Consider the following 72,089-nt stretch of genomic DNA (forward strand, 5'->3'; position numbering starts at 1 on the left):
ACATTATTGGCATGAGACACAAAACCTCGAGGATCACACTTCACTATGACTAAAAAATCATCAACAAATCGAAACACTTTCTTCGCTGCAGTGCTCACTAATTCTTGATTAACGGCCCTGTCCATTTTCGCCAACAACAAATCACTCAAAATTGGGGCCAGACACGACCCAATCGACACGCCTTGTTTCTGAAGATACACGTTGTCATTCCACTCTACATATGTGGAGTTGAGATACATGCCCAATAGGTCTAAAAAACCACGCGCACTCATTCCTGTGCTGTTCTGAAATGACACTCCACCGAATTGGTCAATGCATTCTTCAATACAAGTGAGCAACGCATCATGAGGTAAAGAATAGTAAAGATCTTTAACATCTATTGAGAATGCCATGAGACCTGTGTTAAACTCTTGTCGGAAAAATTCGATAACTTCATCCGACTTCTTAATTAAAAATGGGTCATTAATGGTGAAAAGCTTCATCTTATCTTGCAAAAACACGCCTACATTCTTTTGCCAGGAACCACACTCAGATACTATAACTCTAAAAGGTACATCAGGCTTATGTGTCTTAGCTGAAAAGAATAAGTTCAACGAAAGTTTATCGCACCTATCGAACTTTTTCACTAAGCCTTCTAAATTGAGTTCTCGGCACAGGTCCTTTGCTCTTGCCTTCACTTTTCGCAAATCGATGCCGGTGAACGTATCGAACACGGTACTATTGGCGGACTGCGCTTTTTCAAAATACTGCCTTTTTGTAAGCACTGCGAACCCTCCCTCCTTGTCTGAAGGCACCGCACAAAGATCATTGTCAATTAGAAAGTTGATTGTCCGGCTTAAAGGCAGGTGACTGCTGACGGGCTTACCGCGTTGAAGTATGTCCAGTCCTTCCGAGATGCACCGGCCAGAGTCTTCTTGAGGAACCCGACTAGATACACTTCTAACAATGGCTAACAGGTCCGGGGGGTCTCGCTTCTTCACAAAGGCGAATTTTGGGCCTAGGCCTAACGTCCTCTGCACAAAGTCGGGAAGCACCACGTTACCAACCAAATCGCCCAATCTACCATTTTGATATATGGAACGCTTTTTATGGAGTATATGGAAGGATAAGGAAAGATAAGGAAACTTATGGAGCAAACGGAGAGTTCATGATGGAAGATATGGAAGGATAAGGAAAGTGTATGGAGTGTACAGAAGCTTTCATAAGGAAAATGCAGAATGTAAGGTCTTACGGAAATATACAGATTTTGTAGGGTGCTTACGAAAATGTGCAATAGTGTATGAAAGGCATGTGGATTGTTGCAAAAATGTGGAAACTCTACAGTTGTTGTCACATTTTAAGCAGGAAATCTGAGCTCTATAAAGTTATAAATGAATGCACAGTGACATATATAGTACAAAAGAATAACGCAGGCTAGTCTGTGTTGTCAGTCACCGCTGTTCACCCTTTTCCAGAATGAATACAACTTCTGCAGATGACCAGGTGCTAAAGTCTGTCACACGGAAAATGTGTCATTCACAAGGAATGACAATAACTGTCATTTTACTTGCATGCTGTCACACGAAAACAAATCAAGCAAAAAAAGCATAACTTCAAGGGCTCGTTTTTTGGTAGAAACAATAAGAACGAGAACTAAATTCAATGTGAATGAACTTGTCAATAATAATGAAACTGTTCTCATTAACATTGGCAAAGAGAAATGTCATTTTAAAATATCGACCATGAGCTTAGCTCTCCTGAGCACCGACAAAAGAAATGAAAATCTATGAAAACTAATTGCATGTAGCCTAAAAATAATTTTTTATTGATAGTATGTGCTCCTACAATATAATTACAGCTATACACAACTTGCCACAGCTTCACCACAGAAACGAGGTAGGGGCAGAGGGAGTGGTCAGAAAAATAATTAAGTATGAGAGCAGAACTGATATGTACAAACACATAATGGTGCTTATCACTGATGCACGGATGTTCGTGTATAGAGCTGGGTCGTTTTGAGATTTTCAAAAGCATTGTTCCAGACCACCATGCAGATTAAGCTTCAATTGTTGTGCTACATAAGACACAACTTATGGGCCAGCTTTATTGAACAAGAAGATTATAGGTTAAACAAATGCTTTAAAATATATCATATCATGGCTGCATGGACGCATACAAGCTATGTAAAGCACAATAAAGTGAGGACGATGAGCTTCTCTTGATGCTTAAGTTCTACATAGATGCTTCAACTTTGCTGCAAAGAAATTACCAATGTCTGTGTGTGCAACATTGTCCATTTTAAACTATATATATGTATATATAAAATTCCTACTGCGAGTTAAGCTACGTAGCACTCCATAACTCTTCCTTTTATTAAGGGCAATTTTTCAAACAATCAACATTATTCATTTTCTGTCTGATGACTTCGTGCCCGCAATTCTTGGTTTGGCTCGATCACAATTGTGCAGCCCTTATTTTGGAGGAATCCAAAAACATCAACCAAAATATATTTTGGAACTGCTTCTCGGTGATATTGCCTTCCCTCAACTGCCACAGCTTGAGATGAGTCATATAGCAAGTCTCGCGCATACCTAGGGCCTACCCTTGAAGAAACTGGTCCGGCTGTGAAATGCTCAGTTTTTTCTCAAATAAATTTTTTGGTTTGAGTTTTCTCACTTCTCGAGTCCCTTCACAATCAAGCACACCCATTGATCCCCTTAGTCCTTAATTTTGTTATATTATGAAATAAATAAAAAACTAATAATGAAAATAAAAATACTAATAACTGTTGCGCGAAAAACACAGTCCCACATACGTACTTGAACGCAATATTGCTTTTATTTTGTTTTAGAACCTAAGGCATTAGAAAAGATAGCAGTACAATAAAAACGTTGAAAAAAAACAAGAAAAATAAGTTTGGCGGGACTCGAACCTGCGCCACTTTAGTTGTGCTCGCGTACGTGAACTGAGTGCGTTAGCTTGCTAAGCTATTCGCGCTGAAGTTAGCACGTGAGTTTAAGTTATGTATATAAATTCGCTTTTTACACGCTATGTGCTGGCATATTTATGTACGATATGCGATCGTATCTGTTGTTGTGTGCATATGTTTTGGGATTGTATATACGTCACATGCTTTTCGCATGTCTTTCAACTATAGATTGCTGCCCCGCCGCGGATGAAAACAAGTATTTTTACACCCACACACAAGCTTGAGCAGTTGAAGGTTGTTTCCCGGGGCTCTCTTGCGATTGAGTCGGCCACCACAGGGAATTATAGTGATACGCCATTATTCCCTGCATCTAGCTGTATTCCACTTAGTAGCTCTATCGCTTGATGACAAATCGAGCGCGGGGCGCGACGCTATTGCGCACGACCATGCCTCGCGTAGCGGCGACATCAGCTGATTGCGCCGGCCGGCTTGCTTCGATTTGCTTCAGAGCAAAGAAATGTCATACCTTGAAAGATTGCGTACTGCACTATGTCAAAATGTTACTGCTTTGTAGCCATCCTATGATTCATTGAGAATTGATAACTCTGATATCACTACTGTAGAGCTTTGCGTCAGCGACACGCACCGAACGTGAAACCGCACTACGTCTGTCGTAGAAGCAGTAGGAGGCTGTCGTCTGCTAGAACAAAAACAAAACAAAGACCTGCGAAAATATTCATAAGTTCTAACTTGTTTTTTGAATAACCGTTTATCACTTTTAAAGTTATTTTGCCAGATAACATACTTTTTTTTCAGTTTATAGCAGCGACAGATGTTTTTTTTTATTTTTCTCACACAGATATCCAAGTCAAATCCATTCACAGCTAAAGACACATGTTATTTGTCTTCTTTGTTTCTGTGGGCACGCCGTTTCGGTGCGTGTCTCATGTGTTCGCGCTGCTACACACGAGAGCACGAAATGTTAAATTTACGCAAGGAAACGCCGTTCCTCATTCGTGTGATGTGCTAAGATTGCGCCCTATTCCCGCGGTTGTCCGAGTGCGGATCAAGTGCGGGTCGTCCAAGGAATCGGCGGGTTGGGCGGGCGCTCGAAGGACTCCGAGGTGACGGCTGACGCCTGTGGTCGCTTCCCTCAGGACAGTGTGAAAGAAACTAAAGGTAAGGGGGACACTTTTTTATGTAGACCAAGTATGCCACTCAGTGCAAGTGTGTGTTGCTGCATTCGAACGAGGCGTCGTGAAACGGCAACTTTACGCGCCTTTGCGAGTGCGGTTGCCGATTCGCTTTGACAACGCTAACGCCAGCAGAGCCATGGCGCATCGGCGCGGCCTTACTGGAGCTAATTCGAGACAACTGCGGCAACATGCATGTGTATGGTGATCGATTTTTTCATATGTGCAATGTAGTGAGGAAGACGCACACGGCGCTTGCTACGCTGTTGATTAAACGAAGCCTGCAGTGCCATTTGATGCAGAGCAGCATTTTGTTTACGTTCGCGGGCGATACAATTTGTAACTTGGCTCGATTCACCTAGCCAACCGCCTAAGTGGGTTGATTAGCATACGTTCACGGTAGAGGGTTATTATGCCCCTAAACAGTGGCGTGTGCTTGTTGAAAGATATAATGTGTGTGCCTAGTGTAGAGAGAGAGAGAGGTGTTCGTGCAACCTGCATGTGTACCTGCATGACGCATTTGCTTGTAACTAATAATGTACCGGCCAGCACCTACATTGTACGCCTGACATTGAAGAAAACTTGCATGCACAATGTGAGGTTTTGTAATCTGCCAGAGTTGCTTTTTATAAAATATACACTGCCAGCATGTTCAAAATATGTTTCACTGCTGTGTGGCAGGGGTGCGGTTATCACGCTGTTGTGTAGTTGCTGATGCAAGCACTTATAGTTTTGATGCGTTAATATTTCTCATCTAACTCATCAGGTGTTTGGCTGTTTTAGCACAAACAAGGCAAACAGAGAAGGAAGACGGGTAATGACAGGACCAGTGCCGACTTTTGTTTGCAGGAGAATACCCATTTGGTGTATTTATCGTGACAGCCTTTCTGTGTTGCTTTTTTGCCCAATTTATGCAACAACACAGTTGTCAGCAATATGAGAGAGAACACTGAAATTAGCTTTTAAAGATCATGGTGAATAAATGCCTAGTAACTCACAGCACAAAGTAACAACAAAACACATCAGTATGATCAATGTGGATGAGTACAGTCTTGCATCTAAAAAAATATTGTGCAAAATCTTGCCTAAGTAAGAAACCTCTCTATGTTTGCAAATAGTGTGACGTCACTTCGAGCACCGTGCCAGCCATTCCCTCCCTCTGTGCAAGGGCTGGTTGGCAAGAAAGTTGTTTGTTACGTTCCTGATAGACCACTGAGATGTATGCGATTCTAAACCTGTAGCCTAATATATACGTAATCTTTTGTGCAGTTACATCGCTGCATCTGACACCTACAACTTATTTGCATATTTACATTGCTCCCTGAGGACCTAACACACAAACTTGTTGTTTGCATTGTCACTTCATGAATATCGAGTGGTAAAGGTACCGAGTATATGTGAAACAAGAATCTCTGCTTATTACATGAAGAAATATGAGGCCTTTGATAAAACGAGTTATACCTTTATTGAGCTTGTGTACTCGTCGGGGCGATTCATACATGGAGCTTCAGCAAATGGTATCTTCCAGCCCGGTGACCTTGCAATTTTTTTCTGCACACAGCGCAAACACCGAGATGTACCCACTCGCAGATGGTCACGTCAAGTGCATATTTACCTTGACTAAAATGTCGAATCAAGTTTTTTCATTGACCGGTCCCTGCCATGAGTGCTAGTCTTCGCAAACAAGACACATTGTTATTGACACTGCACACACCACACTCAGTATTCTCAGTTGAACCGATATTCTCAATACCTTTCAATGCACACTACATGCCGCAGTCAACAGTGCACATTTTTGAAGACTATGCCGCTGTTGCTCGCACAGGCCACCACGTGTGCTCACTTCTTCAAGATAAACAGACAGCGTGGCAAATAATTTACCACACAGTTTACCACACAGCTGGATGTTTGCTGACACATACTAACGCTAATGTCGACATTGTAACGTGAAGTGTAAGCTTTGAAAAATTAAAACTTGTCCCAAACACCGCACGACTGTACCGGACTGAGCCACCAGCGGGAGTGTTTTTCCAGCCACACCTTTCACATGTGCCAGTGACATCATGCTGTGACATACCTCGGTAGGGGCCTATCGCTGCATACTTTATGTGAATGAGGGTCCTGTTAGTGAAAGCAGGCATTGTTGATTTCGTAACTTGTTCATGCCCAACTGGACCTTCATTTGCACAAGTTGTCTGACTGATATTCAGGCGAACTTTTGTGTAATAAATTATACAGTTGGCAGTCTGTGCTTGCCCCATACTGTTGTTACCGGTGTTTCTTGTTGTTACTTTGCACTGCTCATTACTACTCACCTACACAAACTAGCCTATCTTGCCGCTGTTTTGGACAAGATGCAGCAGGCAAGTGCGATAGTGTTCATAACTCTAAATTCTCGAGCAAAATTTATCGTTTCATATTCAGTTAGTTGCATTCATATCAGTACATTATAAGAAATCATTGATTAAACATGAATCCGTGTTCCTTTACATAATGCTCACAACTTTTACATCAAATCGAATGGTGTTTATAAAAAACATGGGTTTTAGCTAAACTTCATGCTCTTTTCTCGAAGAGCTGACAAAACGCTATTGCATGCTTACTTGCCATGAATTGGACTGTGTTCTAAATACATTGCAATTCTTCACCGGACTGTCAGTGCACTTCACATTGGGGGAACATTTATTAACCATGGATTGATTAATTAAGAACGGAAAGAAAGAAGCGGCAGGCCGGGATACTTGATATTGGCATCCGTTTTGCTACCCAGCGCATTATCATGCAAACTTCCTATAGAGTGGTTATGTGTCTTGCATGTGTGTCTGTAAACGAAGAACTTTGGGTAGAACTATATTTATCTTACAAATGGTTGCAGGACTGTGGAGGCTGTAGGGCTGCTTAGGAACGGTGGAATCCTGGACATGTGTTCAACCTTGCTGCATCAGCTCCTTGGTAATTTCACGGCATCTTTACAGATGTGTTGGGTGAGTAAAGCAAGCAGGTTTCAACACAAGGAAAAGTATAATATGGCAGCACCTCTTGTGCGTGCCTTACATCCCAAGTATATCAAATATTTATCTTGCCTTGTGGCCTGAAATTTTTAAAGAGACACTTCTTTTTGCTTTATATTTGAGTCTTGATGCTTCGACAGCAATGTATTTGTGTTTGACAGCAAGTGTTCTTGAACAAATAACTGATCTCAATAATGACAAAACACCCTTCATACTTGGTCCTTAGCATAAGCTAGCACTTATCTGTAGCAGATTCAATTATTCATTTTTTGCTGGGATGATAATGGGCAAGTAGCAAAGGCAAGTTCAGATTGGAGTGGTCGGTGACATCTGTTTAGGCTCTGCCATATTGCTTTGCAACCAGAGTTACTTGTGGCCACATATACAATGAAGCCACATGACGTGCATTATAAATGAGATTACCATATGACATTTCACTGCATCTTAGTATGTGCCAAACAAATGCAGATATCATTAGCTTGCCACTATAAAGGGATCCTAAACCAAAACAAGGTTGAAATTTAGTCGTGGTGTTGCAGCTGTTAATGACTCTACAATGGATGCATAGCCGTGATAATTTGTCTATATGTTGTCGCAATAGTAATGTTACACACATTGTACGATACAAAAGAGGTCCTCGTTTATTTCGCTTTTTTTGCTATGCTTCTTCTTTGTGTCTTCTTGCCATGTGCTCCTCCTCACTGTACAAGGAGCAAGAGAAGTGGGCGCACAAACACGTATTTAAAAAAATGTTGTAAGGTGAGCACTGAGAAGCTGAACACATCCACAAGGCTCAAAGAGGTAAAGGTATTGTTTCTAGCTACTGTTTGGGCACCCATAGCTAGTTTTGCTGCTGCAGTTAAAAAATAAGTTAAATGTCAAAAATTAATTGGAGATGGTTTGGCACCCATAATTGCAGTTACATACAGAACTAGGTTTCAATGCGTAAGCAAAATCTGTTTACTCTAAATTAATCCTAATGATATCTGAAATTCAGGAAATATTCACAGAAAAGCTCAGGAAAAGGCTAAGTGGTTGCCCCTTGAATGTGAAGGAGATACCCTTCTTCTAAAAGGTAAATAGACAGTCTAGTAGTCTCGATAATACATGCACTATAAAATATTCTGGTGTGGTGCTTTTCATGCATGTTATAATGAGAGGGGTTTTTAATAGAACTGTTGTCACTTTGCCCTGCATTGCTGAAATTGTTCACATAGCTATAATACATGAATCACTTTATGCCTTTTGATTTTATGCAAATGATTTGCTTACCCAGTCGGTTTAACTTGATTTGGATAAAATCATAAATGCTCTAAAATTTTTTTTTACTATACAGCAGGTTTAGTTTTAAAATACGCGACCATTGATGTGAACGCAGTTGGTGGTGTGCTTGATTAATCCTTCACTATCACCACTCTAACTGCACCTGCTACAGTGCATAGTGTGACAAAAGTAATGGTACTTAACATTACTGGCAGCATACACTTTTATGTCTCAAAATGTGTTAAAAAGCCTGGTAAAAATGTGTGTAGGTTTTTTTTCGCTCCAACTAAATATTCTGGTCTACTCAAAGTAGCTCCCGCTCTTTTAAGGTCCTCAAACTATTAGGTGTTCAAAAGAAGTATCAATGCCATATGCTTTCTTTGTCAGTCTACTCACCACTCTAATAATGAGAATTACCCGACAACATTAGCCAGTAAAATAAAGGGATGTTATAAAAAGTAATGTCAATTCAATTGTCAAAAACCGTTGCCAAGTTACGTTTTTGTTCACTTTTCTTTTCACAATTTTGTTAAAGTTACTTTTGATAACATTCCCTATAGTTTGTTTGGCATCATTTTCTGCTAGTTCTCATTATAATGTGTTCAACAAAGACAACAAACCCTTAAATTTATAGTTCTTTCCTTTACTCATGAATGTGAAACAGTTAATCTCAGTAATCTTAGCGGTGTGTGACTTGTTTTTTTTTGATCAGTTGTGCATGTGTTCAAGAACATGCATTTAGGTGGGAGGGTGAACTATTGCCTCCTCCTGTGACTAGCAGATTTTCTGAGAACGGACAGATGCATAATGCTGCCAAAGAAGTATAGAGATATTGGAAGTAATCGTAACGTAATTGCAATCGTAATGTAATTGCCAGTAGGCTTAAAAAAGGTGTCCCACACTCGCCATAATGGTAACAGGCAGCGCTGACTGACTCTTCCATGTATAAATGCACATATGTACCGTACAAAATGGAAGAGGGATAGCCGCCATGGTAGCTCAGTTGATAGAGCATCGGACATGTTATTCGAAGTTCGCAGGCTCGGTCCCTGTACAGGGCAGGTTATCTTTTTTTTCCTGCCCCGCCACGGTGGTCTAGTGGCGAAGGTACTCGGCTGCTGACCCGCAGGTCGCGGATCCGAATCCCGGCTGTGGCGGCTGCATTTCCGATGGAGGCGGAAATGTTGTAGGCCCGTGTACTCAGATTTGGGTGCACGTTAAAGAACCCCAGGTGGTCAAAATTTCCGGAGCCCTCCACTACGGCGTCTCTCAAAATCATATGGTGGTTTTGGGACGTTAAACCCCACAAATCAATCAATATCTTTTTTTCCTTCTACTTTTCTTTCTTCACAATTACAACACTTCTATTCTTCTTGAAGATTTTCTGGTGTAAAAAAGGTACCTTTTAATCTGAAGAGGCAAACAGATTGTGCCAGAGTACGAGGTTGCTCTTGTAGTGGTTACAAGTAAGATATGTTTTGAAGAATAAATCATTCTGCCACTTGCCTAAAGAATGGATACAGGACATGGCACTCGATGCACTTTGTTATTTTTGAATCAAGCTATTTTGTATTCTATTTTTATAAATTACATGGGATACACATGACGGTATCACACACTTTAATGCCACAAAGATTATGCAGCGAACAATGTTATAAATGCGAATTTGCATAAAAATAAGGCGAAAACTGCACCCTCAACGAGAATGTACAGCGAGCATAGGGTGCAGGCGTCATTCTTCTGCCCGTGCTTTTCAAGTGCGAGCTGTTTTCACCTCGTTCTGACCAACTAACTAAACTGAGATGTGTTGTTATAGTGCAAGAGGATGCTCCACGGGAAACTAGGTTTGTCTCAAACTGTGTGTGTGTCTTTCAATCTATATGGTGCCCGGTTAAAGAGTTCATGCAGACCAGATCGTGTAAAACAGGACCGTGAAAATGGACAGTTTAAATAAAATTAAATGGACCATGTAAATAAACAGGATCGTGTAAAATGTCGTTTTCGTGTGCAACTGTAGTTGTGGTTGTGCTGAATGACCTTTCTTTATATACACTACATAACAAACTTGCTCCTTTAGAGTCGAGTGCATCTTCGGATCGATTGTAAATGTTTGCATATGCGAGGCCTTAAGTTTTATAAGAAATTCCTCAGTGTGCCACGAGGAAATGTGTGTTCAGCGAAAATTTGCATAATATTATATAAAACTCTTAAAGCCTCGTCTACAACTTTGTGCAGGTTGACCTTGAGCAGAAAACGAGGAGCGGCAGCAGCCCCCAGAAGAGAGCAAGCACCCTCCAAGCTCCCGAAGCTCTCTTCGACAGAAACAGCAAGGTCACTGTGTGGCATTGAAAACCATTGCAAGAAGTGTCTTATCAGTACACTGTGCTGCTCTTTCATCGCAGAAGACGAAGTTGACCACTCCAGAGGAACTTCACGCTGTGTATTGTGAGTGCTTCAGTGGTTTTGTTTTTGTCCAGCCAGCAGTTAAGAAATCATGTGTCAGATTCAGCCAGGATGGCTAGAGGGAGTCGGACAGGCATGTGTGGACATTTGTCTAGCCAAGTAGTGCCAATTTTTGCACTGGTCCTGTTGGAGTTACTGCCACAATCACAGAAGCTACGTCACCTCATTAAATGTACAGATGTGTCGGGGAAGATTAGCTGCATTAGGTTTTTCTATAACTGATAGCTGCCAACATTCTTCATTATACAGGAGTTTTGTTCCTCACTTATGGGTCTAAAGCCCTCTACAGAAAAAATGCAACACGTCTACTTCCAGAAGACTCCAAGGCCCTACTTGTAGGTTTTTTCGGCTTGTATCATAAGCACCTCGTTTGGGGTACATGAACATTTTATAAACATGTACAGCGAAAATTTTGGGTGGCTGGTCGTTTTGTCGTTATCTTGTTCCTCGCAGTATTCTTAAGCATGTTGTGCATTACGTTGTCAATCTGGTTTATGTGCATAGAAGACATTACGAAGTTTCAGGCTACAGTATAAAAAGCCTGGAAGCAAGCTATCAATAATTTTTTAAGAGAGTTGCTTAATCTGATACATGATAGATCACTAAACTTTTGTGCGTATTTATCAATGTAAGCTCGTCTTAGTGTTATCAAAAATGAAGATGTGAGTCGACAGATGGAAACATCTAGTGGGGTAATCAGGGTGAACAGTAGAAGTGCTTCAGACAGGCTGGCCGATGTTGCGATAGGAGGACCTATTTTTTAGAAGTCACCTTGTCATCCTTGGCGTGTTAGTTTAAATGGGGTCAGTAATGACATCATCTTTTGGTATAGGCGTGTGTGCCTGTTGGAAATGTTTGTCTGAAAAAAAAAACCTATAACGCAGAAGAGTGCAGCCCTTGCTTCTTTTCAAGTTAGGTTGCGCTGATACAAAGTGTTCTGCTGTCGGAGGCTGGGGGTAAGGGAAGCAAAAAAAAAGATAAATGATAGAAAAGAAGAAAAAAGAAGAAAGAAAAGGGGAATGCAAAGTAAAAGTAGTGCTACACTGCTCCGACTTTGCATCCCCCCTTTTCTTCTTTTTTTCCCTTGTTTTCTTTTTTCACCTTTTTTGTTACATTTGCATTGTCCCATCTAGTGCATGAATCAATGACACATGGCTTTGCTATAGCAAAGATGCCTATGTGGTGTTGGATTGAACAGTGCATTGTACTTCATTTAGTTAATTACAGACTGATCAGTCTTGCAATAAGTGCTTCGTGTCTATCACCACACATGTTCCATTGAAAAGTTTGTGCTTGGCTCTTAGTATGCTGGTATATAGCTTGTGTCTTGGACTACTCAAAATGAATGATATTTTGCTGCTGTTTATGGTAATGAATTTATCCAACATGAAAATATCTTGCCTTGTGAGCTTTGTCGGACCTGCCTTTCTTTTCTTTCGTATGAAGGCATTATATGTGAGGGAGGCAGTAACAGAGAGGTGATAGCTTGAGCTTCGGAAGAATAAATGCTGGCAGTGAGGCAATTACGCATCAAACATCCCAGCCATTTTGCCAACCGTCCTAAATGTGTTTTGAAAAAAAAATATTGTGCTCGTTTACTGTATTTTTCTGAAAACAGCAAAATGCTAAAGTATATCGCAGAGAACAAAATATTAGGCCACGTTGGTGCCTTCTGGACTTCCCAGGATGTCGTCTGGGTGTTGTTTGTAAAAAGTAAAGTGTTTCAAAAATACTGCCTCTTCTACACCAAATTCGGTCTTGGTATTAAGTAAAGGTGATTGTGTGTAGTGCATGAAGCTCAGTAATATTAGTGCAATTTTTTTACCACATCAAAAGCAAGGAAGCAGTTCTCTTTATATGGCAAGTTATATGATTACACGTTGTTTAAAGTAGAAATGAATTTTTGAAGTTTTCTTATGATGGCTGTTTTCTGCATTTGATGTACGACAGCTTCCGTTCCGAAGTTCCCCATGGCCCTCAATAGGAGACTTCAAAAATCATTTTCCTCACTTAAATAAAAATTGTAATGATAACACTTGCCATGTAACAAGAACTGTTTATTGGCTTTCAACTTACATATAAAAGTAATTTTCAATTAGACAAACACACAGCTCAAATGGCAGCTCAATGTAGACAAAAACGATTATATAGTGATATTTGTATTCTGGACCTAACATTATTTTTTTTCGTAAAATATAACTTCTGTGCAGTGAGTATTTGTGGCTCAAATATTCATACAAAATGCAGTATTGCCATACAAGAAATGTAAACGATAAACAGTTTGGCTGAATTCTTCAAAGCCTATGTAGCAGAAAAATTGCACTAATGTTACTTGACTTCAAATACTTTAAGAAGCATATTTACTTAATATGTAGATCAAATTTGATATGGCAAGAAAAAGCGGTACTTTGAAATTGTTCTCACAAATTACACCCGCACGACATTCCGCGAAATTCTGAAGGTACCCACGTGACCACTACTCTTTTCTCTTCAAAACACTTCTGCAAATAACTATTTTCAGAAGAGTAAATTACCATCATTTTTTAAACTATACATCTGTGATGGTCGCCAGGCAGTATGGTTTGTATGTTTGGTGTAGAATAGCCCAGTGCAAAAAACAACAAATGGCTGAGCATCCTTTGACGCTCGGGCAATTTAGAAAGCATTTGTTTGTTAGCAGCAATTCAGTTAAGCCCTTTTCTTTATGCTTAGGCCCAGAAACAAAACACAAGTAACTAAAGTAGTCCTAAGAGTCATGTAGTCTCACTGTTCTAAGGCTTGTGGAGCCTAATTTAGTGCAAGCTTCACCATTCTTTAAAAATTCAGATTCAACTAACAGGTTTTGGAGGCACAGTGCATTTTCAGCTAACTTGTTTCACACCAGTTACTTAGATAAAAAGTGGAAAGTAGAGGTAAAAATACCATTTTTGAATGCATTGTAGATAATAACAAAAAGAACTGCTTTCTTTTTTGTGTGGTGCTTTGTCTGAACGCTGTGCTTTTTGTGGTATACTTCATTGTCTAGTGAACATAGGCCTTAAAAACTAACATTAGCCATGTTGAGGTCGATTTCTTGGTTATAGTCATAGTAGCCATATAAATAATTATGACTTCAAACTTGATTGTTCTTTTGAAGATTTTTTCCTTGCATAATGATATTTCAGAGTCTTAGTCAATTTTGTTATAAGAAAACGTGATGTCATAATAGGGTCACTTTTTGTAGAGTCGTTCAGTTTTACTTTACCTTTTACATTCCTAATAGAGCAGTTATTTTCAATATCGGTATATAAAATGGAATGAGCATGCTGTATGTAGTAAGGTGTAAGCACTTACAGATAGCACATGCACCCAACTTTTCTGTTGGCAGTTTATTTCTGTTATTCTTGATTTATATGTGGGGTTTCCCGTCCGAAAACCACTATATGATTATGAGAGACGCTGTAGTGGAGGGCACTGGAAACTTCGACCACTTGGGGTTCTTTAACGTACACCCAAATCTGAGCACACGTGCCTACAGCATTTCTGCCTCCATCGGAAATGGAGCCGGGGTTTGATACCGCGACATGCGGGTCAGCAGCCGAATTTCTATTACTCTTGCTCCCCTATATGTGTGCAGTTCGGTTATAGTTATCTGGCTTGCACAGATATTTAATGGCACCTGCCTGGTCCTGCTTGCTTTCATGGTGATTTTAACCTTCATAATTTGCTTAGGTTTAACTCTCAAAATTGTTCAAGATGCCAATTTTGTGCACAAACTGTATAGTATAAAGGCAGCAGATGTACATGCACACACTATTAAATGAACATTAGGAACTTTCACTTGCAGTTCCTAAAGTTTTACTGTGCAGGAAGCGTTTAAATCATAATTTCATAAGGACATATTAATCGATTATCTCTACCATTGAAAATTGTGACAACCTAGTTATTTTCACTGTGATAAGCATGCTGTTTTTTTTGATGTGGCAGAACTAATTTATACACTCATTCCTTCTATTATTCACATATGCATAACATGAAGGATTGTGTGCCTTAAATTTTCAGTTTCATTCTCTGTGTTATATTTCTTGTGCATGTAAAGTATTGTGCTAACATGTGTCTCTGACATTATTTGTGCCAATTATTTTCATTTCCAGGTGCCTATGAAGGACACATAAGTTCTATCGCAGCGACCTTCGAAATTTACAGTGGTGCCGGAGCCTCAAGCAGCATTTCGCCGATCTCCACAAGGCATTCATGAGATAAACACAGCGCCACACTTTCACAGTGCTATGATTATTATTTATGTTTAAACATTTCGTTCTAAAATTGCTGTTACATTGTGCCACCATCCTGTGGCTTAGGTGAAGCTCGTGAAATTGCGGTGCAGTCACGTCATTTGTGTACGATCAACACTGCAATGTCACTATTCACAGCTGGAGCATACAGACAAATAAAAAACATAATGATTGTAGCAGGGCTGATGTGTATAATAATGCTTCTCTATTGATTATAATAACTTATAAGTTCTTTAGGTCTTGCATAGAACACTGCATTAATGTGTTGCAATGTAACCACCATTTATGATCGCTAGCATGTTTAGTAGTTTTGTAATGTATTTTATTTAAAAGTTAATTTTGCTTCCGCATCGCGACAATTAGTAAGATGTCGATGATTCAATCCCTCATCATGCACATTTAAGAAATATTGTGATTTGTACACAGTATTGCATGTACTCAAGATGTGGACGTCTATTCAATTTAAACATTATATTGCTTTGCACTAGATTCAGACGTAACATGCACACATTTCAGTAATTTCCGCATGATACGTCTTTCCATAAGATGCGGAGTCCGCATCATACGTCTTATGCGGAGTCCGCATCATACGTCTTCCATATTCCAATAATTCCGTATGTGAGGTCTCCGCATCTTACGGAACGTTTCAGTAGGGTTAGAGTGTTGAATAGATGGACGAACGGACACACAGACAGGTGCATGGATGGACGCATGAACGGATGCAGGGGCAGATGCATGGACGAACGCAGGGACGTCCGCACGAACAGACGCACGCACGGACGGGCGTATGAACGCACGGACGGTCACACAGGCTTACGCATGGATGGACGGAAGCAACAACGGATGGAAGGACGAATGCTTAGCCCCACTCTCCATCATTCACTCCGTGGATATGCTGCCATTTTTTGCTGTATTTTTCTGTGTTAAATATGAGTCTATACTTTTAATCATGAACTGGCCTGTCTTTTGGAACGTTTTTTCCTTAGTTTTAAGTACTCCCTAATTATAGCTTCTTAGTTATAACTCTGCTGCATACTGTGGTGTACCAAAAACATGCTGAGAGTTTCATATTGATAATTTGCATGAATTTTTTTACATTGTTTCTGGTACATATGCACGTGCCAAAAGAAAATTAGCAGCAAAATTTAAGCTTTTCTACCAATGCAGCTGGTGAGGAGTAAAGGAAAGCAATACTATGCTGCAAGTGCCATCTGTTTGGTGAGCGCCGTACTATATGACAATTTTAAACTACTAACTAGTTTCTTTGTGCATCATTATACTAAATACCTCAACGAACATTGCCACCGTGAAAATAACTAGGTAGACTAAATATGTTGGAGCTGAAGAACGGAGATAATACCATAAATAATCTCGTATTGTTAAATCTTTGCCATGAATAATGAGCAAGAAGCAAATCATTCAGCTCAATGAAGCTTCACTAATTTCATCTCTGCACTATTTAAGTTTGCTCACTGCTGTGTTTTTTCCCCGCTGGATTGTTACATAGCTTTTTGTCAGTCCTCGCACAGCTTTCATAAGATGTTGCAGAGATATTTTGCCAGCCCAATCTCTGCATATTTTAGAGAAGCGTTCCCATTTAATTATTTTGTTTGCTTGATAATCTACTAGTATGGGCTTAATCATTTCCTCTTCATAATGGAGGCCCTTATTGCCAACTAATTGCCTCGCATCATGGCTTTTTCCATGGTCGTCACAGTCATCCTCCTGCGATTGCTGATTGCCGACATCGTCGACAGTGTACCTCTCTTGGATGTACCCTGACCTGGTGAGCTTGTTCACTCAAGTCAAACCACATTGGTAAAGTCTCGAGTAAAGAATGGCAACTTCAACATGCTGCTCAGTTTGAATATATGAACTCCACTGGGCATGCGAACTATTGTGGCGGTATGGCTGTTAGTTGCTGCTCTGATGGTCTTGCAGGTTGGTGTCCATTTGTCATTTTACTCTAAAACATTGAATTTCCTGTGCCTGCTGCTGTTCCTGTGCCAACAATTATGATTGGTATCCTTACTTGACACTTATGTTGTTATATAGCTGTAAGAAATAGTGTACTCGGTTATAATACTCGTTCTGAATACCTTCGAAAAATCAACTGCCTTCCTAAAGACTTCAGCAAAAAAGTGAGAGTACTTTGCCAATTTTCCTAAGATGCGCATAACAACTCGCTACAAAGTATCAACTTGGAAGCTGCATTCACTGCAAATCCAAAGTTGAAATGCTAAAATTAGTGGCACACACAGCCTAGACAGACTATTCAGAGTAGTTCATAACAATCTAAATATAACTTGAGCTCACCTCTAGATACAAATTATAAAAATCTGGACTGAATGAACAAGAATAATTGTGTCAAGGCAGTTTAATCATCCAATGGACAAAAGGACAACAACTTAGTAATGAACTGAAGAGAAAATAGTTGCATGCCTTGTGTTTTGGTTTTGCGATCAATATTTCTTGCTCGGTTGTGGCTGGGAGGTCACTGTTTTGCGCGAATTACACTGAGCAGTTGCTCCACTGATCGCGTATTGCTTTTTCTGACCGGTGTTACGAAGCGCGCCTCCGACGACGTTACGAAGGGCGCCACGAAATCCCACAACTGCTACCACTGTTTACGAAAGGCGGCAACGCCAACACGGTCCCGAAGGCGCCACTGCTTTGGACTCCGCCGGGAAGGTCACCAGCCGTTTGGTAGCGTAGGTTTCTCAGCTCGAGACTGCTTCAGCGCAGACCTGATAGACGAGCGGACGAGACGACGGTGAGTTAAACAAGGTTTATGTACAGCATATATACAGAGGCGTTACAAATTAGGCACAGGGGCCGACAGCTTAGAGACCCTATGAGCCGAGTTCTCCTCTGTAACACATAGGTTTACTGTCGCGACGCGCCGCAGGGCTTTTTTTTATATGCATCGGGAGAATTCTTTGAGTAACCAATCGTCCAACCAGAAGCGCCGCTGGTCGTGAAGTCAGAATATTCCAATGGGGTCACCGCAGGGCCGCGTCATTCTCATCGAATGTGGAGCCGCTGCGCTGCACGTGGCTGCACCCAAGGACGAGTGACGTCGCCACGCATTGCGCCAGACTCGCCAGACAGGAAGAGGCCGATTGCTTCCGCGGGCTCGCTGGCTGAGGTGACTCACTGTGCGTGCGCCGCAGAAAGGCACCGCCGCGTGATGACGCCGTTGAGTTGTTCGCGTCAGGCGGCCTTGCGGGCTGGTTTTCACACAGATTGTCTTTTTCAGAGGCATGGACGTTCGCTGTGGACTCGCAGGCTTAACACTGGGTATGGGCTACCTTATTATTTAAAGGCATATATTGCATGTAATCTATCGGGCACATTTAATGAGCCGATTTTCACTGAATGCGTGTCAGGCAGTAACCATGAAGTTCAGTTGCTTTCAAATTGATAAGCTTCTTTTTATGTGCAACATGTTTTGCTACACAGATATTGGCAGGTTTTTTTTCTGTTTGGTAAAAACAAGTTCTTGTTTTTAACCTTTCATGCTCCGTCAATACAAACTGTACCTGAGTGGGTTGTGCCAGTTTTTCAATGCTGGTATATTGTCTTTGTTCATGAAATGATGACATAGACAGTCAACAGCAGTGGCAACTATCATTGTATACAATGCATGCATCGCTGTTGAAAAATTACCGACAAAGCAATGACTGTCTATGGCATTCGTGTCATCCTATGTATTTCACATATAGCAGTTTCGCCAGTGTCTTCTTCCTTGCCTTTTCACATTCCCACTGATATTGTAAATACTATACATAAAAGCTTCATTGCCAAACTTTTGCTAGATTTGTATAAACAAGATGTGTTTTCAATTTGCACCTGTATTTGTTTTTTACGACCCAGCAGTTGACATAGTATGAAAGAACCGTGCAGCGTGCCTTGCTCATATTTATTACTGAATACTCAAAATGAGTTTCGTAACACTCCCATTTATGTCTTGCTCTGTGACTGCGACAAATAAATCAGAAGTAATCTTCGTAAATAAATGTCTTCTTTTTATTCATATAGAATTCAGGCACTTCGGCGTTTTATTTTTTGCCTAAACTGTGTGACTGCATGTCCCCATGGTTGCTGCAATTCTGCACATAAAATATTGCACCCTCAACACATGTTCACTTATTGTAGTCATTGGTTACAAAGAGCAAAACCACATCTTTCAATGCTCTAAAAAATGCAGCATGTATATCACATGTGTTGGGAGCTTCGTGATTTGAAAAGTGTGTTTTTGGTCTTACGAACATGCACAACTATGTTTTGACATTTTTATAGCTTCGCCATTCCGACACTACTTCTTTATGCATGTACGAATGCGTTGATAAAAAGCTGTTAAGAAACAGTTTTTGTGCATGGACAATATTAATGCAATTTTTCACACTACACCAGAGATTTTTCCTAACCAGAAGCTTCAGAGTGGTTCCCATTAGAAGTCAACATGCCTTTTACTAATAACGCACGCACAGTAGTATATATTTTCTGCACACGTCACATGAAAGTCAACAAGCCACACTGCAATGTTGATATCACATTGTTGGTATGCTGCTATCTCGCTTCTGGTATGTCCACAACATGTTGCTGGTACATTGACATTACGTTGCTGGTAAGTTGCGAAAACATTGCCGTGATGTTGAAAATATGACCCTGGACGGTGCCTTATCGTCCTGATGTTACACTTAAAGTTATCATGTGACCAAAAAAGAGTACGTAAGCGCTTTTAGGCAACGTTGCTGAGTGACATCTGGGCGCTTTCATTCAACGTTGGGATATAATTCTGCGTTACTCGGGAACCGGTGCCAACCTCGAGAAGGAGCTGCCGAGCTTTGTGAACAGTCATGGGCAAAAGTGTCTTCAATTGGTGAAATCATGCAAAAAAAAACTCGGGATGTGCTCAACAAAGTGGAGGCCGAAGTGAACGTCCTTGAAGGAAACGCAAAAAAAAAAACGTGTGCTGCAAATTTTGTTGTATAGAGCTTGTGGCAGAGCTGGTTTTACACAGCTTAAGCAAATAGCATGTAACTAGAATCACAGAAACTGGGAGGTGTGCATGAAATGTTTATTCTACACTGGTCGATAAGACATTTACCAGCAATAAACTTGTGGGTAAGTACACTCAAACGAGGTCACATGAGTATTATGTGCACAAGTGGTTAAGGAAACCTATAAAAGGATAGAAGACGAGTATTTATCCAACCAGTTTCTTATGGCGTCGTGAAAAGATCCCCCTAAGTTAGTGGTTGTTGATATCGGAAGCACGGGGATATTTTGTCAGCACAATTTTAGTATGAACAGCTACCTAAAAAGCGTCTTTCCATTAGCAACGCCGGGAAATGATAATATCTGAAAACCATTCTGGCAAACGTTTTTTTTTTAAATAGAAATGACTGGTAAGATAAGTTTTTAATACACTCGTCATCGCCAGAAATTTCTCTCAAAAACGAAGTTCTGGGGAAACTTCAGCTTGTCTACAGGAAGCGCTGGTCACTCAACTTATTTTCATGCTGCCTGTGATCTCTGGGATTAACTGCAGCAATGATGCATTGCTGTAGCTAATCGTAGCGGCTATTGGTGGCTGCTCGTGAGTATAAGATTACACGTCGAGGGAAGATGGCTCTACTACATTTCTCACTGCAATTTACTGCTGCATAAAAAGTTTGAAAAATTTATAACAAAGAAGTGTAATGTATTCCAACACTGATATAAGGATGAACTGTGTTCCTTAATAGGGTCACGTAATTGAATTTGATTGATTGATTGATTGATTGATTGATATGTGGGGTTTAACGTCCCAAAACCACTATATGATTATGAGAGACGCCGTAGTGGAGGGTTCCGGAAATTTCGACCACCTGGGGTTCTTTAAGTGCACCCAAATCTGAGCACACGGGCCTACAACATTTCCGCCTCCATCGGAAATGTAGCCGCCGCAGCCGGGATTTGAACCCGCGACCTGCGGGTCAGCAGCCGAGTACCTTAGCAACTAGACCACCACGGCGGGACTCGTAATTGAATTCACATGCGTCTTTACCTGTTATGCGTAGCGCCACCAGCGACTTCAATAAAGAAATAAAACTATGAATTCTCTTCTAATGAGAAAATCCGATGTCCTCAACAGGCTTGCTTATCGTCCAGGAGTTCAAGCAACTACAACTTGTAACAGTGCACAAGCATGCTATGCCTACTCTTTCTCCTTGCTGTCCTTCATAAGCAAGATAAAACAGCAGGAAAGGTTGCTAATTGTGTTCTACTGGTGCACAAGCAATTTTTTGGAAAGATGCGGCACTTCATCTACATGTTCTTGCAATTGTGGATTATGCAGATGTTGCCAATGCTGCTGGCTAATGGTTGTGTTGTATTGAGAACTATTGTCATGGTTTCATAAAATTCATGTGCTGCATTTTGTTATTAGGATGGTTGAAAAATTTGTTTGACGAAAATTCCGATGTTGGCTTCATTGGTTATTAGCAAAATTCACCAATGTTTGTGATTGAAGATATCATATATATACAAAATATTAATTGATAGAATTGACAGAGCTAAGTCGAGCCACAGAGCTATGCCTGTGCTTCTATTTCTGAGAGAAAAATCATATATAAATGGGCTGTAGTGCGAGGATGTGCCCTTAACACCTGTAATTGTTCAAGCGAGAAACAAAATTGCACAAGGTGTCGAAACATGTGAATTAAGCAAATAGTAGTGGTTAGTTCAAGAGCCCACTAATTGCAAAGTGCGGAGGCAGTATTAGCCATTTGTTGGTTGAAGACGTGTAGTTCTTCATTACATTTATGTTGAAACACACGTCCCTTTTTCGATCATTTCTCTTGCTTGGCTTATGCCGCCACACTTTAGGTATACGTGAAGGTCTTTTTCATGCTCCATTGTCTCTCCATGGTTCTTTTTATTATCTTTCCACAGTGGCACGCCACCTTTCGCTTGTACCTCCAAGTGCAAGGTGGTACAACCAGATTTGGTTTGGTCCTTCAGACAGTTATTGCTTCTCGCGCCCTCAAAGCTAATGGCCGTCTGGTGTCGAATTTCTCGGTGACCGCTTATTACCCTTTTGTACTTTTCTAGGATTTTGCTTCCTGTAGTTTGCGAATAAAGTTCGTGTATGTAGCAACTCAAATGGCATTTATGTCACTTTGTGGTCATCCAAAACATTTAGGTTTTTTCCTAAATATTCTTCTGAAGAATTCAACTCAGCAGTAAAAAATATTGTCAAACAGTTATTCAATCTCATTGGCAATAGCATCAACAAAGCTTGCGGCTGGCTCGTGTGCATGTCTCACCTACAAGTATTGGGTATTCCAAAAGTTCATAAGCGAAATAATTATAGCATAGTGAGCAGCTGTAGGCTTTCTAGGTTAGTTTGAAATGGCCAATTTTAAGAGCATAGACCAAGAAGCGAAGCAAAGCTAGCAGCTGAGAAAGCGACGTTAACAAAGCGTTTAATGCTATCGCCACTTTCGAAGCTGAAGCAGCTTCCAAGTTGCCCCAACGCTTTTCATAAGCCTTATTTTATTTTGCTGGCTGTTCTGCCATGGCTTGCTCTCGGAGCACTAGCATAAATTCTGCATTTCTTTCTTTGCATAAAACTTTGCCATTGATGTGGCAGGCCTTTTATTTTATATTGTGAAAGAGAAGCCACATTTTCTAAGGGCTGGTGAAAAATAACTCATTGATTTGAATTTCGCTTTTGTGTGCTAAAACTTCGTCATATTATTACTGGGAATCTAACCATCTCTTATCAAGAGGACGTCAAGGGTGGAACATTTCTTTGTGCTCTGTTTTAGGGACTAGAGCTTGAAGTGGTTGACTCCATTGCTGGCTTCGTCCTGTTTTTAGAGATGTACTGTGTTTTCAACGTAAAGTACGACCAGCAGAATGAGAACACAATTGGTCTGGTGGAGCATTTTTGTGCCCTACCTCCACCCAAAGCTCTATAATTAGTAATCACGCGAGCCATTTCTGCAACAAAGAGTGTGGGTCAACAGAAAACAACTAAATAAAAACTGTATTTTCTGGATTGTCTCTTTTGTTCACGTATACTGCATTGCATAAAACTACTTAGCGAGATTGAACTGCAGATCACGTTTTTTCTTTGTTTCTCTTTCAGAGTTTTATTGATTGAATAATTTAGTAGTGATGTCTACGAGCATGCTTGTTGCTACCTGATCAGAACTTTGGTTATTGACGTTTACTAGCTTGTCAGTACTTCACTACGCAAGGAGGCACCACCTCTAACTAGCTATTTCATACAAGACACTACCAGACGAAATAGTGCATTAAACTTCTAAGGTAGCAATCTAAACTCTCCGTTAGGGTGCATATTTAGCGAGTGAGGAAGGTCTTTTCACTACCCGATGAAGTAGTGCGTTTAACAAACCAGGTAGTACTTTTAACTACCGAAGGAGCTAGTACATTTAAGTAGTGAGGTCATATTTCACACTACCCGACGAAGTAGTGCATTTAACTAACTAGGTAGTGCTTTTACCTACACAAAGAGGTAGCACAGTTAAGTAGCAAGGTTGTACTTTCCACTAATTGACGAAGTAGTGCATTTAAACAATACGTTGTACTTTTAACTATCCAAGAAAGTAGTACACTAAAGTAGCGAGGCCTTATTTTTCACTACCCCACAAAGTAGGACATTTAACTAAATAGGCAGTACATTTAACTACCCAAGGAAGTGATACATTTAACTAGCGAGGTAGTACTTATAACTACCCAAAAAATATCTCATTTAACTAGGAAGGTCGTACTTACCACTACCCGACGAGGTAAAGCTTTTGACTAAATAGGTAGTATTTATAACTTGCCGGGTCATATTTTTCACTACCTCACGACATAGTACCTTTAACCAACTAGGTAGTACTTTTAACTACCAAACGACGTTTTGATTTCACCTAGACGGTTAGTATTTGGGATAGTGTTTCTCACGAGTCCAACGAGGGAGTGCCTTTCACTAAGGTTACTTTTACTAGCTACGTTTACTAGCTGGTTAGTTCATTCTGTGAGAAGTAACGGGCTAGTCATAATTGAAAATTTTGCTGAAGCTCTTTAAAAAACAAGGACAGTGCTTGTCAGCCTCTTTTGTCGATCCGTTTTTTTAGTGCGCTTCAACAAAACTATCAATTATGAACGTAATCCAACTGGTCCAACTTGCCATCTTGTTGCTGCATTTAGTGAATATACAAACCTTTTTTTCTCAGAGCTTAGCGTAGTGCCACAAAACATACCGCTGCTTCCGCCTAGTCACATGATGCCAGCAATGGAAGATAAGCCAAACTCATAAACACAAAATATCGCTCCTTCGATATTCAAGGGGAGGCCCACTAAGCCGACAGCATTGATTGTTTCGTTATGTTCTTCGAAAATGGCGCCATATCCACGTGATTGCTTTGCTGTCGAAGCCAAAGCACGTGAATGTAAAGCAAATAAATGCACTAGTTTGTAGCTAACGAGCTACAGAGCGCACGACGGTCACTTTATTGGTTCCAGGTGGACGACGACCATCGATGGCAGTGCTGCCTTTAACCAGCTTCCCGCAGTGCGTGGCCGCTAGCCGATAATTGAAATTGTTGCTTTGCATTTCTTAGCAGCGATGTAAATACTAAAGACATGCTTCACTCTGGCTTGTAGAAAATCACGGAATGTGTAAAACACATGTGTTACTCCACGTAAAATCAACACTGCTCTGCCGTAGCTTCAGCCACGCTGAATCGTAATGGTGGCGAGCAAGACGTTGGCGGTAACTCCTTCATTCTGGTGGCTTTAGCGCAGTGTAACACAGCGCCTTCAGACAAGACTATCGTTTTTCTACGTCCTTCGCAGTGAAGCATGCAGATAAGACGTTATTTGTTGCTATAATGCAATGTAGGCTCTTACAGCGAAGAAAAGTAGGCTATCCGACTCGCTTATAACTTTCTTGGTTATCGCTGCTCTTGACTTTTGAATTTTTGCTCTTGACTTTTTCTCTTCACTTGACTTTTTGCGTTTCTCGTCACTGAGCGTGAATTTAATAATGAAAACCTGGACGATTTAGCCACTCAAATAAAGATTAACAGCATTGATGATTAATCCTCGCTCCGCGGATATTCTTAATCCATTCAACTTTCACCGTTATGTATCATCTCTTATTTGCGGACTTTCGTTGAATTCTGTCTGCGTTGGCGGGAATCGTATTCACTGTAGTGTATCGCCCTTAGCAGCTTGTGTCATAAAACTCGTTAAAACACTTCATTTTGATTTCCACGGAGCAATTAGAAACACTGAAGGTAATAGACAAGAGTTCTATAGGAGGCCTTGAGTATTTGACAAAAAACAAAGACTGGTAATTCATTTGACCAAAGAAAACTGGTAACCTTTTATTCAGTTATCTGAGTCTTTTGAAACAAGCTCCCACACAATTTGAAGCTCGTCGTTCTTGATGTATCCTTCTCTTTCCAGTTCATCCAAGCGAAATGATGCGATTTCTCTAAACCATCCATCGGTACTTTGTTTTTGGGGTCTTCCATAAAAGTCAATATTATAGCCTGTCTTGGAAAAGTCTTGACGCGTTTTCTTTTCCGATGGGTGTTTCACAGTCAGTCTAATGTTCTTATTCAACGGCCACGTAAGTACATCGTCAATGACTCCCTTGTGCAATTGGAAGTACGTATGTAATGTTACATACTCATCTGTCTTTTGGAACCACACTCCTGGTGAGAGGTAATAGCCAGAGATGTACATTTTTTCTCTTTCGCAAAGATGAGAGCCCTCTGAAAGTGCGCTGTCTTTCACTTCTTTGCATCCCTCTATTAAAAACTCGTGTCGTCTAATATCCATTGTGCTTAAAGCCAGTATTTTATCCAAACTGATTTCAAACGAGTCGGTTAGTTTTCCGAATTTTTCTTGAAGAATACTTGCCACAGTTTCTGTACAATTGGTGCAGATTGTCTTAGTAGCGATGTCGAACTTCTTTCGCAGGAGTTTGTTTAGAGTGCCGCCCTTACTGGCGAATTCCCTCAATTGCATTTGCACGAAGTCTGCTGTAGCTTTTTCCGTTTTTTCGACAGCCAACTTCATGCTTTCCAAGCCACTTTTCAGCGTTTCATTCGCTTTGTTTATCGCTCCCTCAAACTTGTGCAGTTTTTCAGCATGCTCAATGAGAATTTCGCGGATGACTTCAGTGGAAGATGCAAGGTTATCAAGTGTATTGTTTCGCCTTTGAATTTCTACTGCTGCTTCTTTTATGTTGTTCAGGCAATGGTAAACTTCATTTAGACGGATAGCTTGAGCGTTGTTTGCATTCGCCACTTGGTCGAACCTCTCTTTCATTTCTTCTGCTCGTGCGTTTATGTTTTCCTTAAGAGCCTTCATTACAGCACCTTGGCCATCAGTGCTCGTTATCGGACTCCAGGACTCCACAGGTATCACGTGATCTCTGCACTTGCTCTGTATATGCGTACATATATCACTGCAGAGTATGACTGTTGAACATTTCGAACAGCTGGTCGAGTGTTTATCACATTCTTTGCAAAAGTGCTTGCTGAGTTGTGATGCAGCAACAACAATTTCGCCGCCTTGATCTTCGTTCCAACATTTCACCTGAAACAAAAGAAATTATTTGTAAAGATCATACACAATGGGCTCAACATTGGTATATGTACATATATAGGATGACGCTGAAATTCGATGTTAAGACTGAAGAAAAGTACTTCACGATTAGCTTTGTACACTGACATCTTTGTAGCAATGGCACTTCGTTCAAAAAAAACCATGAAAATGACAAGCATTCTTTCTATGCGAAACTAGCAGCCCATATGTTTGCTGGAGCCCTTGCATGGATTGCATCTCTCGACTGGCCTTTTATTATTTGCACAAATGATATTTTAAACATGAAACATTTATAGGTCCTGCTTTGACCTTCAAGTGACCTTGAGCGAAAACCCATAATCTATGTTGTCTGTGAATTCACTTCACCCATCAAAGCCGTTGCTACTTTCACGGCGCGTAATTTTTGTTGGCTATTTCCAATAGCGACGTAGACAAGGCAGATAAAGAGATCTACGACACATTTTACCTGTGGTTCGTTAAATTACAGTGGTTTGGCAAATAAACGCTGTGCAGCCGTAGGCCACTGCATATGCAGCGGTCACGTGGCAGCATTCAGAAGCAGCGGTGCTCTATTCGAGAAATGGTGTCATGATGCGTGCGGGGCACGAACAAGTCATCACCATAGGTCGAAAAAAAAGCGAAGATTTCTCGTGCTCATGTATCAAATACATTTTCTTAGATTCACAAAGCTCACTAGGACTCACGTTAACAAAATTTTTAAATGCGAAGCATTTCCTAGCCAATTCCAGTGACTGAGCGTATCCCTCATCCATCCATCCATCCATCCATCCATCTAGCGGCTTAGGCTTTTAGCACTCCCGGTCGTTTCGCTAATGGTATCGATACGAAAGTTGGTATGACATGAGATGACTTTTTGTCGAGCATACGTGATTTGTCATAACATGAAAAACACGATATATGTCATGAATGTCTTGATTTACATTTCATGGTCTCGCTACTCTTGCGGTGGTTTCATTGACATGACTTGTTGCAAAAGATGTGTGGTATCACATGAATGCATGGTGAACACAAGCGACAGACCCTAACATGAAAATCATGACATGCGTTCATGTAGCAACATGACTACATGCCGCACTCATGATGCGCTTGCGCCCGTTTCACCAGCTTCACACATACCAGATTTGGTTTTACGGGACGTGAATGGATTTGACATGATGAAACATGATAATCATGTGATGCGAGTAGTGTAACATGAATAAAAGCCACACTCATGATGCGCTCGGGGCCGTTTGGATAGTTTCACATGCAGCGAATTTGGTATTACTTGACGCGAACGGGCGACATGAGTAAATGACACAAACAAGATAACCATGACATGCGTGTCATGTAAAAACATGGTTGCATGCCACACTCATGATGTGCTCGCGGCCGTTACGTTGGCTTCACATATGCCAAATTCGGTATGACGTCACGTGAATGGATGACGAAGGCATGTGACTGGTGTAAACATAATAACATTCAGATATGTGTCATGTAAGAACATGACTACATCCCACACTCAAGGCGCCAATACACGTCGTCGTGACATGGACCGCGTGCGCACCGGCGTTCGTTTCGTCGCTTCACGTCGGCGATGCCACGCCAGGCGCTGATCTGCATGCATAAGCTCGCAGCCGCGCACCACGCTGCGTCGCTTCGACGCATGCGCGTTTCAGCGTACCCGGCATTCCTCCATCACGAAGACAGGTAGACGCAGTGCAGCCTAGAGAGTGGGTGCGAAATGCAGCTTGTTGCATTTCGTGCAAGTAGCCGCCGGGCCGTGCTGATGGACGCTGGTCGCGCCGGTCACGCCTGGCGTCACAGTTCGAGTAGAGAGCATTGAGTTTCTCACAATCATACCCAGAGGGAAACTGACGCTAGTGAGCTGCTGGATGCAAGGGAATGGCGGGATATGTGAGCACCAAACTTGACTCGATTTTGTATACTTCCAAAACGCGTCTGGCATCACGTTAACATGATTGATTTTTCCCTAAAAGAACACGTATTAAGCTATTCATTTCATGCACATGAAACGTGTTGTATATAACACTAGAACCTCTTACGTTGATATACATTTTTACTAAGTGTAAGAAGTTACCAATGGCCACTAAACTTGGCAGGCAGAAGACAATGTGAGCGTTTTATTCCGCCATGTTTATGTCGTCTGTTTCTTTCCTTCGCAGTTTTGTTGTGCCGTCAAGATGAGTGGACTTTTATTTTAGAATATATTACGTTGGAATGTGATCCGCTCCTAAACGTTTTTTGAGAAGCTTTATTAACGCAGTCGTATTCACTTTTGAGCCGAAGCTTTGCTCAACAATAGCCAACACAAGCCTCGCAGACACACTGTTATTCCCAGCACTCCAACGTCCCCCTTTAAGAAATTCGAATTCACGGTAGCGCCACACTTCACTCTAGGTATTTGGAAGAAACCTTGGTATAGACAAATTCCACTGGACGTATGTCTATCGTCGCGCATTTGGTTTCGCTTGGTAGGCAAAATATACTCTGTACACGAATGTTCCTGCTGGGTTTTCGATGGTGCATGTGGTGTTCTCAGTCAAGCAAGGATAAAAAAAAAAGATATGCCGACAAGCTGCGTCGTGCTGGAGGGCATATGCCGACAGCTGCATGTGCTGGAGGGCATCATAAAGGAAGGATAAGTTTTTTATCGGTGTTTTACTTGACGATGACCATGGCAATAAATAGGGAGTTTTAGCTCGTGCGCTCAGTTGCTTACGTTATCGTGTTACCGCATACCGGTTTGCGTTTACCGTCTTACTAGAACGAATATCTTTCAACGTTTTAGCTCATCAGACGTAAACGTTTACGTAGGTATGTAAACGCGTATATCTTTACGTTTTCGCAAACATTAAATGGTGATGCTAACTCCATATACACTGCATTTTACTTACATAAGACTGAATCATCATTGTGGCAAAATCACGAGACGTTCTTTATCACGTATAGTATCCTCGTATGCGCAGAAGGGTGAAAGCAAAATTTAACTGCAATACGAGGCATAATCAGCGCTCTCTCGGGAACATTTCCAGCTGTTACTTGTTAACGAGGACAAGTCCTAAAAAGGTGTTTCTGGCGCTTTTAACAAGAAAAACGAATCTGAAACCGAAATTGTGTCGCTTGCAAAACATCTCCAGTGGCATTGAAATCAGTTCTCGTGCCCTCACGTTCGTCAGAGCAGCAGCGAGAAACAACAAAGATGGAAGACGCCGAACGGGGCGCTGGGTCAAGTAAGTGCGGATTTCCGTATTTTCGTAAGGATTTTCGTATTTTTCGTAAGCAGTGATGGAAAGATTGCCATAACGCGGTGGTTGGATAACCGCGCGGTGAACATGGCATCCAACTTCCTAGCTGTTGAAGAAGAAGATTGTGTCTCCCGATGTAGTAAGACAGATGGTGCTGGAAACAATAGATCACTTTCTTCTCACATGCCGCCGCTTCGCCTCACTGCGCCGAATAATTCTTGAAAGACTGATTGGTATGCTCGGATTGCGAGTCAATACATCCACTCTATTATCGTTTGGAGCCAGTCAGTTGGGTGTGGGCCACAGTGCTATTCTGTCAGCGCTACATAAATTCATTCAGGCAACCGGAAGGATACGCTGCTAGTGGTACTGCCAGATATATCCAATTCTTTCTTCCCCTTCCTCATTCTTGTTAATTTGTTTTATATGTTCGGGTTTATCGTATTCTTCTACAATTTTTTCACGTTTCTTCAAAGGAACATTATTATTGTTTCTATCTAATTTCTCTTTATTCTTTTTAGCAAGCGTTATAAAACATGATCTATCAAGAGGTACAGTGTGGCCAATCCCCCATGTGGGTATGAGCCAAAATCTCCTAGGAGACAAGACAAGACAAGACGGTGCTTTCATTGAAGTGAAACGACCTGCTGTAGTGCAAGAATACAATCAGAGCATGGAAGGAGTTGACAAGACCGACTTTCTTGTGTCACTATACTGCACCAACATTCGTTCTAGAAAATGGACACTTCGCGTTATTGCACACTTCATGAACTTGGCTGTGACGAAGTCCTGGCTGGAATATCGACGCGATGCTGAGCAACAAGGACTACGCGTGAACGATCAGATGGACCTTCTAGATTTCACGCTGCAAGTTATGGATGCCCTAGCAAAAGCTGGTGTGACTGTTGCGTCGCGAAAGAGTGGGAGACAGTCTTCTTTTCCGATGCAGCCATTGAAAAAGCTTCAGTGGGGCAATCGAAGGCGAGTGGAAGATGTTAGGTATGACCAAACCGGTCACTGGCCTGTTGCGAAAGAAGAACAACAGCGCTTCATGCTGGAAGGCTGCAAGGGCAAGCCAAGAATCAAGTGTGAAAAGTGCAATGTCCACCTCTGCCTCATAAATAGGAGAAACTGCTTCAAAGAGTTTCATGTCCGTCACTGAACATTACACGCGTTGCTAGAAACTATTTTACTGCACCAAAGTAGGTGTATAAAATGAAAAATAAACCGTTACGCTAACATTCACTTTTGCCTCGACTGCACCCATTTGACCCTGATGTCCTCATTTGAGGACATGGTTCTAAACCTAAAGTTAAGCTAACTGCGCAAATTTAAATAAACACCACTGTTTTATGGTGTAAAGAAGCAGAATATCACACCGAAAAAATTGCAGGTGTGACGAAAAAAATCCAGGGCCGAAAGGGTTTTAAGTAAATGCAATCCAGTGAGACGTTTTCAGCGGAAGAGATGACGAACACATGTTTTTTTTTTTAACTTTTGGTGAGAGATCCGGGGGAGGGTGCAAGGAAAGCACCTCGTTCACCAGTAACTGACAACTCTAAATAATAAATAGAGAGTTTGAGAACTGGGGGACCAAGACACTGGGTACCCAAGCTGCGTTGCGTAGGTTGCTTTTGCGCTCGCAGAATCGGAAAAGTGAGAACTGGGTCAAACGCAGGTTGCATTGCGTCAAACGCAAGGAGCGCGACCCGTGGCCAAATTAAAAATTATGCGAGACGCGGGCCACATGGCTCTGTGACTTCGTCTCGCATGAGACCTAAGACGCCTGGAAGCCTCACGCTAGTTTTCAAATTTTGGGCCTCGTGTCCGCACGAACGCAAGACGCCTAGACTGGCTTGTGTTCTGTGCATGCGCCTTGGCGCGTTGCAAGATTCTTGGGATTCCAAGCTCAATGGGGCCCCAATTCACAAACATTCTATTAAGCTGACATGTGAACGCTAGTGCATCAAAGGATGCGTGCCTAGATGTGACTGAACGCAAGCCGAGATAAGGCTGGTAGTAATGCTCAAGTTGAGCAATTAACACTATAGGCAGGCACAGAACTATGCAGCTCACTCAGACTAACTCGAAAAGCGTATATCTTGCTTAGTGTTCACTCGGACTCACGCTCACCACAGTTTTTCTGAAGTGTACTCCCTTTTACTCAGACTGGCTAAAATTTATTGCAGCCGGATTCACTTGGACTCAAACTTGCCAAATCATTACTCAATAGGAGTAACTCGGACAGTGCTGCGCAGTTGCCACTCCCGAATTGGAAAGATTCCGGAATAATTCCTTCTTTTTGTGACCCCGGAATGGAATGAGGAAAACGCTTGGAGGAATGGAAGGAGAATGAAATCAAGCACATTTTGCTTTGAATGGATTGAGAATGGCATTTTTTCTTTTGCCAAAATATAGCACATTTTCGTCTACGTGCTGTTCTTCCGACTTCAAACGCTAGTAAATCAGAGCCTGGAATTTACCAATAAAACAACATTTTTAAAATGGCTTCGCTGATTACAAGCACAACCCATTAAAAAGCAATGATATTATACTGCAAGTTTGTTCTTACATTCAGTGTGCTCCTCTGAAGTTTCTCACTTTCTCGCATAACCACAGTGGAGCGTAACTAAGGCAGCAGCATGCCCTCTCCCCCCCTAATTCCTTGCTAATCTTTTTTTTTTTACTTTCGATAGCACCCAAGCCCCAGTATCAGCAGTCCACTGTCTTCACACCTTAAATGTCTTTGGGCTAGCTTTTTTTACCGTCAGCCGACTCGGACGCATGTGCTCTAAGTGATTGTAGGAACGAATAGAAGAGAAAAGTGCTACCCGTAACTGTGTCTTCTTAAGAGGTCACCTCAACTGGTGGGCACGAGGATGGGGTAAAGAGGATAAGAGGTATGAGAAGGGAAAGACAGGAAAAAAGAAAAAAAAAAGAAAAAAAAAGAAAAAGGGCACATATGATCCACCTTCCCCAGCGCTCACCCAAACCACCGCAACACACAACTGTCTGAAAAAGCGCTAAAGATCGCGAGTAGAAGGTCCGCCGAGTTAGAAGAGCTACATATAACGGGCTTCAGGGAGCGTGTTAAGTGTTATGAGCGCGGAAAAAACGCTTTTGTAAATTATGATGAGTTATAAAGGGTCACTATAACAATTTTTGAACAAAAATGAGATTATGGTATCATGGCACGTAATATCGTAAGGCGACCTCAGAACTCAAGTAGCAAATTGGCATAAACCAAAGCAAATAACTTTATTTTGCCGAAAACCAGCAACAGTAGCCGTGGCGGCTATAGCGAGTCTCGCCGCCGTTGTGATTGGTGAAGCTCCATGAAGTCACACTCTGGAAAGGGAGGACAGCTGAGTGCGCTTTTCAGCAGTCAATGCCCTGTTATCTGTCGAAATCGGTTAGTTGCTGTAAGTATGGTGAACTGTGAAAGTCGGACAGATTTCGCTGTATGTATGTACAGTATGGTCCACGCTTGGAGGGAACACGGCAACGCGTGGCTCGCGGCCCACGTGGTGCAAACTGGCGGTGAGATTTGTAAACGCGGCGCATGCGCATAGACGCAAAAGGGTGGGGCTCGACGCCTTTCGTCTGCTGCTTCCCGCCCTGGCGCTTTCCGTGTGCTGGATACCACGTTTACTTTTCCGCAGTGCTATTCATGTCTCCGCTACTCTCCTTGAACCTTCCTGGGTAATAAGCGTGCAGAAAAAAAATGTCCTTTGATTGTTGTTGTGCTTTCTCGGCAGCGGTGTAGCAATTCCATCCACGGCCACAGCAGCCCAATTCAGATTACAGGTGACATGAAAAAAAAAAAAGCCATGTGCCTATAATATTTACGAAAACGTTAAAAAATGCGTGTTTGAAAATACATCAATGTATCCCACCACGGCGTGACAGAACAGTATATAGTTATTGTGTATTGCATTACCCAGCTAATTTTTAACTCGCGTTACATTTCGTTTTCTTCGTTGACCACGCCAGAAGCACCTTATTTGAAATATGCATTAGCGCTCACTTTTCTAAAAATCATTACGTTTCACCAATAAGCGCGCTGAAAACGGTGTACATAAAAAACGACGGAGTAAACAAAGAATTTCTTTTCCTCTAACTTTTGTGGCAGACAGGTCGAGTGAAGTCGGATCTGTAGCCTCGAAACACTTCAGTAATGCAAATGTAATAAAACACATCTGTGTCCTGTGAAACACAAAATGACAAGCAGATTTGTGTAAGCAAAATAGGACAATGCATGACAGAACTAGGCACTGAAAAAAAATACATTCGTAATGCTCATGATTGCGCTGGTAACGAGAAAGCGGCAATTTCGCAATGGCAGTGACAGCATGCTGACTTTATCCTTTTGTGTACTGCTCGACTATTCGAAGCCTTTAGTGCTGAGGTATTCTAGCCATGCCTCTTCTAAGAACTAGCTCGCCGAAAATACAATCAGCGAATAAATACGCCTCTAGCTATGGAATTCTTTGAAAGGGATAACGAAGCCTACCACTTGCGTAGCCTGGTGTTTATGCCCACCAAAATATAATCGTAAGCTTTCCAAACTCAAATTGAACCAGCCAGTCACTTTGGATAACAGACATGGAAATCGATGGTCGATAAAGCGAGCACAGCAATCTTGTCGCTAGCACGCACCGAGCGAAGGGCGGGGAAGTAGCAGATGACTAGGGCGAGTACCGCCCTTGTGATTCTGCATGCATGCTCCGCATTTATAAATCTCGCCGTCAGTTGGCGCCGCGCGGACCACCGGCAACGCGCTCGCGTGTTCCCCATAACAGTGGACAGTACTGTACACAGTCGTTCTTTATGAAAGGGACAATGCGAGCGCGTGGCCTGCGATCTGCTGTGGCTGCCTACAGCACCATCAACCGACAAGTGAAGAAAGCACGTTTGCTTTTGGCGTAATCTATGGCCAAGCAAGATAGCGCGTCATGGCCGACGGATAAGCGTTGCTAGATTACATTCCCTCACTGGGGCTCTTCGATTTTCGACTTCTGGCTACCCGCCGGCTGCCTAAGCCAGCCAGAGTGCGCTCGTTTTTCTCGGGCTGCTCCGCCCCCCCCCCCCCCCCCACTGTGCACTTCCGGTTGGCGTTTGTTTTTCTCGGGGTGGACGGTTCTGGCGACCCGCGGGGAGCCCAAGGGTCGCCAGAGGCTTCCAAGACAATTTAGTATTGGAGGCTTTCTGGAAGTCACAAGAGTGGAAGCTTGGGCTAGTTGGTGCGTAGTCATATTTGCAAGATGTTTCAGCGCGCGAACAAAGGAAAAAGGACAGGGTAGACAGAAAGAGTGCCGACTTCCAACTAACTTTATATCACAGAGTGGCAAGAACATATACTGCTGAAAAGGATGAAAACAGAGCATGAAGGTAAGATGCAAGCCTATTCTACACATCAGTAACAAAACACGTGTGACGGGTCCTCTATTGCCTCAAGGCGCAGCCAGGTAATCACGTTCAGCCTGTGATAAAGCAATCGATGATGTGCTTACACATTTATCTCCTAGCAAGTGTATTTTTTCGGCGTCGATAACTTCTCGGGTAAGCTGGTCCCTGTGCCTTGCCAATATTGAGCACTAATCAAAGAGAGGGGCGCACCCACAATCTTGGCAATGAATGCCAAGATGCCCTTGTACCACATTGTGCACATTGTTTCGGTGTTCGCGGAGGCGGTCATTTATGCACCTGCCAGTTTGCCCGACATAGATGCACCCACACGTCAGTGGAATCAAGTGTACGACTCCCACTGCGCATGGGACGTAGCGTGTCCTGTGCGTGACAGAGCACGAGGCAGAATTTGCACGAGGTGCATTGACCCGTTTGCAAAGCCTCTGCAATTATTCCGGTGCAGAAGAAACCACAAGAACGTTGGCGTCTCGAGCAATCTTTTTTAGCCTGTGTGAGACGTCGTGCACGTAAAGCAGTACGGTAGGCCGGCTCTTTCTGACACTGTTTCGGTTATCCGGTTTGTCGCCTCGCTTCAAGACAGTGACCAGCTTTTCCGCCACCGAAACGAGAACATTCGCGGAATAACCAGCTTTGGTGAGACGCGCCACTTGTAAGGCAAAGCTGCGGTGTACCATGGGGGGGCAGGACTTCTTTAAGGCATTCACAAGGCAGAGGTTAGCAATGCCACGCTTGACCAATTTAGACTGAGCTGAGCTGAAAGGCAGAAGTGGCTTGCCGCTTCTTGGTTCATACATCCAGCAAACATGTCGGGATTCTAGCAAAAGCTTCAAATCTAGAAACTTCAGGTTGTTATTAGTGGGTCACGAATCACCCACTGAATCAGTGTTTGATTCAGCCGCTTGTGCAAGTGTGGGTTCTTGTACTCGATGTTATGCCATCTCTGTAACTTGCTCTGCGATGTTGACATACCTAAAAGTGCAAACGTCTTTGCATGCAAGTGTCCTAAAAACAAGTAAAAATGTCGCTAGACAGAAGGTTGCTGAAGTCGGATTTTAAAACCATTTTGTTCTCTCCTCCCAGACTTGGAGGCCGGCTCCCAAAGCAATGAGGATCAGTGACCAGAGCAGGAATACTGCCGGGTACTGCTGCTGGACTCAGTATGCTCAAGTGCTGCATTGAGGCCAGAATCCGCTTTTGCGAGCTTTTTCTCATTCTGCTTATAATGTAGTATTCTATTTGACAGGAAACTGCTGTGCAACATCCTTTGCTAACATTTGAAAATGTAAAATAAATCCATGAATTGCCAGAGCAAACCTGCTCCGATTGAGACTTATAACTTACATTGAATAAAAAAAATGCAAATAGAGTTTGTAGTGCTGGATTGTTTTGCTTCCACGTATCCTTAAACAAGCAAAATCTGTACTCTCAAGTCATCTGTAAGCACAGTTACACCGCAGTATTGTCTGTCATCAGAGGTGAAAACAAAGTAGAACCCAACTCTAATTCTGGAGTGCTGGGTGTACTTTTCGCTGTGCAATAACTAATTTCTAGCAGGTTCATAATCGTTGAATTTAAATGCTTTTTGTAGGAATAGAGACAAGGCAAACTTGTAACACAAATTCCAGTAGAAATGGTGGTAAAACAACATTCATTATTCATACATGGCTATAAAAATGGCAGCAGAATCTTGAGCAAAAGGGACTATAATTATTCACACTCAATACAACTCAAATCTGCATGAGGGATAAACGTAAAAAGAACTTGTACAGTAATTGCCCTAAAGATAAGGGAATACCAATATATACAGATTAGTTATGATTGTGAATTGAGAGTATAAAGTTTTTTAAGTGACGAATTACACCTATTTAGTGTATAGTGGTACTGCGTTCCGAAAATGTGTGGCAACCAATACAGTAGTGTGTTTGCCGCAGTTAGTGTATGTTTATGGTAGTAAAAAATTATTGTTAGAGGCGAAAATGGTGAAATCGGCGTTTACCAATTGAAATTTACGCTAGACATTGGCTGTTACCGAACCGTTAAGGCACATAAATACAAGAATCCACAGTTTACATTTGAGTAAATACACATGGTTAGTACACTATGTTGCGGAAAAAATGCGGACATGCTGGTGAATAAGAGTGCTAAATGTCAGGATGCGAATGGCTTGGTTTTGAAGGCGTTGAAGTGGGAGGATATGAGACGGATGAATTACGTAATATGTCTTCGCCCATGACGTGATGAAGTACGCATCCTGACTGTGGATAAAGGCGTAGTATAAGCAAAGTTGAAGAATGGTCGTGCTTTATATAATTTTCACATAACAGGCGTTTTCCTCAGCCATTACCATTACACAGTACCATTACACAGTACAATTAAAGTACCACTATCACAGTGAAATGTGATAATGGTACTTTAGATGAGCATCTAGGACTACTACCAAAATTGTGAACATAGTGTCAAAAAGTGCTTTTTGCATCCCATTGTTATTCCGAGAAAATGGGAGACCACAAGCAGGCCATTGTGAGCAGCATGTCATAGCTCCATTTTGACATTTGTTTTGAAACCTTCACTCTTACACCATGCTAGACAGCTAGGGGTGCAAGCTGCTCTAAGGATCAGTGGGCTTTGTCACATAGTCTCCATTAACAGTGGCACTTGTATACTGCTGTTCTTCACCAAATGAATTAACATTAAAACAAAACAGATAGTTGTTAGTATTTCATTTCATAATTTTGCAGTTATGCATTTACACAATTCTACAAAAATAAAATTTCAACTTTCTCGATTTATATATGTAAAGAACTCTTGGAGACACATAAAAGTTAATATTGTCATGCGGTCATGATGCTGAAGACTGCAGTAGTCGGTGGGATTGAGACAAAACTGTATTTCAGTGAACCCTTGCCAGAGGAATAGAATGTTAAACTACAAGCAATACATAGTCTGCCCTGATAGCGGTAAACAGTGCGTTGGTCATCAATAATCTGACAAGCAGTACAGTGCATCTGTTTTCATACAAATGGTATTAAAATTTCTGGGGTTTTTGCTGGTGGCTCCGTAAGCTCTACACATTTTGCGTCATGTTCAAAAACTTAACAGTGTCATCTCAAGCTATCGCGGAGCTTTTAAAATACTGCTGTAGCACCTGTGCAGAGTGTTGCTGAAAGTCTGCGTGAGTGAAACCCGACTTTATCGCAATAAAACACACTTGCAAATATGCATGTACTTAGTTGTCAGGCTTGTCATATGCACGCTTAATTTATCGCAAGAAAAAACAATTTCCTCCCAAAAGACAAAAACAGATCGGATTGTGGTGTTTTAAGAAGCATGTGTCAATGCCGTGACAAATATATATAGCAATTCACACATATGTAGTAACAATATGTGTGGAATTCAGATTCCCCAAGCTGTTTGCAATGCAAGTGACTTTTTTTTTATTTTCAACACATCTAGTGACCACCCTAACTAATCTCATATCCGGAATTATCTGGCAAGAATAATAAGCATATTGCATTCTGTTTTTTGTTTGTTTCTTTCAGGACAACAATTAAATGTTGATGTGAGACTTTGCATCTACATTTATTATTTTTTGCACAAATAACCTAGAGTATGTAGGCTTTTGACTCAACTTGAGCCAGAAAACGGATGCTTTAAAAACTTCGCATAAAATACATTTCATCGATAATAATAATTATAATTTAACCAGGTTGCCACTCGTAATTTAGGCGAAAATTGCCCCAGTGTATTGGCACTCACTGAAGTTTCTATCTAGCATGTGCTGAATTTTCAAAGGTACTTTTTGTAATTTGTTGTTGTAATATTGCATTCATATCTCAGCAGAGTTATTTGTGCTGTCTGACCTTGTGTTTTATAATTATTGCACAAATGAATTAATATTAGACAAGAGCTTATGAACAGGCTTATGCTTAGTTTACTGACGTAAGCTTAGAGTAAAAAAAACGTGTTATAAACTGGTCCTTCTTGCTAACGGACGACAAGAATCAGAGCAACTTTCCCCAAGTACACTTATATTACTCCCATTTCATGTCGCAAATTACCATCACTTGTAGCCAGGTACGTTTCCTTTTTTTTTCTTTTTACGTACCTTTGAGGCATGTGCAAGGGTGTGTTCAATGAAAGATGGGAAACAGCACAAAAGAAATCACCCGTGATGTTTACTGGTGCGCAATCACATTCCTACAAAAATATGCTGGGTCATTGGTAGCCACAGCATTACGAGGGGTGTGCAAATGTTTGAATAAGGAATCAAAGAGCATTCACTAGTAGAATTGAACTATACATATACGAAATACTGAATATTCTAGAAATTATCCGCCCTTATGCACTAACTACGGCAAACACACTACTATATTTGTTACCATACATATTTGGAATGCAAAACCACTATACACGAAATAATTGTGAATGTGCAACAGCCAACCATAGGATCAGCTGAAGGTTTATTTTCTTCTTGTAATTCGTGAATAACCACAATGCAGCACTATTTATGCTATAACCATTACTACAGATAAAGCATATTTGCTGCCAACTGCACTTTTATTTGCTTTTACAATGGTGGAGCTGCATCGTAACAATAATTTTGTATCATGATCGTTGATGTTAGGTACTATGGCAGCATTCAGCTTCACGAATAAAAACACATCGAAGTGTTTTGTTCACGTAAATTGTTCTTATAGATAAAGCTTTCAGCAATTGTTCTTCATATGCTTTTTGTACCAGTGTGTATGTTGTGATAATTTTGCCTGTTCTAATAAATCTTTAGCTGATACTAGGTGTTGGGTTCAAAATTGTTCAGATTTTATGCCGGAATTTTACTCAAACGCTGGCAACACAGTTTCAACTTGAATGATGTACTGTTGTATTTCGACACACAGTTGAAAAGTATTTCGGAGGCTTTGATCACTGCTGTATACAAGCTTCTAACAATTTTCATAATTGTAGTATTGTTTTGTGACAGTTCGTGAATACTATTTGAAATAGCCTGTTGAGGAGTTCTAGGATTTTTTTTGCTAAAATGTTTCCTTACTATTTTAAAACTATCAGATGAGTATTAGGTTTCTTTAGGCGTTTGATTTGGTTATACCGCTATTGTATTTGTATTGAATTCGCTTCTGAACTTCACTACTCGCAAACCTCTTGCTTGCGCGCGTTTCGTAGTATAACAATGCTCATGTTGTTGACGCTTCACCACTCTACAGTCTAGCATCGCGGAGAAGCAAGCAAAGAATGCTGGCTGGAGGCGGGTTTTTATATGCACGACATACAGTAGATTTCGAAGTGTATTTACCTTAGAGAGAATATCCTGTCACTCGAGTCATGCTCTTGTCGTAGTAGTACGGCCTCTCACTCCTTATGTGAACGGAATTACTTCGCGCTAGACTTCCAAACGAAGACATTCGCTTGCAAGTCTATCGAGTTGCTGCTACAGATATTCGTGCTTCTTATGTCGCATCGCCATCATAATCAGTATCGGTGGCATGCACTACGAGTAGCCTAAGGTATGCCAGAGTGAGTGCAAGTTGAGTGACGCGCGCGACGTAGGCACTCCAGTGCTCCGACACCGGTTTTTTGAGCTGCACCAAAGGCTTACCGAGTTACGTATATTGTTATATACTCCGCACATAAACTCTTTACACCGTCATCTTCCATTTTTCACTGCATATCTGCGCCGACTTCAGTCATTTCGACAATCGTTGCAAACAGAGTGACGAGTCTTTCGGCAACGTTGACACAGGCGTGTGCACAGCGTTTCTGTGGCACCTTGGTGGCAATAACTACTGGATAGCGCCGTCTTCTCATTCATCGTGGGTGGTTTGCCAGTATGCGTGCGAGCGTCAACTTTGTTCACGCCTTCGCCGTGGCTGCTGGATCAGCTGTGCCCACGTCTGACACACGAACACTGTAGCATCGGCATGGGCGCAGCCATGTTTGCTGACGAAATTACGCACGAACCAATGAGCGTTCAGCTACCGGGAGCCTCGTGAGGCCGCCTGGTGCAGTGCAATGGGGGGGGGGGGGGGGGGGGTCTATCCCTTCACCTTTTTAAACTCACTGCTGGGTGGGGGGCGGGGTTGTACCTTTGGTCGGAATTTGCTTACCTATAGCGCCGTCGTTTAATCGAACCTCTCGAAAAAGAACCTCCGTATACATGTTGTAAGAGAGCGCGGATACCCAATTCGCAAGAAATTTGTGAATTCAGAACCTCTTCAGCGTCCGTTTAACGCTGGAGTGATGCTTTTGTTCACTGCAAGCTCACCTCCAACTGCCCCCTCCCCCCCCCCCCCCCCCAATATCTCAATACTTTCCCCTCCTCCCTGAATAGACACATGAGTGCCTTCGCCCGAAACTGTTAGAGAAAGTGTCTAGGTCCACACAGCGCACAATTGTATGTGATAACCTGAGTGCGCTCTCTCTCTGTACAGACACAGAGAGAGAGAGCACATTTTTAAAAGCATTGGTTATGGAAGCCGCCTGAAGCAGGAAAGCCCACGTAACAATGGCCGCGGCAGCGCCTACCCGATTCCCGAAGAAAACCCGCGCGCCGAACTAAACCTACGTTCGCCGTGTCCTAGGGCGGAAGGGGGGGGGGAGACATGGGTGGCGGCGCCACTGCTGCCGCGCGCGTAGGCAGCTAGAGAAGCACTACCATAATAAACTACCATACCAGCTCCTGCTTCCAGTGGTACACGCTTGAGCACCTTATGTGAGTGAATTGCTTTTTTGAATTTATACTAATGATTGAGTGAACGTTGATCATGACGTGTAATTTATTATATATGCGGATGACCCCACAATTCTTATAGCTGGGAAGTATGCTGAAGATGTCATGAATAAAGGCAACGTAGTACTATCAAAACTATCATCTTTGAGCACAGCAAGCTCATTGCAAATCACCGTTAATAAAACGAAAGCCGTACTTTTTATACCAAAAAATCAAATATTTGATACTTCAATGAGTTTACATCTCAATAGCTCTGTTCTTCCAATTGTACGTTCTTCTAAATGGCTTTGTGGCATATTTCAGCAATATCTATCATGGATTGATCACGGGCAAATGGTGGTGGGTAAACTCTCACAGGTAACTCGAATACTGTACAAAATGTGTTTTTTCCCACAAAGTGTAAAGCCTATATTGCATTAATCGCTGTTTCCATCTTACATAAGCTAATATTATCTCGTCTGGGGCACTACAACCCTTACTAACATTTTTTCTCTCCATAGAATACAGCGAAAAAGATGTGCGTTGCATTCTAAACGTTCCTTAATTAGCGCCAACGAGTCCTCTTTCATGAAAATTATTATGCTACCAATGCCTGCAATCGATGAAAATATATTATAAAGTTATGAGAACAGAATAAAAAAACAACGACACCCCGAATCGCATTACCAATTTGACGCAAAAAAAAACAATGAATACAAGGAGCTTCGAAGTCTGGGAACTAGGTCGACAACAAATTATACCTACCAGGTGTTACGATATAAACTTCATTACTACACAAACGTTAATAACGTCATATTATTACGTCGTATCATAACGTATCATAGTGTATCAATAACGTCGTAATAAAGAGTGAACATATGCTGTATCTTCAAATACCTATGTGGTAGTGCCCAGGGTAAGACATATATTGTATAAAAAATCTGTTTCAACTTTTTCGATGTATTCTGTTTAACTTTTTTCATTTTCACTCGTATAAATTTTACTTCGCTTACTTTTGAGTTTTTCAGTAGGTGTAGTGGCGAGTAATGTTTATATGTATTCTGTATTATGAGTTGTGTCATTAGTTTATAATTTATAAGTTCTGCTTCATTGTTGAAATGTTGCTTGCATTTGTTGCTTGATTCTGCTTAAAAATTCGGGCCATGAACCTCGTCATGCCTTGCTGGTTTTTCATCATTGTCCTCAACATTGCACAAATGTTGACAAAAAATCAATTTGATTTGAAGCGCATCATAGTTACCTGGACACAAATTGTCTTATATCGCTGTTTTTTGAGAACCAACCGTTCAAGGAGCCGTTCGTTGACAATTTGGTTTTAAAACTAATTGACAACTGGCTCACTTTGCTTTCACACTTAGTTGCTGAAATTCGATGCATAAAATGAAAACTAAGTTCTTTTTGCATCTTTACTGATTGCGACCTTTGTAGCAGCATCTAAAAATCTCGAGGATGCTTATCTAGCTTTTGTGATGTAAGCATGGTGAACAAAGAACTAATTGAGAAATTGTTGAACGTGTTCGGAAGATCAGGCATACGATTGATGAAGCCTGGAAGATCTGGTGTTCTTGAATCTCGAGCTGAGACGAAAGGGACAAATACTCTATGCCTGATCTCTATCTCACGAGCAGTTTAGTACCAGACACACGTAAATAACCTTTGCGACAAGAAAGTTGTTGCGTAACTGTGCACAGGCGAACATTAAGTTCTCCTTCTCCCATCCATGCTAGCGAGGCGCGCTTGAAAAGTGCGAGTGCCGACGTGCAGTGTGGCCTTGTGTTCCGTATTGAATGCAAAGGCACAAGGTGCCTCGCGGAGATCTGGTCATCCCACACTGCCAGTGCTCCAAGGTGGGACTATTTCATGGTTATCGTTACCTTTTTTGTAAGTTTGCTTGAGTTCTACGACTGAGCACATTTCCATCCATGTTCACGTCGCCAAGCAAATATAACATCAGGAAGAATTTTTCTACCCCGTTAATAGCTACTACTGTATATCATACTCAAATTAGTCATGCAGGCCTAAATTGATGCTTTACTGAATTCGAAAGCCACAATGCTTTCTCTAGTTTGGCGTTTAGTTAGCCAAAGCCAAAGGTATACACAGTGTAAAAGTGTGATGAACCTGCCAACTCGTGAATGAGAAACTCCTGCATAAAGGTGCTTACATTTAAATGCATTATCAGAACATATACTGAAGGCAGAAACAAATCATCTTCGCACGTTGGTTATCATTGATAGCCCACACGAAAGGGACGAATACTCTATGCATGGCCTGATCTCTATCTCACGAGCAGTTTAGTACCAGACACACGTAAATAACTTTTGCGACAGGAAAGATGTTGCATAACTGCGCACAGGCGAACACTAAGTTCTTCCCCCATCCACGCTAGTGAGGCACGCTTGAGAAGCGTGAGTGCCGACGCGCAGTATGGCCTCGTGTTCTGTATTGAATGCAAAGGCACAAGGTGTCCGTGTGGTGGGGCACTGTTTCATCTAATACCAGTAGATATAGAGCCTCTTGTTACTATACTATACGGGGCGGTAGAACTGATCCTGTGAAAATTAGTAGGGTGATTTTACGGCCCGAGATATGCCATTAAGATACTACCCCTCGACCTTGTTAACGTGTTTACGTACTTTGCCTGTTCCGAATGCATCTCATGATGCTATATTCCGGGGGTCATTTTATCTCAACTCAATAAAACTGTCAAAATGTACTTCATGCATTGAGGAATAGGAGGAATGGACATGACCTGCCTGCTCATTCCAAGGAATTGAAAGTAATAGAATTACGAGAAATTGTAATTGCCGTAATGGAATTGGGATGAAATTGAGGCGCCCATTCCGCAACACTTTCCAAGACTCAGGCTCACGGCTTGATATGAGTATGAGTAGCCGACTCAAGAGTGAGTTTGCCTACCTGTGGGCCTCACATAATAGCCGCATACACTCGGTTAATCCCAAAATTTATCTCACTCAGTGACAGTGAACAATGGCGCTCCTGTGGTCTAATTCACAGTATCGCGTGACTGGAAGTAGTAAGCCCTCGCGAGCCCTCAGGAGTAGTGAAATTTCATCTTCATTCTATTTCGAACGAAACAGCGCCGAATCGTAGCCACGAATGTAGAATATTTAATCAAGTATTAAATTCGTCAAATCTTGTGATGTTAGAGAAAGAACAAACAAAATGCAGCCCACACGTCCTCGAACACATAACTTGGTGAGGGACTGCCACCGAAAGCCTACTTATTGTTGTACAGAAACACAAGCTTTGCCTCATAACCCTGCTTCAAACTATTTCGGTGTGATCTGACGGCGTTTACGGCGTTTGAAAACATGCGCTCACTAGGCTCCTAAGTAGTATAGTTATGAAGGTTTGTCAAGCAATTTTCACGATAACTGAATGAAATGCACCTCTTTGCGTTTTCTGCAATTTTAAAGGATCGTCCTTTCTTATGATCAGGAGGTGATTTGTGTTTTTAAAGCCATTTACCGGCTTAGGTCAGTGTTGTTTTTTTCCCGCTATCAGTTCAACAGTCTTTGAGACTGTTTATGGTCTTTTCTGTTGAAGCCACGAGCTGCCAAATATCATAAGGACATTCTATGAGCAAAAAAAAAAAAAAAACTAGTGCCCAACCTGTGCTCCATCTGTAATAGATCGCGTTCTCCTAACTCTTAAATGAATTACAGTGGCTAAACTGGCTGATGTTTAAACGATGAGCTGGCCGACCATGTTCGAACCCATCAAATGAAGTTGCCTTCCGTTGCTACCGTCGGAACTGCTGATATTTTCTTTATTACCTAATGTCATGTTTCTTTGAACCTTGGATCCAGGCACACTGGTGTGCGGAATCCTAAAAGTTTATGACGTCAGCAATACGGGCTGAAAACGAACATTTCTACCAGCTGCAGCGCCTTCTAGTCCAGACTATTGCGTGAGGCAATGGGAGAAAAAAAGATCTTGGGCGCGTGGGCGAAAAGCAAGCCACCCTCCCTCCACCGTCATTCTGACCGCAAGTTCACTTAACACTGCGTATGCGCCCACGCGTTTTGAACATGCAACTGTTCTGCGTGTTGATTTCAAGGTTGTGATTGTGGAGCGGTTAAATTACCCAGAGGTGCACTGATACGCTACGCGTTGCAGGCTGTAATGAAATAAGAGGCATAGATACGTTTTCTGCCAATATTTACCTCCGAACGACAAGATAAAGGTGGTGTTTGTGCGGCTGATGAATGAGCAAGGACGAGCAAGATGGTTTACACTTGGCAACTCTGTGCCCAATATGCTTTCTGCGGTTGAATATTTTTTGTAGCCCGTAATTCAGTTTGGAAGTTGCAAGCATAAATATGTAAGTAACAGCACTAGCTTCGCAGTGGAACGACCAAAAATATATTAAAGGTAGCATCTACGTATACTTTAAGACGCTTAAATACCAGTGAGTCGTGGCTCCCTCCGAGATGCCACACAACCTAAAATATTTGATTTTTTTCTCTCTCAAACAGTTAAGAGGTTCACTCAGCCATACTTTGTACTCACTGTGAAGGTCAACCTTAGTTGTAAATGAGAGCGAATAGCGAAATCCGCAACTGACATTCGAGTATGAATCACCAAGAGTTCTTTTATAGCGGAGTTCTATGCCGGGGGCGCAACGTCACTAGCTTCAGCAAGCTCTCCTTGTGTGCGACAGCGAATACACGGGAGTGGGCTAAGCCCCAAAGAGTACTGAACTGCGGGTACCCGGGTCCCCTGCAATATGACGTGAGCGTTCCGCGCAACAGGTGCTAGTCTGCAATATTGGTGAAAATTACAAAATACACCCTTAGCAGTACTTTTTGCTAGGCTAGATCACACAACTCCTCAGAAAATCTAGCCGCCCAAGTAGCCACAGCAAGAAGAAGCACGAGAAAGAGCGCCCATGCTTGCTAAAAGGCACCTTTCAAAGAGGTGCGCGTTAAGGGAACAGGGTAAGCCATGTATTATAGGTGAAGTTTAAGTAACTTTTTTTCTATAGCCAAAAGAGCTCCCGGAATATCATGTTTTGTATATTTAAATGCAAAGCATTTCTTAGCGAACTTTGGCGACTTTGAGCGTATCCATTCATCCATCGATCCCTCCATCCATCGATCCATCCATCCATCCATCCATCTATCTAGCCACCTACCACTTTTAGCCCTCCTGGCGGTTTGGATATTGGTGTTAATACCAAACTTGGTATGGCATAACATGACTATGTCGAGCATATTTGACTAGTCATAACATAAAAATAATGATATATGTCAAGAAAGTCATGATTTACATTTCATCGTCTTGCTGCTCTTGCGGTGCTCTCGTTCACATGGCATGTTGAAAAACTGGTACGGTAGGACATGATTTCATGGCGAACACAAGCGACAGACCCTAACGTGGAAATCATGACACGCACATCGTGTGTGTCATGAGTCATGACTACAGGCCACACTCATGATGCACTCGCAGCCGTCTCGCTAGCTTCAGGTATACCACATTTGGCGTTACGTGATGCGAATGCATGATGAAGGTATGCGACTAGTGCAAACATGATAATCATGAGATGCGTGTCATGTGACATGACTACAAGCCACACTCATAATGCCCTCGCAGTCGTTTCGCTAGCTTCACATACACCAAATTTGGTATTACGTGACGTGAATGAACAAAGAAAGGATGTGACTGGTGCAAGCATGATAATCATGTGATGCGTGTCATGTAACAACATGACTACATGCTACGCTCATGATCCGCTCGCGGCCATTTCGCTAGCTTCACATGTACCGAATTGAGTATTACGTGGCGTGAACGGACGACATATGTAAATCACATGTCCAAATATGTTAATTATGACATGCGTGTCCTGAACATAACTACATGCCGCACTCATGATGCGCTCGGGGCTGTTTCGCTAAATTGATATATGCCAAATTCGGCATTACGTCACGTGAATGGATCCCGAAGGTATGTGTCTGGTGCAAACATAATTATGAGATGCGGGTCATGCAAGAACATGACTACGTGCCACACAAGGCTCCAATACGCTTAGACGAGACCTGGTGCGAGTGTGCTCCAGCGATCGTTTCGTTGCGTCATGCTGGCGTTGCGGCACCAGGTGCCAATCTGCCTGGCATATACTCGCAGGCACGCGCCGCACTGTGTTGCTTTGACGCATGCGCGTTTGAGCACGTCCGGCGTCCCTTCGTCACGAAGCTGGGCAGACGCGGTGCATTCTGGGTAACGTCGTTGGTGCGAAATGCACCATATCGCATTTCGCACCGGTTGTCACCAGGCTGCGCTGACAGACGCTGGTCACGTCTGGCGTCAGACTATAGAGTGTTCGCATTTTGCTGGCGTTGCGTCACTGCGCTCAGCGTGCGCTCATCAACGTTATGTCACAGTTTATTTGGCCCTTTATGATGCTCTACCCGCCGTTTCGCTAGCTTCACATATTCCAAGGTTGGTTTTACGGGATGGAAATGGACGATGAAGGTATGTGACTGGTGACTGGTGCAAACATGATAACCATGAGATGCGTGTCATGTAACAACATGACCACGTGACACGCTCATGATGCGCTCACGATAGTTTCTCTAGATTCACATATACCAAATTGGTATTGCATGGCGTCAATAGAGAGCGAGGTAAAATGGCGCGTCCGAACATGATAACCATGATATGCGCGTCATGTAAAACATGACTACATGCTACGCTCACAGCACGCTCGGGGCCGTTTCTGTAGCTCCACATATACCAAATTTGGTATCAGGTGGCGTGAATAGATGAAGGTTAATGTCGTCCAAACATAATAATTATGACAGGAAAGTTATGTACGGCCTAATTTACCTCCGCTTCATAACGTTGCTCTAATTTTAAACTGACATATAAACATTCCTCATTCATGCTTAGCATATCATCGACTGCCACTGTAGGTGAGATTTTCCAATTTTTGTACCTCAGGTATCTCATTATTACTTGGTAAGAGCTGTTAGATGTGTTGCAAAAGCGCGCTTCCTCACACGGCCATTATTCTGCATAAGCATATTGCCTATGACGTTATCTGAATACTGGTCGAAATATACGATTCTAGATACTGCGGCTGTTAAAAAGAAACACAAAAAGCAAGTTTTGATATATTAGCATCCAAAGTTGAGTCTGCATTATTTCGAAATTCCAACGAGATAACAAATTGATGCATGCTTTCGATGGACACCAGCAAGGCACTCATCACCAATATCATTTTCCTTCTGTTGGTGCTAAAACGTCTTGCTTGGCGAGCCTGATTGGCCGCTTTCTATGCAGCCGTGTCAGCACAACAATGCCAACGCAGTTCAAGGGGGCGCAGGCCCTGTTTTCTGGCGATATTTCAGTTTAGATCAGCACATATACACGGGCTATATTGCCATCCAATTATGTGAAAACAGCATCAAGAGTGCATACTCCGACAGTGTTTGGTGCACGAGGAAAGGGTTTTCTTTTTTTTTTCAACAAGCCCCACCCCCACCTCCCTCATCACAATGCAACAACTTGTTATGGTTTATTCAGATTTATTGGAAAAATGCCTATGATGTCATTAAGAAATTATTCTGGATCAACTGTTTCCAGATAACTTAGACTAACAGCTTCAGTTAGGCATGCTTGAGATCCTTTTTATGAACGAGCGGTTCACCATTAAACTAGGCCTTGTTGAATTTACGCCGATCTCCGGCGTCCTTCGAGCAAAGGCCGTTGGAGTGATTGGTATCTTTTAATTCCATTTGAAAATATCTGGACCAGACATATTTCTGCATGTCTTCGAAGCTAGCTCTCTTTCGTTAAGGGCCAAATGATATAAGTTATGACGCTTGACAATTACGTCAATTAACAACGTCCCCGACATAATATCGGTTTGCTGACAGTAAGCTTGCTGCCACTGTATTCTTTCGTTTTCGCAGTTCTGGGGCCGTTGTCTTCGTTAATTGGCCAAATGTACTCCATCTTGCAAACTGTAGCTTCTCCGCATGGCTATGGTGGTAAGAATGGAGCATGCTCAGCTGCCACACAAGTTTTGAAATATGTAATTTTTAGAGAAAAAACTATACAAAACAAACAAACGACACCAATCTGGTCAATAAAATGCTGCAGATTTTACAGAACAAAAACAGATTTTTTTTCATTGTTTTTGCTCATCCTGTCTCTTACATACCCTCAAAGCCCGCCGATGTTCAAAACTCCACATTTGACGGACAGGTATTCAGGAAAGCTTCAATACGTGGTGCATGCGCGGTGAGAGAAAAGACGGTCACCGAGGGATGGTCACAGACTTGATCAAAACTGCTTGAAATCTAAAATACGCACACTACAGAGTTCTGCTTGCTTGGAAGTACTTTGCGAATCAGTCAGAATACGAGTCTGTGCAGCCCGAACGCGGCTAGATTGGAAGATTCCACAGCTATGACCTTGCTGCCGCACCATGAAAGGTGTGAGCTGTGAGCGAGATGATTATCTATATTATTGCTCGTAACATTTGTAGCACGTGGTGATATGCCTTGAAAAATGCAGCGTTGTCTACTCCCTAGGCCACGACAACCAGCCCGATGCAAGGAGAGATAGCCGCCCGATGGTCTCCCGAGACGACGAGTAGGACAATGAACCACGTACGACAAACTTGAGCAAATGGCTGAAGGAAGGAAATTGACGCTCTATTTTTTCCCGTATTGCAGTACGCCGACGATCTTCTGAATGAGGTACATTCTGTAAAGGTTCACTCTACCAGCACCACTTCCGTTCCTTTGATGAATCTCAGGCTCCTATCATTTCGCTTTTTACGCCTTGTTTTCGGTTTTTTTTTTGTAAGTAGCTTTTTCGGTTATGTATTTGCTGGAACAGCGCAACCAGTCCTAGTTTGCTTGGAGCTTAGTGTCGGCTAACAAAAAACAGTTTATGGTACATTCCTTGCGGGCGTCGCGTCTCTTTGTAATGCTCCCTTTGATTGATTGATATTAGGGTTTACCGTACTAAATTCAGCATACAATTATGAGGAACGCCGTAGTGAAGGGCTCCGGAGGTTTCGATTGACAATAGGGGTTGTTTAAGGAGCAGCCAAATCTGAGCACACAGGCCTACAGCATTTTCGCCCCCGTCGAAAGTGCAGCTGCTGCAGCCGGGATTTGATCCTGTGACCTGCGGGTCAGCAGCCGAGTACCTCACTGACTGGACCCCCTCCCCCTCCGGTGGGGCTATCCTGCGTGTCTTTGACAGGGCAATACTTTAGTAATAATGTACAACAAATGAGCCAAACTTGACTTTTACAACAAGCTAGCTATATGCAACTGACTATGATGGATTACTTGAAGCGAATAAAATATTTCAGAAACATACGGCCTCCAAAGAATCTCAATAAGAGCATGCCATATATAGAATTTTTTTGTGTTTATTATAGACAACGAGTATGTGACTTGTAGAAGATTGTAGATGTTCTGGAAGCATTACGCCATTAAAGAACACTTCAAATGTAGGTGAGCCTAACTAAAATATTCGGTTTTGCCACTCTACTGCAGTGCTATCAAGACATTCCTTGATATTTTGAGTGCCAAACATTTCCTTGCGAAGCCCTGAGACCGTTTCTCTACCTGTCAAGCCACATACGTATACTAGTTCTCGAAGCCGCTTCCTTCTGATAAACAAAAGCTGGCAGAAGACGATTACGTCCAACAAGACTACGAGGTCATAATACGAACACCAAGGAAAGCCTTTCACGTGTGTGAAACAGAACGAAAAAACTTCATTTTCATTGAATTATTTCGCCCAGTCACATACATTACTTCTCCGCATAATATCCATTATGTCCAGCATCATACAGCAGGTGATTGACAGTGTATATATAAACCCAGAAACACCAATATAAGGTCCTCGAGTTCTAAACACATGAGCGTTAAGAACCTGTATCGTACACAAAAAAAATGAAACAGGGTCCATGTGGGCGTTGCTGTCGGTGAGGAGAATACATCGTGGTATAGCAAAAATAAATTTCAAGTTTCAAGCCGTAATCGATTCTCGGCATTTGATGTGGCAGTAAAGTATTCAGCCACAATACCACGACAGATCTTCAATTCGTTATGTAGAGGAAACACCGTATCACTGCAGTGTGTCTGCTATCAGCTTAAATAAAACTGTAATAAACATGAAATATCTACTCCTGAACTCGGCAAGCCATGTTCAAGCGATGCGAGAACCCGAACGAAAGCGCTGACAAACGCTAGCATATGTGCTTCAGCGCACTGCCCCATGCACTTCCTTTCAATAAAAATGTCTGCTGTAGTGTGAGCAATGTTATCGTACTTAGGAAAAGAAGCTAGTTTTTAAACGCCAGTGCATTTTAGGCCCGCCAGGCTCGTACCTAGAAATAAGGTTCACGAGAGATGACATAGCACTTTGTCTGACTATATGTGCATTCATTTCTTCCTGTTTTTTATGTGCAAGGAAACTACAAGGACACTAAGTGTAATCGTACCTGGGAATTATTTTTTCGGGGGGGGGGGGGGGGTGGAAGGGACATTTGCTGAACATTTTGAAAAACATTTGTTTTATCATTACTTTCTCGATACATACTCCCTTCAACTAATTTAGGGGGGAGGACACCTAGCCCTTCCAGCCCCCCGTCCAAGAACACACGCACACCTTCCCTCTGGCAACGGGCCTGAAGCCCATGAGAAGCAAACCACTACTGCCTTTCAAACAAACTCGAAACGTCGACCCACACCAATACGATTGGCTCAAAGGGCAAAAAAGTAACTAAACATAGGCAATTACTCGTTGACTGCTTCACTTGAAATCGATCTGCACAATGCTGCTAATTTACCAGCGTTCATTTCACCTTCAGGGGCACTGATGTTAACCACATCCCGAAAGTAATGCAAAAAATACAAATGCATGTATAATTCTTGTCAAAGAAGTATTGAAATCACGCCTTCCTTGTCAGCCGGCACTCACTTCTGCGCGCATTGTCGTTTCAGAGTAAGCGTGATACACTATGGCTGAGTGATTTATGCTGTCATACCTTTCGTTTGAGCAGCTGGTCGACAGGATATTCTCTCCAGTCGACGTCTTCTTCGCGGGTTTGTTGACCATCGTGCGGACAGCAACACCCCTCATGAGTCCGGCACTGTTCGAAGCACTTCTTGCAGAATGAGTGCAGACAAGGCAGTAGTGCGGTCATTCTAGATACAATGCCGCATGCTTGGCACACTCTGTACGATGGTATGGGATCCACAAAGCTCAGAGTTCTCCAATTCAGCTCGTCGGAAAAACCAACCAAGGTGTACCGATGCCCCAGAGTAGGAGGCATTGTGAATGCCACACACGACTGTTGTCAATGTCAGAGCTACGCCTGCCGCATGAGCCTTAAAAGGTTGTTAATATTGTTCACAACCGATAGTTACCATGGACGCTTTCACGCTGATAGTGCCATTATGCGAGTTTCACTGAATTCATATCAGAAATTATTGCGTATCAGAAGAATGGGTACGTGCGCTGATAATGCACTTTCAGCCCACTGTGATTACGGCTCACACAGTGACGAATTCATGGCAACTATTTCATAATAAAAATTCTTTAAAAACCAAGATGCTAAATACAGCATGTCTTATCTTATTGAACTTTAAAAGTAGAACACTGTAGTGTTCGTGCTTCTAGGAGAGCACTCATTATGCTAAACAAATTGCACAGCTTGCGCTAGTATAGCACAAGGCTCGAAATATAGCGAAATAGAAGATATGCAGTGGCATGACTGGCGGGGCGGGCCCGGTTTCTCAGCGTCTATTTACGCTCTGGACAGAAGCTAGGGTAGATGGCGAGGCTGCTGCTCCTTTTTATACATGAAGCCTTCATGTGCACGCTGCCTGAACAGAGGCGGCGCGCATATGAAGGCTCGCTGTTTTCATAGTGTGTGTGGCGGCAGTTTTGGTGCATATAAAATGTGGCACGTGAGGCGTGATTCATCCGTCTCTTGATGACTAAAGACATTGCTGGTTGCTTAAACCTAGCTACATTCACACGCATGCGAGACATTGGTGGCCTTCTCTACGCGTCAAAATTCCTCTACACCTTTGTGGGAACTTTGAAAAATACTCTTACTGGATGTTTTAGTGTTTTATAACTGCATTCTGACAGGGTACTCTATGTGTTAAGTAACTTTAGGTGGAGAAAGAAAAATTAGCTTGGATGTCCACAACATTCTGAGCAAATCAGCGCTGATGTCGCGGCGTTTTATGTCACAACACTTCTCCACTGTTTTATGGAGAGCATAAGCCAGTGCAGCATCAAAAAGTGTGCGAAACATTTCAAAATGAGCAGATGCTTGTCATTATTCGGTGAACTCTAAACAAATGAGGTTTTTTGCATGCCTTATTGTCTTTGAATTTTTCAGCAATCTTTTATACACCTGGGATGTATAGAACTGCACTTAACCTCAACTACATAATAAATGACTGCAGGATCTAGAATTTATCTCGAAAGTGAAGGTTGACATCAGCGGATCTTCGCTGGTGGAGAAACTGGTAAGAAAATTCCAAGCTAAGTGCTGCAGGGTATACTTTGAGAACTCATAAACGCTCTCGTCATGTTGAGAATGCTTTATTCTCCTTACATCCTGATGACATTTAGCTCTCCTGCCCATTTTGATAATCGTATAGTTACCAAAGTTCGTATGCTTTATCATGACGGTATGACAAGCATGAGTGACTAGTCATAATATGGAAGCCATCACATGTATGTCATGAAGCTCATAAATTACATTTCATGGTTTTGCAGCTCTTGCGGTAGTTTCATTCACATGACATGTTGCAAAACTAGCAAATTATGACATGACTGCATGGCCAACACAAGTGCCACGTTCCATTTCTCAAGTTTTGTTATCGCCCCAAAGCACTACACAATTCTCAGCGCAAAACGCGCGAGCAGTTTTCGAGAAGCTTCCAGACTTTAGTCGATCATTCCGATAAGACCACGCCCACTCTGCGAACTGTACAGATTATTCTGAAACCAACGCCACCACCAGCGATAACGCTAGAACATTCGATGGCAAGAGTATAAATGGCGGCGCACTTCGCCGCTTGTCAGTAGTTGATCGACGGCTGACGCTCCGTTCACTGCTATCTGTGCAAGACTGCTACTGTAATCGGACTATCCGTTTGCCGGGCACAGGTTCACCCAAATAAACTGTTAAATCCCAACACAAAGTATCCTGTCTTCGGCCACGTCACGACCCCGTGACACAATTGACAGACCCTAACATGTAAATTGTGACATGCATGTCATAGAAGTCATGAGTCATGACTTCACGCCACACTAATGGTGCGCTTGCGCTCGTTTCACTAGCTCAAGATTTACCAATTTAGGTTTTACGTGACGTGAATGGATGAAGAGCCTGACTGGTGCAAGCACGTATGACTGGTGCAAATTTGATAATCAAGACAAGAGTGTCATGTAAGAACATGACAACCTACCACACTCATGCTGCGCTTGCGGCCGCGTCGCTAGCCTTACAAATACTAAATTCCGTATTACCTGCCATGAATGGACGACAAAGGCGAGTGACATGTTCAAGCATAATATTTAAGACATGCATGTCAAGTAAGACATGATTAGACATTCAAGCACGCTCGCATCTATTTCGCTAGCTCAACATATACCAAATACCATTTAGACGACGAAGGTAAATGACACGTGCAAACGTGGTAATCATAATGTGAAAGTCATGTACAGCTCAATTTACGTCCGCATCGTAACGTTGTGCTGATTTTAAAGTGGCATATCAACATTCTTCATTTGTGCTTCACATATAATCGATCCCCACTGTACGTAGGATCTGCCAATTTTTTTTTCTAAGGATTTACTTTTAAATAGTAAGGAATCAACCACTCATTCATTGTATAAATAAATTCACCGAATTCAGAAAAGAAATAAGAAAAGTGGTGTCATCAGCGTATATCATAAACTGAACTGCCGTATCAATATTAGCAAAGTAGTTAGCAAACAGGTTGTGAATCGGCCGACCTGATCTTCCTTGCGACATGCCGTTTAGGATAATATGGAAACATTTTTATTTTTTTATGCAAAGTGATTATTTGCGATAAGGTATGTAAGGCTCATGAAAGGTTAATTGATTGAATACCCATTAGGAAATTCTGCACTAACTTTCATAGTAAGTTTATGGGCTTTATGCAATTGAATGGCTTACTCAAATTATGAAAGTTAAAATATTTTTATGATATTTTCTAGTGGACGAACATTTAGTGTAAGCCGAGCAGTTTCTGTTCAGCTACCTCTACGCAATCCGAACGGAGCAACAAATAGAATGTTGTGTCTGTCGAAGAGAATGGAAAGTTGAGAAAACATTTTTTTCTAATCATTTGGCAAATGCCGTAATTAATGAGATAACTTGATCATTTGACACATAAATTCTTGCATGTCCTGTACAAAAGGCAGTTATTCTGCTAATTTTGATTTTTTCTGATAATATCTCACACTTTAAAACCATGCAGATTAAAAATGTGTGTTAAAGCTCGAGTGGTGCATTCCAAGACATACCCTAAAGTCTTTATCTGCATGTCATCAAGAACGAGCGCTTTACTTATCTTAGGGCTTCACTGATTATATATTATGTGGAGTTTAACGCCCCAAAACCACGATATAGTTATGAGACGCACTGTAGGGGAGGGTTCCAGAAATTTAGACCACCTGGGGTTCTTTACGTGCTCACAAGTCTGAGCACATGGGCCTACATCATTTCCGCCTCCGTCGGAAATTCAGCCGCCGCAGCCGGGATTTGATCCCGCAATCTGCAGGTCAGCAGCCAAGTACCTTAGCCACTAGACTACCATGACGGAACTTAGGACTTCATTTTTATGCTTAATACCTGAACATAATAAATACCCCAGGATTTAAAATAAATTGTTTAAAGTGCAATGAAACGACGACGTTTCTGGTGGTGTTTGCTGTATTTAAATAAAATATGTTGTTTTGCCACAGTTATGCTTGCAAAGTACACGTTGAAATAACAAGCGAGCGCTAAATTAGAGATTTTGGTTTTATTGCGGATTATAGCGTCCAGTGGAGCAGATGGCCATGTTGCAATCAATAACCTCATCCCGCCAACTCACTTAGATATTGGAGTTTACGACCAATATATGGTACATCAGTGGCTGAGATAACCCAGTTGCTCATACACTATCACAAATACAAGTCTAAGCAATGGTGGATGAGCACTCACTTCTTCATTACCAAGATAACTAAAATCTGAATGCCGATTTTGGGTATTCCTTTTCAGTTACGTATTGTCATAGTGGATTGAATTCACCTCACCAGGTTAATCACAGATACATAGAAAGGACGAAACGGGTGTTCTCTATTTTACACACGCATACAGACACTTTGCAAATATACAAACAACGGGTATTAAAACAGACATAATTAGGAAGATAGTCTCTTATTCTAGAGTTAAATAGGAGGAAGTGTAAAATGCCCTATGCACCATTACCGCCGGCAGGAAGTCAGTGGAGCCTTCGAAGTGACGTGAGGCAGTTGTTGACTTGGTAGTCATTGTTGAACCAGGAGTCAGGTCACAATGCAGAGTGTTGCGCAAACGTGTTGTAGGCGCACCACAGAGCAGCTGGCGCAGGTGCATTGCTTGATTGATCAAGAAAACGGGCCAACCGTTTATAGCCCGAAGCTCAATAACGGGAAGCATCGGCAAGAGCCAGGATTGCTCGTCGACATGACTGCTTCTTCCACAGCGATCTGTAGCAGGCCATCCTTCTCACGCGCACCACTTGCGCTCCGTCTACTTCAACTTCGTCTCGTTCAATTTGGTCTGTGGTGTGACCACTCTTACTGCGTATGCACATTCCTTCCCCTCCTCATTCGTCTAGGCATCCCTCCCTGCAGCGTTTACACACCCATTGCACAAGCACGTCCCTCCTCTCCTACTCTAAACACCTCCCCCCCCCCCCCCCTGTATCTTGCCTCGCAACAGCGACAGCGTCTCTAAGCGCCTTTCTTGATTGAGAAAACCGACTGCTCCGGCTTCAACATCGTTTACTGTCCACCCCGCATATATAGGTACTTCATCTTACATGGTTGCTTGCTTGGCTAATTCGTTCATTTTACCGTATTGCCAAACTCCTTCTCAGGTTGTATTACCACTCCATTGCGCTGTCAGTAATCCATAGCAAAAACCACACCTGCAGTGTTCGAGAAAGTTCAGGGCTGTAGAAGACTGTCTTTTTTAAAGATTATGCCCACTTCGCAAGCATTACATAATAATCTAGAGCCTCGGCAACCACTAGCGTTACTGCTTGAATACTCGACGACACATGTATTAAGGCTGACGCGCTTCATTGCTTGTCAGTTGATTGACAGCCGATGCTCTGTTCGCCGAAATCAGTGCCAATGTGTATTGCTGTAATCCAACCTCCAGTTTACGGGCTACAAGTTGGGCCAAAGAAACATAGTCATCTTGTATCTGCAGTGTGCTCGCTTTGGCCACGTCACGGCCTCTTGACAACGTGTAACAGAGCATAAACCTAGAAAAGTCTGCAAGTACAGACAGTGGGGATCGCTGACATTCAACTATTTTATTTCACTGGCGATACTAGGCAGAAGCCAATAAATGAGCTAGAACTCATTGGCAAAGTACAGGAATTCAGAGTCTCGATTCAGAACAGGTGCTCGGCTCCTATAAAGAAAACCAGCCTTAGTGTTGACGCAATGAATGATAATCTGATAATCTGAGGAGTACCATTATGGAGCGTGCAGTGGAAGTTGCAGGTACGGTAGTTAGACAGGACTGTGGCAAGCTGTCCGAGCAAATGAAATACCTCACAGCCGAAAAAATACAGTTGGCAGAGCATTTGATGTTGTTTAATAAGCGTAAGGTATTTGATGTAAAAGCTATAACATGGAGAGAATTGGACACGCTCTGAACAACAAAAGAAGCATCAAAGTAGTGAAGCGAAATCTAGAGAGAGGCAAAAACCTGTTGTATGAACAAAGGTAAGAAAGGCAAAATAACTACCAATATGGATGGGATAATTTAAAAAGCGAAGTAGCTTTACAAAGATCTGTATTGTATCCGGGACAACCCGGAGCTTACTATAAGAACGTGAAGTAACCCTAATGGCACCCCACCATTCACGATTGAAGAATTCAGAAAAAACTCATACAGTATGTAAAGAGGCAAAGCTGTTGATGAGGATCAGCTAACTTAACATCTGTTGAAAAATTAAAGAAAGATTCCGTTAGAAAAACTAGCCACGCTGTTTACAAGGTGTCTCCTGAGAGGAAGAGTACCAGAATCTTGGAAGAATGCCAACATCATCTTAATACATAAGAAAAGTGATGACAAAGACTTGAAGAACTGCAGGCCAATCAGATTACTCTTCATTGTACACAAGTTATTGACAAAGGTTTTGCTAAGAGAACTAGATAATTAAAGCAGAATTAAAAATCAATCAACCAAATATACAAACAAGATTTCGAACAGTCTACTTAACAATCGATCACATTTATTCTATCAATCAGGTAATAAAGAAATGCTCAGAATACAGCCAACTACTATTCATAGCTATTATAGGTTACTAGAAGACGTTTGATTTAATAGAAATATTATGGGTTACAAGAAGGCGTTTGATTCAGCAGAAATAGTCATGCAGACACTGCGGAATGAGGGAGTCGACGAAGCTTATATAAACATTCTGGAATAAATCTACAGGTGATCAACTGCTACTATAGTGCTTCGTAAAGAAAGCAACAGAATACCAATCAAAAAGGGTGTAAGGCCGGGGGAAAGAACCTCGCAAATGTTATTTACCGCGTGCTTATAGGAAGTTTTCAGAGGCCTACAGCGGGAAGAGTTCGAAATAGTAGTTAATGGAGAGTACCTTAGTATACTGCACTTCGCCGATGACGATGCATTGCGGAGTAATATAGAGGACGAACTGCAACTCATTACGGAATTACGGAGTTAGACAAGAAGCACAAATGTAGGTTTAAAAATCACTTTGCAGAAAACGAACGTAATGTACAACAACCTCGGAGGAGAACAGCGCTTCAACACATGTTATACTGCACTAGAAGTTGTGAAAGACTGTTTGTTCTTAGGACAGGTAATAACTACGGAGCCGAACGACAAGACTGAAGTAACTGGAAGAATAAAAATTGGGTGGAGCAAAATTGCCAAGCACTCTGAAATCTTGACAGTTAGATTGTCACTATTCCTCAAAAGGAAGGTATATAAAAGCTGCATATTGCAGGTACTTAGCTACGGAGCAGAGACGTGGAGACTCACAGACAGGGTTCAGCCTAAATGGAGAACGGTGCAGCACGCAAAAGAAAGGAAAATGGTAGGTATAACTTCAAGAGACATGTTGAGAGCACAGTGGATCAGGGAACCAACCGAGGTTGAGGATATCATAGTTTAAATCAAGAAGAGGAAATCGACATGGGCCGGGATTGTAGCGCGTAGGCAGGATAACCGCTGGTAATTAAAGGTAACTAACTGGATTCCCGGAGAAGGCGAGCGGGCTATGGGGAAACAAAAAGTTAGGTGGGTAGATAAAGTTAGGAAGTTTGTGGGCATAAAATGGCAGCAGAAAGCACGCAACCGAGTGGACTGGGGGGACATGGCAGAAGAGTTCGTCCTGCAGTGGGCTTAGTCAGGCTGATGGTGATGATGACGACTAGGTAAAAATACTTGCGCAGTAAAAGCGGCTAAAGCAGAAAAATAAAGCAAGGAAAAAAGAATCAGCAAATAAAGCACTGGGTGTTGCCGACAAGTCTCAGTCAAGAAATTTCGGGAAACCTTAGCCTGTCCTTGGTCAGTGCATGTGATGGCATGCTGACGCATCCCTCTTCCGCACGAGCAACCTCAACCACCTCAACCATTGCCCTGGCGTACTGGTCTTTGGGGCGATGAACAATTCCCCTTTCATAGAACACACGTTTGCAAAGCTGAATACGCTGGCTTATCATCGTAGTTAAAGCAGTGCACGCTGAGATGTCACTGGTTTCCGTCTAAAACGTTCTTGTGATCTTCTAACCACGTGTTAATGCATCTGTCTGTCTTTCCTGTGGCTTCGCGTCCGCAAGAAAACGACACGCAATACACAACGTGCTCAGCACAGGACATAAACCGATGACGGTGTTGAATGCTGCGTGAGTATTCTTCTGTGCTGCGGCATGGGTTCATTTTCTAAGAAAAAACTGTAAGTTTCAGAGCAGCCACACACAGCATATCGACACCTGATCGTTTTTCTATCTTTTTCAGGTCAATACATATGCTAAATATACGAAAGAACGACTATTTTCATGCGCGCATCAGAACCTGCCGAAACATCCTTGTCACCCTCCTTCACTATTATTATCTTCAAATGCGAAGCATTTCTTGGGGAGCTTCGGCGACTTTGAACGTATCTATCTATCTAACCGCTTATGTATGCGTGATCTCGTGGTCACCCCCTTAACTTAGCGTGAATCCAAATTAGCTGGAAGCGTAAAATGGTTTTACAAATATGACGCGCTGATGAACTCCTAAATGATCTCACAATACCGTCACGTACGTCTTCAAACACTTCTTGCGAGACAGTGGCGCATAGACATGGATGTGCCGCTGGTATGCGGGTAGGTGCCACAGGTGACTGACACTTAGTATCTACCCAGGAACGACGAGAACACACAGGGACATTTTTATCGCGCGAGCGTTAAGAAATACTCGACATCGGTGTGTCGACTCATTGAATGCAAATAATAAATGTCAGTGTCCCAGCTGGAATCACACCCAAGCATTCTGCGTCGAAATGAAGCATTTTACCTCAGAACTACACCAGGTCCCGTAACTACATTTCAAAGAGACGCTAATTTTCGGGAGAAGTTAATAGGTGTTGCAGTGCTGCCTATGTTATTTTACAGCCATTACTTTTGTGCTCCTTCGATACAGCCGTCACGTCGGGTTAACGTCAATGGTGGTTAATTGTCATGCACTGAAGTTGATTAATCAGCAGTGTTCAGTGCCAACATCCTCAGAAGTATCAGCGCTTTAATCAGCTTCTGGCAATGTTAATACGCATGTGCTAGTTGGCATTGTTGTGCAAGTGAAAACAACAGGTTATATACACATCGGCAACTCTTCAACAAATGTCTGTGCGTGCAACATTTTTACATATACTTAGCATCATTTCTTGACGTATCGCTCAATAAAAAAATTGCAACACGGTCACCTTCCTTCCGCATGCTTCGCATAACCCAGATTCCTGGGCACGTGGGATCTGCCGAATGTTTGTTTTTTCCAGCAAGCTTTCGGTCAAAAAGAACAAAGGAGCTTCTGGGTATCGTAGCTCAGATTGCTGTCTAATTTGAAGCGCTAGGCTTTCGTGGAACTTGTGCCCGCAAGACTTTGGCAAGACGCATCACAAGTAGCTTGAAAGCTTAGAGTGATCTGACACAGCAGGTAACTGGAGATTCTCACCCTGGATTCGTAACTCAAGAAATATGATCGTTATAAAATTTTAGCCGTAGATATAAAAACCTAGTCTAATCGTTATCTGCCATTTCGTGCTTCAAAACTACAGGTGCTAGGTTACGCGTGAAAATATCAAGTACTTTTCCCCTAGTATCATCACAAAATGCATTGGCGTTGTCAATATAGATTAGAAACCGTGTACAAATACAAAAACTTGGAGTACATACCTTTTTTTTTATTCAGTACAGTTGATGATGTTATGGTCGAGAATAGCTGAAAGCAGGTCACTACGGACTAGGGGAATACATGACCCAATAAAGATTCTGCGCTTTCGCAGGTGAACACCTCTGTCGCATGTCGTAAAAGTAGACCGCCTATACATGCCAAGTGTCCAAAAAAATCACAGCATATTCGCGAAGTGAAGGATCGCGAGAAGGGTGAAGCTGTCTGCAGGGAGGATAATCACCCAAGTCGATCATCAAACTAAATACATGAGAAACACTGTGTGTGGTGTACAAATCACGTTTAATTGCGGTTGATGACGGACGGCTTGTGGCTTATGAACAGACAGAAGGCGCACCGACGGACGCATGAACGGACAGAGGGACGGATGCATAGACGCACAAACGGACGCACGCATGGACGGACGGGTGGACGCCCACACGGATGAATGGACACACAAACGGATGCCCGAACGGACGGCTGCGTGGACGGACGCATTAACGGACGGACGTATGAATGGATGCGCAAATGAATGCAAGCTTGAAAAAACACGGAGGCGCGGAAGCATGGACAAACTGACGGACGCTTCGCCCTACTCATTATCATTCACTCTGTGTATATACTGTGACGTTGTTTTTATTTGCATGCAAATGCATTGCGACTGCCGAATACAACAACTACGTACATGGGACATGTAACCCACAGCGCAAGAAGCTCCACCCCTAAAAAAACAGTTAGAGATACCTCACTGCTGTTTTAAAACAAACCGACCCCTTAACTATCGATTGCCTATTCAACACACCTCAGTAACGCATCCTGTACTAATGAATAAAACAGATTATTTATGTAAATCAAAATGCCGACACAGTTGCGTAATTATGCTGCCGCAAGTGCTCAGCTATCTCATGAGAGTATTCACATGGCAGTGAAAAAATGTTGACTGCGAAGCGGGTGGAGGGATGCCTTATGAAAACAGTTCTCATGCGTATATAGCTCAAGACCTTAATTATAAAAGCACTGGGGGACGAAGAGGGTCATTCACGGGCCTCCTGCCACTTTGACGAGAAGTCAGCACGTCGCATTCTGCCCGCGGAGGGCAGGCCCATTCGCTGTGATAGATATTTCACTTCCACTGTGACAAAATGATTATTTAATGCAAAAGATGACACTGAGAAGTTATGTGCATCAAAACACGTAAGGCGAATATGATAGGCATAATAAACAGACAATTGTCTCATTTCCATAGTATTAGATCTTTCCTTTAAAGGAATGAGCCGTGAGAGACTCACAATTCGGAAACTGCAAAGAGAATTGTACGTGTAAAACGCAATGCAAATCGCAAAGGAGGCTCCTAGTCTTGCTGTGCTTCTTCAGACATTTCTCCACGGAATACAAATGACCTAAATAAACTTTATATCTTCTGCGCATTTGCATACAAAAATGATAGATTAGCATAAAAGATCCATGTGCTCTAGCACGAGACATGCTTTCTTCGGCTTGAGCAAAAATGAAAATTCTTCAGTGCCCCGATAAAATGCATGAATTCTGTCTTTTTCAAGTAGACATTTGTTTTATTTTATTGTACTTTGTAGTACCCCCATGTTTCTATTCGTAAGTATGCTCTCCACGCCTGGAACGTTTACATGGAAGTTTTCTGCGTTGTGTGTGTGTATTCTTGGTTATTTTTCTATAGCATTGCAGTTATGTGACGCCCAAGGCTTTTTTTTTTCATGCATAAAATATTTTTGAAAGAATAATTGTAAATACAGTTGGATTAAACTAGGCGTAGAAGATCGGCATTCCGCTGATTAAGTCATTTTACGCTTGAACCAAATAATACTCGAGTGAACAAGTGTGGATATTTGCTGCTTGCCGTTCAAGGCAAACTTTTATTTTAACTGCTGAAAGAAAATGTTAAAAAAATTGGCAGATCCCGCGTATAGTGGAAATTGATGATATGCAAAGAACGAATGAGGAAGGATGATATGTCACTATACAGTCAGCACAGCGTTAAGACATGGGCGTAAATTATACCGTACATCACTTCTATGTCACGAATATGATGTTTGGACTTGTCATTTACCTTCGTCGTCTATTGTCGTCACATGAAACCAAACTAGGTATATGTGGAACTAGAAAAACGGCCGCGAGCATGCTATGAGCGTAGTGTGTAGTCATGTTTAACACGGTACGAATGTCAAGATTATCAAGGTTGGACTTGCCATTTACCTTCGTTCTCTATTTACGTCACGTGATACCAAATTTGGCATACGTGGAGATAGCGAAACGGCCCTGTGCTTGCTCAGGGCGTGGCATGTAGCCATGTTTTTGCCCCGCCGCGGTGGTCTAGTGGCTGAGGTACTCGGCTACAGACCCGCAGGTCGCGGTTTCAAATCCCGGCTGCGGCGGCTGCATTTCCGATGGAGGCGGAAAGGTTGTAGGCCCGTGTCCTCAGATTTGGGTGCACGTTAAAGAACCCCAGGTGGTCGAAATTTCCGGAGCCCTCCACTACGGCGTCTCTCATAATCCTATGGCGGTTTTGGGACGTTAAACCCCACATATCAATAAATCATGTAGCCATGCTTTATATGACATGCATACCATGATTATCATGATAGGAGGTGTCCTTTACCTTCGTTGTTCATTCACGTCACGTAATACAATACTTGGTATATAAGGATCTAGCGAAACGCCCGCGAGCACGCTATGATGGTAGCTTGCTGTCAAGTTTTTACATGACATGCCTATCATGAATGTCACGTTTGGACGTGTCATATATCTTCATTATCTATTCAGGTCCCGTAATACCAAATTTAGTACATCTGAAGTTAGCGAAACGGCCGCGAGCGCGTCATGAGTGTGGCATGTAGCTGTGTTCTTACATGACATGCATCTCCTGATCATCATGTTAGTAGCAATCATATTCCTTCGCCATCCATTCACGCCCAGTAATACGAAATTAGGTGTCTGTGAAGCTAGCGAAACAGCCACTAGCGCATCATAAGCTTGTCATGTAGTCATGTTCTTACGTGACACGCATGTCGTGATTATCATGTTTGGACGTGTCATTTACCTTCGTCGTCCATTCGCATGAGATAAAACCAAGTTTAGTACACGTGAAGCTTGCGAAATGGCCGCAAGCGCATCATGAGCGTGGTGTGTTGTCATGTTTTACATGACATGCATGTCATTATTATCATGTTTGGACGTGTCATTTACCTTCGTCGGCCGTTCGTGTCAGGTAAAACGAAATTTCGTACATGTGAAGCTAGCGAAACCGCCACGAGCACCATGAGCGAGACATGTAGTCATAGCTCATGACTTGCGTGACATGCGTGTCATGATTTCCACTTCATGGTCCGTTACTAATGTTCGACATGCAATCTTTTCCTACCACGCCAGTTTTGCCGTATGTAATGTGAATGAAACCACCGCAAGAGCAGCTATAGACTATAAAATTTTAATTGTGACATTCATGACGAAAAGTGATTTTTATTATATGACTAGTCAATTATGTCTTTCATACTGTCATGGTATGTCATATGAATTTCGGTTTTGATAACATGTCCAAACGGCTAGGAGAGCTAGAAGTCTTGGGCGGCTAGATAGATAGATAGATAGATAGATAGATAGATAGATAGATAGATAGATAGATAGATAGATAGATAGATAGATAGATAGATAGATAGATAGATAGATAGATAGATAGATAGATAGATAGATAGATAGATAGATAGATAGATAGATAGATAGATAGATAGATAGATAGATAGATAGATAGATAGATAGATAGATAGATAGATAGATAGATAGATAGATAGATAGATAGATAGATAGATAGATAGATAGATAGATAGATAGATAGATAGATAGATAGATAGAAACGCTCAAAGTCGCGGAAGTTCGCTAAGAAATGCTTCGCATTTAAAAACAGTTTCGGCACAAGGAAGATGCAATGAATGCAATAGCAACACATCAGTGTGTGACACAAAATCAGGCTAGGATTTTTAGTAACCATAAGAAAGCAAGAAAACATGGTCGGTTGTGATTGAATTGATAGTAATGCAGTAACTATATAATTTATGCAGGTGTCGTTTTGTATACCTGACTGCGTGACCTTCGACAGGAAGTGAAGTCCAGGTTCAGCAACGAGAAACGCAACAATATACTTGGGCCGAACTCACGAAGCTTTCTCTTGACTACGCATTTTCTTAGCCAATAATTCTCTTATCTGTAGAGATTACTATAGCGCGGGTACAAATTTAACTTATTCGGCACATAAGGGGGCAAAGAGGACACAAGATAGCCGATGAAACGGCAAGGAAGAAAAGAAGTGTGTGCCAATAATATCAAGGTAGCACGCAAAGCGTCTAGCACCGAGAGTATACAAATATAGCCAATGAGTCTGCATCTAAGTTTCAGTTCCGTGAGCATCTGCTGCAGCACACACAGGATGCACGCACGTTATATTAGACGATTTCGTGTGCTGTGCAAAGCCAAGCACTGGCCTTTCATCAATGATTGTAGCTAAAAAAGAAATCGCTCGATGGCCTTAAGCAATAATCCATGCAAGTACATCTCGCCAAGTACAGGTAATCAACACTCCAGGTGCACCACATTATTGAAAGCACGCATAAATCAATGTGTGCAATGTTTGAAAATATGCTTCGAATATCTTTCCCTGAGTGCCCCGCCGTGGTGGTCTAGTGGCTAAGGTACTCGGCTGCTGACCCACAGGTCGCAGGTTCAAATCTCGGCTGCGGCGGCTGCATTTCCGATGGAGGCGGAAATGTTGTAGGCCCGTGTGCTCAGATTTGGGTGCACGTTAAAGAACTCCAGGTGGTAAATATTTCCGGAGCCCTCCACTACGGCGTTTCTCATAATCATACGGTGGTTTTGGGACGTTGAACCCCACATATCAATCAATCATTATCTTTCCCTGAGTAAGGCGACCAGTTACCTTACATTTTAATGAAGATGCGCTGCTACTCAACTAATCCGGTGTAATCGAGCACGGTATGGTGGGGAACGTAAGGGTGTTTTGTACCTAGACGTAAAAGATTGCCTTTCTTACAACGTTCTTATTACAACGCACAGGAGCCACTTTAGTGCTTGCACACAAATTGTGCAGAATTATAGAACAGCAGTAATCAAAAGAAATTGCGAGCGCAATATTGCAGGTTCTATGCACCGCAGCACTTTGATAAAGCCGGCATGCGAGAACGTGGATACGCTTACGCTTAGATATGTGTCAACGCAAAAAATGGGAAACTCGTCGGGAGGTGTGTTCAGCGCTAATTCTTTTCACAAAACTTGGTGCAGTCATTTCGTCCAGCGGTGTTTGAGCAAACAAGCAAAGCAAGGGACGTGTATGCGAGTCTTGAAGTCGAGAGATGTTATCACACATGCAAAAAGGACGAAAAGAGAGAGAAAGAAAGACTCTTGTTTGGTCTCCGCGAAAGCTTGAAATCGAGGGATAACAAAGACAATTTTTTGGCCCAGCAGACGTCAGGAAAAGTTTCCGCAAAGCAGCGTCGGATGCTTGGAGAGCATAAAAAAGTGGAGTACGCGTTTTATGGGAGCGACAGACACACAGAAAGCGAGATGAAGTGTGACTGTCTTTAGATGTGAGAATCAATGCTAATTGGGAGAGCTGTGAGTTAATGAGCCATATCTTCCTTAAATGACACTTATGAAAACAAATTCAGTATTCCTTTAGCGAAATTGACACTAGGGACAGTGAATTAATATTAGTTGATTAGCGCCGTCACAGGACAATATATTTTTCTTTTTTATTTATATTTGGCAAGCTATGAGAAAGTAGCGCACGTTAGAGCTGGCTATCCCAACACAATGCCCCGCCGCGATGGTCTAGTGGCTAAGGTACTCAGCTGCCGACCCGCAGGTCATGGCATCAAATCCCGGCTGCGGCGGCTGCATTTCCGATGGAGGCGGAAATGCTGTAGGCCCGTGTCCTCAGATTTGAGTGCACGTTAAAGAACCCCAGGCGGTGAAAATTTCCAGAGCCCTCCACTATGGCGTCTCTTATAATCATATGGTGGTTTTGTGACGTTGAACCCCACATATCAATGAATTATCCCAACACCATGACAGTAATGTACATGATAAATAGTGCACAATTATGCAGTGACACGTGGAGGTTTCTCTCTTCTAGTAACTTTGGGCAAACACATTGTAATTATTTTTTCTAAATTTCACCAAATTCCACAGGACGTTTTTGCATTTGGCGTCATTCGAAGCATTGACTATATATCAGCAATAGAGTGAACACAAGCACAACTGCAGTAGACAAGCTGTTACAGCGCTCAGCTACAATCTAGGAGGTACTGGGTTCGATCCGCAGTGTCAGCGAGCACTTTTTTGAAAGAGGTTGCCCGACTTGAGATTATGCGTGACGGCGGGTACTCATTTTTTGAGAGGGTGGCTTTCGCGCTTTCTTTTTTCACTCCCCTTTTGACCCAAAAGTGCTGTGGCGTGCTCCTCCATAAATTACATATTTCAGGGTTCATAACTTCCCCCTTCATCCTCTCTTATCGCAAAAGTGCCCAGTGCTGTATTACCAATATCATATCTGGTATATTACTTTTTCACGTGTTTAGATATTCGACCAGCGATCATTCGTCACGGTGGTTTGAAGAAAATCTAGACGTGCAGCGAGCTAATTGCTTGGAACCAAGTTGACTGCCTTTGTCGCGACACGTTTTTGTGCTAGTTTAGTGGGCATTATTACAAGCAGCAATGCAAATGAGCACAAAGAGTTACAGAAGACGACACAAACAGTGATTAGTTTGTGTCGTCTGTTTCACTATCTGTCATTTTGCGCGCTTCAGTGCAATGCCGCTGCCAATGGTTATAAAAACTATAGCAGCTAATCGAGTTCTGCTGAGAGAATTACCGGTTGTCCAGAGTGCAACAGAACAATAGCAAACTGATTTGAGTCATAGAGAGATACACTACTTTTGGTTACTACAAGCAATTTTTAAACCGAAGTTTTTTTCTTCTTAACAACATTTCCAGTACAGAGGAGAGGGGCATGGACAAAATCTGTGTATTCAGCTTGACTAGGTTTGTGCCCTACACTATAGCTTGTTTATTCTGGCTGAAATTGATACTGTAAAGAAGAGGAAGTACTCCGGCGCAGAGGCAGCAGCATCGAGAGGCCGATCACCCCAAAACCGCTTTTGTCCCGCAGACGGTTTATATGAATTCACCGTCATGCCCTTCGGACTTTGCAATGCACCTGCAACGTTCAAAAAAATGATGGACAACATCCTGCGTGGACTAAAATGGAAGATATGCTTGTGTTACCTCGATGATATTGTGGTCTTCGCCCCTAACTTCGACACCCACTTACGTCACCTTCAGGACGTCCTTACTTGCTTGACCAACACCAGTTTGCAATTAAACCTTAAAAATGTCAATTCGCCATGCTTCAACTGAACATTTTGGGCCACGTTGTTTCCAAGGAAAGCATCCTCCCGGATCCCGAGAAATTGCGAGCTGTTACGGCGTTTCCTAAACCTGCCACCACCAAAGAACTTCGAAGTTTCATCGGCTTGTGTTCGTACTTCCGGCGATTCGTCCGAAACTTCGCGTCTATTATATCACCTCTCACGCAACTCCTCAGCAACTGTAAAAACCTCTTATCGTGGTCCCCTGCCTGCGACGAGGCTTTCACCACCTTGCGGCGGCTTCTCACGACGCCACCCATTCTACGCCATTTTGATCCTGAAGCTACAACTGAAATTCACACCGACGCCAGTGGTGTAGGTGAGAGTGCTGTGCTCGCACAGCGTAAACCGGAGCAACAGGAGTACGTCGTGGCATACGCTAGTCGCACACTTACCAAGGCTGAGAGCAACTACAGCGTCACAAAAAAGGAGTGCTTGGCCATTGTGTGGGCCTTTGGAAAGTTTCACCCATATCTATATGGTCGTTCTTCTGACGTCGTGACCAACCACCACGCGCTGTGCTGGCTTTCGACGTTAAAAGACCCATCTGGCCGCTTCGCTCGCTGGGCGTTGAAAATTCAAGATCATGACATACGCGTGGTTTATCGTTCAGGGCTGAAGCATGCTGACGCTGATGGCCTTTCCCGTTCCCCCCTGTCCCGAATGCCACAGTTGACTCCGCTCGCGACTCCACATTGTGATCTCTTGACTTTGACACCATTGCTATCGAACAACGCAATGACCCATGGACTGTGTCTCTTCTCAACCATCTCTCTGACACTTCTGAACTCCCAAAGACGCGAACGCTCCGGTGCCAAGTTCCACTCTTCCCGATACGTGACACGTTTCTCTATCGACGCAACTACGCACCAGAAGGACGCAAGTGGCTGCTCGTCGTTCCACGAACCCTGAGGTCACAGATTTGTTCCTCTTTCCACGCTGACCCACAATGTGACCACGCAGGAGTCTTCAAGACCTACGAAAGGCTTCGACATCGTTACTACTGGCGTGGTTTGTATACCTTCGTCCGCAACTTTGTCCGCTCTTGTGCCGAATGTCAGCGTCGAAAATCCCCACCGCACGCCTCCGCCGGTGAACTGCAGCCTTTACCATGCCCTTCCCAAACCTTCGAACGGGTCGGAATAGATATTTATGGGCCCCTTTCGTTGACTCCAAGTGGCAACAAATGGATAATAGTTGCTATCGACCACCTAACGCGCTATGCTGAGACCGCTGCTCTTCAAACGGCTACAGCACAGGAGGTTTTCACTTTCCTAGTGCGTCATTTTGTGTTGCGTCATGAAGGCCCTCAAGAGTTCCTCAGTGACCGTGGCCGCGCCTTCTTTTCCGAGGTCATTGAAAAATTGCTCGCTGAGTGTGCTATTGTACATCGCACATGTACCGCTTACCACCCTCAAACCAATGGGGCTACCGAGCACTTTAACCGAGCACTTTAAATGCTATCTATGTATGTTACGCCTGATCACTCTAACTGGGACTTAGTTCTCCCATTCATTACATACGCCTACAATACAGCAACGCAAGTGACAACAGGCTTCTCCCTTTTTTACCTCCTATATGGCTGTCACCCCTCCCACACCATTGACACCATTCTGCCCTATCGACCAGACGCGTCCTAGTGCCTACCTATCTTGGGCGCCGCCAGACACGCAGAAGAATGTCGCCAGTTAGCTTATTGCTTTACCTACGATGACCAAAA

The 72,089-nt window shown here is 42.5% G+C and overlaps 1 protein-coding gene and 1 long non-coding RNA gene across 3 annotated transcripts; one reads left to right on the forward strand and one right to left on the reverse strand.

The window, feature by feature from the left end:
- Positions 1-25,476: 25,476 nt before the first annotated feature.
- LOC142765233 (uncharacterized) lies at positions 25,477-53,965 on the reverse strand. 2 transcript variants are annotated; one of them, XM_075865920.1, is made up of 2 exons: positions 53,220-53,965; positions 25,477-26,728 (listed from the first exon to the last, which is right to left on the reverse strand). In XM_075865920.1, the coding sequence occupies exons 1-2, from the start codon at positions 53,505-53,507 to the stop codon at positions 25,511-25,513; spliced, it is 1,506 nt and encodes a 501-aa protein (XP_075722035.1). In that variant the 5' UTR covers positions 53,508-53,965; the 3' UTR covers positions 25,477-25,510. The 2 variants fall into 2 exon arrangements, with proteins under 2 accessions (XP_075722035.1, XP_075722036.1); XM_075865921.1 differs by lacking the exon at positions 53,220-53,965 and adding an exon at positions 28,419-28,791.
- Positions 28,980-36,799, forward strand: LOC142765234 (uncharacterized). The gene is made up of 2 exons (XR_012884111.1): positions 28,980-29,988; positions 36,514-36,799. It is a non-coding gene; the product is annotated as an uncharacterized LOC142765234 (long non-coding RNA).
- Positions 53,966-72,089: the final 18,124 nt, after the last annotated feature.

Source organism: Rhipicephalus microplus, chromosome 6 (genome assembly GCF_043290135.1).
Source record: "Rhipicephalus microplus isolate Deutch F79 chromosome 6, USDA_Rmic, whole genome shotgun sequence".
NCBI classification, from domain to species: domain Eukaryota; kingdom Metazoa; phylum Arthropoda; class Arachnida; order Ixodida; family Ixodidae; genus Rhipicephalus; species Rhipicephalus microplus.

Coding starts and splice junctions, on each gene's coding strand:
- LOC142765233 (XM_075865920.1), bottom strand. CDS start 53,507: ATGCCTCCTACTCTGGGGCATCGGTACACCTTGGTTGGTTTTTCCGAC. Junction 26,729..53,219: donor ACCAGCTGCTCAAACGAAAG/GTATGACAGCAT, acceptor CTTTTGTTTCAG/GTGAAATGTTGGAACGAAGA.